Source organism: Corvus hawaiiensis, chromosome 27 (genome assembly GCF_020740725.1).
Source record: "Corvus hawaiiensis isolate bCorHaw1 chromosome 27, bCorHaw1.pri.cur, whole genome shotgun sequence".
NCBI classification, from domain to species: domain Eukaryota; kingdom Metazoa; phylum Chordata; class Aves; order Passeriformes; family Corvidae; genus Corvus; species Corvus hawaiiensis.
Window position 1 is genome coordinate 1,349,482 of NC_063239.1, and position 69,925 is coordinate 1,419,406.

At 51.0% G+C, this 69,925-nt stretch overlaps 2 protein-coding genes across 2 annotated transcripts; one reads left to right on the plus strand and one right to left on the minus strand.

Moving 5' to 3' along the window:
- The first annotated feature begins 17,227 nt into the window (after positions 1-17,227).
- On the plus strand, positions 17,228-22,047 carry NEFL (neurofilament light chain). The gene is made up of 4 exons (XM_048287476.1): positions 17,228-18,315; positions 19,502-19,626; positions 20,408-20,724; positions 21,474-22,047. Exons 1-4 carry the CDS (start codon positions 17,266-17,268, stop codon positions 21,662-21,664), a joined length of 1,683 nt encoding a protein of 560 aa, XP_048143433.1. The 5' UTR covers positions 17,228-17,265; the 3' UTR covers positions 21,665-22,047.
- A 5,282-nt stretch (positions 22,048-27,329) lies between these two features.
- Positions 27,330-32,258, minus strand: NEFM (neurofilament medium chain). Its single transcript, XM_048287475.1, has 3 exons — positions 31,152-32,258; positions 30,642-30,766; positions 27,330-29,260 (listed from the first exon to the last, which is right to left on the minus strand). The coding sequence occupies exons 1-3, from the start codon at positions 32,211-32,213 to the stop codon at positions 27,931-27,933; spliced, it is 2,517 nt and encodes an 838-aa protein (XP_048143432.1). The 5' UTR covers positions 32,214-32,258; the 3' UTR covers positions 27,330-27,930.
- Between the last annotated feature and the right edge of the window lie 37,667 nt (positions 32,259-69,925).

The window sequence follows — 69,925 nt, forward strand, 5'->3', positions numbered from 1 at the left end:
GGGCTGGGGCAGCTTCTCCGATGGGAAATTCCTTTTGCTTTGTGCAAAGAGCAGAACAGAAGGAAAAAAACCCCAAACAAATTTCAGGTTGTGCCAGAAGGGCACAAAAAGGGGTTTGAACAGACCCCTGCCAGCGAAGTGAGCAGGGCGGGGTGCAGGAGAGCCTGGCTCATCTTTAATCCCATTTCCAGCCTGCCAAATCCCAGCCTGCAGCCACATCTGCTGAGCCCACGGGAGCAGGTGCCCTTGTAACATAATCTGCAGGCTTTTAAACGCAGCCATTGATCAGCTGCAGGGCCTGATCCGATTGATTGATTGGTTGATTGATTGATTGATTGATTGATTGGGGCCTGCAGCTGCACACTCGATCAATGGACCAAAAGGTGGACAGGGGAGCAGCAGCAATGACCTGATCCCAAAGAGCTCCTGGGCACGAGCACTGCTGGTGGGATTGGCCTTCAGGAGTGAAATGTGACCTGAAATGGGACTCCAAATTACTGGACCACAGGCAATTATCTTCTAGACAGCTTCCTGCTTGCTTCCATACATTATTTATCCTCTGGAGGCACGCTGGGGTTTAGCCCTAAACCAGGAAAACATAATGGGAGCAACAGAACAGCTCTGAAAAGCAAAGCAAGGTCAGGGCTCTGAACAGGCCTGAAACACTCCAATAAAAAGCATTTGGAGGAAAATGTCTCATCAAATAGCTGGAAAGTGGGTGTGCTGGTAAAAAAGCCTAAATTATCTAAAAAATCTCAATAAATCTGGATTTTACTCGCAGTTTTGGGGAGGTAAGGATTAATTAGAGGAGCCCCAGAGCAGTTTATGTTTTGCTCTCTGGGCTGGAATGTGCATCTGCTGGTAAAAACCCCCTGAATCATCTAAAAATTCTGAATAAAATCTGATTTCATTCCCATCTTTTGGGAGGTGAGGATTAATTAGAGCAGCCTCAGAACAGTTTATGTTTTGCTCTCTGGGCAGGAAGGGCCTGTGTGGGGGAAGCCAAGGACACCTGATGGGGTTTTTCCAGGTGTGGAGCCGTCACTGCAGAGCACCAGAGGCGCCTCCCTCCCTGGGGCAGTTCAGGAGCCCGGGCAGGGCTGGTGGCTCTGCCCCTCTCAGGGACAGCAGCACAACTGTGCCCTGACAGCACCCCGGTATCCAACACCGGGCCTTACCCCGCTCCTTCCCATCCCTGCCAGGGTGCAGAGGTGGCAGATGAGCCTCGTTAAATTCAGGGTGAGCCCAAGCCCAGCAGGATCCCCCTGCTCAGCCATTGTTGGGGCCGTAATCAGGAATATCCATCACATCTCACGTCTGTCCCTCGCCCAGGCCCCATCCCCTGGTCCCCAGGAATAATGGATGTGCTGGCCCTTTCAGCCTCTTCCTTCTGGGATAACCACAAAGGGAGGATGTGTCTTTGTTCATAATTCATCTCCCCCCGTGGCCAAGGCTGAGGTCAGCAAATGGCATTTGCTAATGGTCCCTCCATCCCCCCTTCCTCATGGGCAGGTAATTTAATAGAGCTGATGTCTATATCCTTTAATAAATTGAATTAAAAACGTTGCAGCAGCTGCACGTGGAATAGACTCTCCAGGCTCCTCAGCAGCCTAATTTATTCCTTTATTCCTGGTTGTTCTAGGCAGGTGCCTCACAAAGGGCTGCACGTTTAGGGCAGCGGATGAGACAAGCCCTGCTGTGCACCACAGCCAGGTATAAACCCAGAGGAATCCCAAACCTGGGCTCTCTGGGGCTGCAGCTGGGCAGCTTTGGGCCTCTCTCATTTTTTACTGGAGTCGTTATTTCTGTGCCACGAGAACAGGGCATTTCTGGGGTGACAGTGGGGCTGAATTCAGGTCCCTGCCCTGTTCCTGGTACGCTCAGGAAATCACCTACGGACATCTCTGGTGCTGCTCCTAAAACTGCTCGTGCCTGGATTTTCTGGAAGGGGGGAAGATTTGCTCCTGTGTCAGAGCTGTAACACTGATCAGGGAGGGCCTGATCCAGAGAAATAAATCCCCAACGACACCAGCCTTGGGGCCAAGTTCATTCCCTTGCTCTGACACCTTGAAACTGCCAGGGATTTTATTTTACAATAAAATAGCCCTGAGCAAGGCCCAGGTAATGACAGACAGTGTCATATCCATAATACAGAGGTGCCCTTCAATGTTAATAAATGAATGTTCTTTAACATTCTGATAGCCAGGCCCTAACTCTGTATTTCAGTCCATGCTCCCTCCTTCCCAGTGCAGTAATTAATCAATTATTCCATTAATAATCATTCAACTAATAAACTCACCATTGATAACCTGTACACAAAACACCCTGAGAATATAAAAGAGAACTATAAAGGGAAAAGAGAATATAAAGCTTTTTCTAAATTGGGCTGACAGAGGCTGGAATAAACAGGGCCTGCTCCACCTCCTGCTCCCCATGAAGGGCACTGGGAATGCTCAGGGCTTTAACTGGGACCCATCTGCAGCTCCCCAGTGCCCACTTTGGTCTGTCCATGGGAGAATTTTCCCCCCAGCCCAGCCCAGCCCAGCCCAGGCTCTCAGGGTGTGCAGCAGTGGCTGCAGCAGGGGGGGCCCAGGTGGCAGATCTGCATCCCAGTGACCCAATCCCAGTGATCCCAGCATGGAAAGCGATTCTGTGCCCTGTTGTGTGAATCACTCCTGTCAGCGGCCGGGGCTGTGTGTGTGCTGTCAGCCAGAGCTGGGTTGTGCCTGGGTCACTGCAGAGGCTGGCACAGGGCAGGACACACACAGGGGTCACTGCAGAGGCTGGCACAGGGCAGGACACATCCAGGGGTCACTGCAGAGGTTGGCACAGGGCAGGACACACGTATGGGTCACTGCAGAGGTTGGCACAGGGCAGGACACATCCAGGGGTCACTGCAGAGGTTGGCACAGGGCAGGACACACACAGGGGTCACTGCAGAGGCTGGCACAGGGCAGGACACACACAGGGGTCACTGCAGAGGCTGGCACAGGGCAGGACACACGTATGGGTCACTGCAGAGGCTGGCACAGGGCAGGATACATCCAGGGGTCACTGCAGAGGTTGGCACAGGACAGGACACACGCAGGGGTCACTGCAGAGGCTGGCACAGGGCAGGACACACGTATGGGTCACTGCAGAGGTTGGCACAGGGCAGGACACACGCAGGGGTCACTGCAGAGGCTGGCACAGGGCAGGACACACACAGGGGTCACTGCAGAGGCTGGCACAGGGCAGGACACACACGCAGGGGTCACTGCAGAGGCTGGCACAGGGCAGGACACACACAGGGGTCACTGCAGAGGCTGGCACAGGGCAGCACACACACGCAGGGGTCACTGCAGAGGCTGGCACAGGGCAGGACACACACAGGGGTCACTGCAGAGGCTGGCACAGGGCAGGACACACACGCAGGGGTCACTGCAGAGGTTGGCACAGGGCAGCACACACACGCAGGGGTCACTGCAGAGGCTGGCACAGGGCAGGACACACACAGGGGTTACTGCAGAGGCTGGCACAGGGCAGGACACATGTACAGGTCACTGCAGAGGTTGGCACAGGGCAGGACACACACAGGGGTTACTGCAGAGGCTGGCACAGGGCAGGACACATGTACAGGTCACTGCAGAGGTTGGCACAGGGCAGGACACACACAGGGGTCACTGCAGAGGTTGGCACAGGGCAGGACACATGTACAGGTAGCTGCAGAGGCTGGCACAGGGCAGGACACACACAGGGGTCACTGCAGAGGCTGGCACAGGGCAGGACACACACAGGGGTCACTGCAGAGGCTGGCACAGGGCAGGACACATGTACAGGTCACTGCAGAGGCTGGCACAGGGCAGGACACAGGCACAGGTCACTGCAGAGGTTGGCACAGGGCAGGACATACACAGGGGTCACTGCAGAGGCTGGCACAGGACAGGACACACGCAGGGGTCACTGCAGAGGCTGGCACAGGGCAGGACACATGTACAGGTCACTGCAGAGGCTGGCACAGGGCAGGACACACACAGGGGTCACTGCAGAGGCTGGCACAGGACAGGACACATGTACAGGTCACTGCAGAGGCTGGCACAGGGCAGGACACACACAGGGGTCACTGCAGAGGCTGGCACAGGACAGGACACATGTACAGGTCACTGCAGAGGCTGGCACAGGGCAGGACACACGCAGGGGTCACTGCAGAGGCTGGCACAGGGCAGGACACAGGCACAGGTCACTGCAGAGGCTGGCACAGGGCAGGACACATGTACAGGTCACTGCAGAGGTTGGCACAGGGCAGGACACACACAGGGGTCACTGCAGAGGCTGGCACAGGGCAGGACACATGTACAGGTCACTGCAGAGGTTGGCACAGGGCAGGACACACAGCGTTGCCCTTCGGCAGGGCACAGCTCGGATTCTGCAGCGGGATCAATAACCAAATCCATGAACGAAAGGCACTGGGAGAAATGGCCCCATTTGGGGTTCATTTGGCAGGGGGCTAATTTTGGAGCAGCTCATGAGGAGCCACTGGGTGCCTGTGGTGTTTTTAATGAGCAAATGCAACAGGAACATCCTTGGAAACCATTGCCAGGGCCACCGGAAGGATCTTCACTCAACATTTAGCCAGGACAATCCAAACCTGCTTTGAAGCTGATTCCTATCTGGGATGCATCTTGAGATGTGCAGATGAAAAGCTCCAGAACAAGACAAGGTTTCCCTCTGTTACTGTCATACACAGAAACACCCACTGAAGTCCAATCACTGGGAAAACCTTGGGGCTTCCTCTGCTCTTCATTTTCCTCCATCCTTTAATTCGATTTCTTTGATGAACCCTTACATTTCAGGAGCCTGGGCTTTAATGCTCCTTTTGGAGCTGCACAAAGTGTGGCAGGAACGAGCTGCTCCCAGAGAAAGCTCCGAGGGCTCAGTTCCAAATGTTCCCAAGGAGTTTATGAGCCCTGCAGACTTTGCGGAGGAGTGTGGGAGGAAGGCAGAGACACAGAGAGAGGGGAGGACCTGCACCTTCCCACACACACTCCTTGGTGATTTGATCCATCCCCTGCAGGCTGCTCGGATCAAATCCTGCCGTACCTGATGTCACACAGACAATTCTGGCTGGAGAAACAGCCAGATGGAAATTACAGGGCTGGAGAAAAAGGATTTCCTAATTCCAAGCCCTCACTGCAGCTCTGAACTCCAACATTCACCCTCCACCACTGCATCCCCCCCAGCCGAGCAGCTGAGCCAAAACCAGATTTTAAAGAGGGAGCAAGAACTAGGTGAGCAGATTCCAAGGAACAGGGAGAAGGTTTTTGCTGCACCTCACGAGCAGCTCGTGAAAAGCCAGAATTTCAGAGCTCAGGAATAAATTTTCAAGTTTTGTCCTTGTAGAAAATTCTAGAAGTCATGTTCCCAAAGGAGTCAGGAGTTGGGCTGGGTGAGATTTAGGGCCAAGGATAACGGGTGACATTTGGATTTGTGGCCTCCAAACTGAAATAAAAGCCAGAGTTATAAATGGCAGAGCAGGGATCAGGGTTTTTCATGTGCAGCCGTGGTGCCCTGCTGCTCCCATGGATATTTTCATTTCTGTTGGGAGATTTCAGGCCAGGAATTGTTAATGAGGCAGATTTATTCTGGGACTAGCCACACCTGGCTTTGGCTGGTCCTGAAATGGAGGAGAAACTGGATTTTAATGGTTTCTCAAATAGTAAAATGTTTCTTTTTTGCATCTCTTTCACCATTTTATGCATTTTATAATTATTTACAGTGTGATCATCATGGAAAAAAACCCTAAAAACAAAAGGTGTTACATGCAGAATTTTCTCAACACTACATGGGGTTAAACACTACAGAAAGAGGATAAAATGCTAATATTTAAACTTCAGTTGACTGTATTAATCTACAAGTGCTCTGGAAAAAATTGCACATTATCACTTAATTAAAAAACTTTGTCATAAGGAAACAAGACACAACAGTGCAATAATGCTCTTCGAATTAAAAATGCACAGTTATTATAAAATTAATATTACTATTAAAATATTTATATTTTTATTAAAATGCAACTCCATTATTGCACTTCGAAATAAAATATGGGAAGGCAAAAGAGATTCTAAAGCAAAAATTGGGCTTGGTGGTTTTTTTTTCTTCTTCTTTTTAAAATTCTGAATAAAAGTTCTGAACAAATGAAAGTAGGATTTTAAAAATAGAGCTGGAGGCAATGAATGATCCACAGAATCCCAGGCTGGCTTGGGTTGGAAGGGACCTGAAATCCCACCTCATTCCAGCCCTGCCACGGGCAGGATCCTTCCCCTGACCAGGCTGCTCCACCCTGCCTGGCCTCGGTGCATCTTTCCCCTTCCCATTTTCCCCAAAGCTGCATACTGGGCAATTTCTGTGTTTTACTGAGCTCTTCTGCAGCAATCCCAGAGGAAAAAGAGGTTAAAGGAGTAGCTTGTACAGCAGGCAGTGCAAAGCAGCAGCAGAGAGCTTTTTATTGCTGCCAATTTCTGCAAGAAATGAAAAAAAAATCAAGTTTTCCCCAGCCCAGCCCTTCTTCCAAGAAGTGCCAGTGATGGAGAATCGGTGCTGACTCACTGAGTGCCCGGGAGGGCTCCTTTAAAGACGAAAATTGCTGCAGCATTCTCTGCGTGCATCAAAGATTATTGCTGCTCTCCCGAGGAACGGGAAGATCCATTAGCAAAGGAGAAAGGATTCAGCCGCCCCTCATGGCAGCCGCAGCCGTAGATCTTTATTTTAAAGCAATGATTCCTTTTGACTGGGACTCGGGAAGGGGGAAAAAACGAGAGAGAGAGAGAGGAAAGAGAAACAAAAGTCAGGCTGGGGGAGAAGAATGAGCTGCCTCCATCCTTTTCACTGCGGGAAAGGCTGGGGAGTTCGGGCGGAGGAGCTGCGGGAGTGACTCAGCATCCATCCATCCATCCATCCATCCATCCATCCTCCTCCTGCGGCAAAACGGGGCCGTGGCACAGCCCTGCCCGGCTGCCGGCACAGCTCCTGCCCTTCTCCAGCGGCAATCCCTGCGGGAGAGACCCCCGGCCACGCCGGACCCCTTCCCCAAAATCTCCCTGCCAGAACCAGCGCCCGCCAAAGCCACCCCAAAACCACAGAGCCCCTTCCCCGGGGCCTGGCTGCAGGGAGAGCATCGGCAGGACCGGGGTGTTCCCAGCTCCCTCTGCAATCCAGGGAGACCACCACACTCCCCGGGATCCGCAGGAGCTGCTCTTCGCTCCCGCTCTGCCATTTCACCTTCCACTCCTCAGGAGCAGCCGATCCCTCCTGTCCTGCACCCCTCCAAATTCTGACAGGAGTGTAATTGGTTTAAGAACTGGCATGGGAGCAAAAAAAGGGGGAAATGGGATGAATTCGCAGCTGCACAGGGCTGAGGCTGCTCCCCTGCAGCAGGAACAGGGGAGGTGCACACGGGACAAGCACCTGGGATTGTTTTGTCAGGGGTGTGAGGGCAGGTGGGGAACTCCGTCCCACAGTGGGGAACTCCATCCCACAGCGGGGAACCGGGCTCTTCCCACTGCCACTGCAGGACTGGGCCCAGTTCCTGCAGCCTGGTCGTGGCATGGAGCAGCACTCGGTGTCCACAGGCTCTGCCGTGTGTGTCAGTGCTTGGGAAGGGTGTCAGGAACGAGGGAGAACAGCCCCAAGGCTGGTACAAAACCCACTCTTGATTTTCCATCTGTTCCCATCCTACCTCTCTACTCCTCACTTAACACCTTCCTCCTGAGTGTTGTTGATTTGGGCTGTAAATGGACATTTTTCTCCCCTCACCCAATTTTACCTGGCCCCTTCTCTCACTAAAAACCAAACCACCTTCCCTGGGACAAAACTGTTCTGCTCCCATGGACATCCCAATCCTCTCGCTGTGGCATTTTTGGTACTTGGGGGTGAGTTTTATGTGGTATAAAACACAAACTGCAGCTCTCGGGGTGAGGCCTGGAGGTGCTAAAAGCCTGTTTAACCCTCTGGAAGCTGGAGCACGGCAGGAATCGCTGATGGAAAAGGGAAACGGGCTCTTTGCAGCGCTCCCCCGGCTTGCAGCAGTTCTGCTGCCGGCCAAAGGCGGCCCGGAGCTCCGGAGCTCCTCCTTTCTGCGGGACTCTCCTCCTCTCTCCCTCCCTTCTCCTCTCCCTTTCGGGCTGGTGCAGCGTTGAACTTTTGCCAGAACTGGACTTGCTGCAGCAGCAGCTTTCCAGAGGGAGCAGGGAGCAGGCAGAGGGAGCAAATGCTCTCCCTGGGCTCCTCCTGACCGCAGGGCTCAGACAACCCCTTCCCCCTCTTCCTCAGGACATCCATAAATCCCTGGGTGCAGTTCAGGTCCCACCACCGCGTTTGGACAAAGCAGAGGGCACTGCAGCAGAGGTTCCCCCCCTTTTCCACTGGAAAAAGGCCAAATCCCTCTTTCCCACGTGCCATTCCTCCCTAAGGATGCAGAGACACTCGGCCCCAGGTTTGCCCTGGGGCTGCAGCTGCCTCTGGTGCTCTCCTGACACCCTGGAGCTCCTGCAGGAGGTTTCCCCCTCAAAAAGTCCAGCGAAAGGAGCTTCTGCTCCCTCTCTCCCCTCCCAAACCGCAGCTGCCCGGGGGCGGATTCCCAGAAGGAGGCGCTGGAGGAGCCCCGAATTTTTCCCAGTTTTCCCCCAGGGACCTGCAAATCCAGGATTAACCCTTGCTGCACCCTTTTCCTTCCTCTCCCACAGCATCTCCCAGCTCCGTGCAGGCTGCTCCAGGCGAGACAAGCTCCCGAGGGATGATTTGGCTCAGAAGGGAGGGATGGCAACTCCACATTTGGACGCTCTTGCCCAGCCCAAATGAAATCTGCAGGAAGTTTTTGCTTGAGGTTTTTTTCCCTCCTCTGAGGCTCAGTGGCTGCCTCCTGTTTTATTCACCAGCTGCATTTCTGTCAGGAATAACTCCTCCCTTCCCTTTTGCTCACCCCCAGCTGTTCCACACACACCCCTGGGGGAAACAGCCCCAAAATGCACCCAAACTTGCCTGTGCTGGGCCTTTGCTCCCTCCTGGCTGTGCAGGAGCTGCCAAAACACCTCCCACTCCTGCAGCCAAATCTGCAGAGTCAGAGCATCCCCCGGCTTTGTGGTCTTAAAACAAATACTGAGGTGTTACCAAATTAAAGGTGATTTTAGTGACAGGAACAGCCCAGGTTGTGCCACTTGTGTGCTCGGATTAGAGGGAACCAGCACTGCCACGCTCCCAAATCAGCAAATCCAGCAGAAGGAGCATCCCAGCCTCGCTGAGACGTCCCTGGGGAATGGGACAGTTTCCTCTTTGCTCTCCTCATGTGCACACACAAAAGAAAAAGGGATGTGGAAAACAAGTTGCTTGTAGCCAAACTAAAAAAACAAAACAAAACAAACCACCCCAAAAGTATTCAAGAATCTGCTTTCCAGGATGTGCAACGGGCATAAAAAGCAAAGCATCTTCTCCTGAAATCTACAAATTTGGCTTGAAATCATAAAAAAGCTATTTTGAAATCTTTTCCCCAGTACCTCAAAATTGCAGCTTGTACAAAACCTTCCCTGAAACCTTTCAAAGCACATCTCCCCTCAGGAGGACGAACCTCTGTCCCAACTGGCCGTGAGGTGCCATTTCCATGGTTTATTGTTATTGCCACACGTTGGAGAGCCACGTCAGCCGTGTGGGTACTGCGAGGGCGTAAATTCCGAGAGAGTCTGGGGTGGGATTAGGGAAACAAAAGCTGGGAAGGGGAAATGTTCACCAGAAATCTGAGATGCCAAAGCTGCTGCTTTCCAGAGCCGCTGTGAAGGCGTGTGAGGAGTGACTGACTCACCCAGATCCTCCAATCTGGTACCAACCATTTTTGGGGTGTTTGTGGACTTCAATCTGCTTTGTTGGGAATATGAGAGCCTCTGAACAGCCTCTGAACACCAAGGAAACCTTTCCCAAAGCCACGCAGGATTCTCCTCTAACACAGAGCCAGCTCATGACCCTTCCCCCAGCAAACCTCTCCTTCAGGCCATGAAGGAGTAACACAGAGAACTTAAAGTGTTTTATCCTCTACAAACTGCAGATTTCCAGGAATTCCAGCCCAAAGCACGGAACTGGGAGAGAGAACCTTGGCTGGATCTATAATGCACACGTAGCAACACAAACCGTGGCACAGAACACTCCTGGTTGCACGGTTCAGTGAATTCCTCACTTGCAAACCCTTTGCTACCCTCTCCTCTCTCCTGGTTATTTCTTGCTCCCATCATTTTATTGCTTTGGTGCCTGTGTCCCACAAAAAGAGCTTTTTTCCAGGGCGTGGAGCCACACAGTGCTGTGCGTCAGGGAGCTCTCCCAGCTTTCCCAAAGATCATTCCAGCTGCACCAGGCACAAACCAGGGAGAATCCACCCCAAAACCCTCCCCTGCAAACCACCAGCGCTGCCCAGCTGCTTTATCCCGTGTTGAAAGGTGAAACAGGACCTTCCCCGCTTCCTTCAGCCTCTGCAATGTCCTTTCTCAGCTTCACAAACAGCCTCTCATGGACTCCATGAGGAGAAGCAGGAAAATGGGAAATAAAGGAGAAATCTGCCTCCTCCTTCCCAATCCCCTGCCTGTTCTCTGCAGCCCCGGCTCAGGTGCCTTTCCTGCCGCAGGACAAATGGCCAGGTTGTTCTCCTGGAAAAGCAGAGTTCAGGGTTCTTCTCCTGGAAAAGCAGAGTTAAAGCCATTTCCAGGCAGTTCTGAGGGCCCTGTTTGGGAATCAGCAGAGCCTTGAAGATTTATCTCTGATTTTTTTTTTGCTGTGGAGGCCTCAAAACTGCAGCCCTTGCACTGCTGGGGGAATTTCACCCCACTGCAATGGGCCAGCCTGGGAAGTGTCCCACAATTAATGTCCCACCTCCCTGTTGGTTAATTACTGGGGCCAAAGGACGTTGTTATTTCAATAATACCTTTCTTTTCTATAAAAGCCAAATTGATGCTGCGAGTTTCCACCAACCTGAGAGCTTTTAAAGGGTCTAAAATAGTCACAGAGCAAGTGCTGGATACTAAAAAATACTGAATATCCTTAAGGTCTTCTCCAGAAAAACAGGCTCTGAACCCCTTTTGGCATCAATTAAGTCTAGAGGAAACACACCCTGGGACTGGGATTGGACTGAGGATAAGATTGTGAGAAGAATGATAAATGTACATTTAACAAACAAGAAAAATACGATTATGATGATCAAGCCAACTGAAAAGATTTGGTAAAGATTTATTCATGTGAACATGATTAAAAGATACAAAAAAAAATCTGAAATGGAAGTTTTAATACTCAAATTTTTACCGTTTAAGGTTTTATCGAGAGTCATAGAAAGGGCTAAGAGATGGAGATGTTAAAAAAGGGAAAACCCAACTGCAGTTAATGGCAGTGAAATATTTATCCAAAAAAATTGCACCAAAAAAATATACAAAAATATGTCCCACAAAAAAATTTCAAAAATTAAAGCCAGCAACTCCTTATCTTCACTTAGTGCCAATAAATGCCCTGATTCTCCCAGTAACCTCTGCTGTGAGAGCCTCTCATCCAGGCTGGGTAATTTATAACTTAATCTCTGCCTCAGAATGGTGCAAAGCCCTTTTCTCTCCAGGAGGAGAAGTGCCAGGGATGAAAGAGCTGAAATGGAGATGAGTATTTGCAGACCTCTGCAAACCTTTCAATTAAGTGATATTAAAATAAACCCGGAGTGCTGGAGGTGATTCCTATTCCATCCCACAGAAATCCTGGACTCCCATCCCTAAGGACACCACCGGGAATGTGCTGCCTGCAGGGAGCTCTGGCGTGGGAGGAGAGGTGCTCTGGCTGCAGAATTCAGGGATTTTTATTCACAGACTGCAGAGCTGAGCACATTCAGCTGCCTCGAGCTGCCTCACTGCAGCAGAGCTCTCCCAGCTCTATTGCTCCCTGGATCTGTGTTTTATGGGCAGCAGCTCGTGCCAGACTGGGAAATAAAGGGATTTTTACATCTTCCCAAGAAATGCTTTGCACTTGTACGTGTGGGGAGATGATTCACTCACTCAAAGGTGGATTTTATTGCTGCCTCTGCAGCACAGGGAAAAAAATATCCCAAAGATTGAAATAACTGAATGTTAGGGAAAGCATTCCTCAGCTGTTCATCCCTCTCTGTGACCAAAGGAAGAACATCCTGGAATTCTGTGCTTCAGCTCCCTGCAGATAAAACCACAACGGTAAAATCTCTCTGCTTTTTAATTGCCCGTGCAGCCCACAAATAAATGATCTTTTGGACCCATGTTTTATCTTTATTTTCATTCATACTGGAAAATTTGGGGAAGGAAATGGAGTCTCTGGCTGCCTTATGAGCCTCCATGTGCTCTCAGCTGTGTTGTAAATGCAGTTTTCTCTCTTTGCCCTGTCACCAACAGGACTTTCTCAAGCTGGCACAGCAAAAAAAAAGGAAAATAGGGAAATAGTCCCACTGCTTCCCCCTGGATATTGCTGCTGCTATGAGGATTCAGCTCCCAAAACCTGAGGGATGTTGAATTTCTCCTGTTATTACCAGATGCACTGGTTCAAGCACTTGTTCCTTCAGCACCCAGCCCTCAACCAGCACCCCAAAAATGGAATTGTTATTAGAGATCCCTTAAATCTTTGCAGCAGGGATGGAGCTGGTTCCCAGAGCAGCTTTTTCGAGCACAACAAAGCTCAGCTCAACTCAGATCGTCAGGTGGCCTTAAGTGGGGGGACTCCAGTGAAGCCTAAAGCCAAGGCCAGCTTAAACCCAGCTCCTGGTGTGGCCCTGGGGCTGTTGGGTCCAACCCTTGCTCCTCACATTGGAGAAGACCCAATTAAAGCAATGAAACTTTGCAAATTAAAAAGTTGTCTCATTCCAAATAGGCTGGGAGGGCTTTTTCAGGAGTTTTATTTGTCCAGAGGAGCTGCCCCATCCCTGGAAGTTCCCACGGCCAGGCTGGAGCAGCCTGGTCCAGGGGAGGGTGCCCTGCCCATGGCAGGAGGTGGCAAAAGATGCTTTTTGAGGTCCCTTTCCAGCCAAACCTGGGATTTGGCCCAAAACCCTCTCAGTTGATGTCTAATTGCTGGAACCAAAAGCAGAACATCCCTTTAATTGATTCTGGGAGATAAGAACCAACCCTGGGATCTGCCATCGGATGTTGCGGCCTAGTTTGGAAGCCTGATCCAACAAGTAAACAAAGCTAATTAATGAATCTTCTAATTAAGCTCTCCCTGATAGAGCTCAGATGAAAGAATTGGCTGCCTGCTTCCTCCAGCTCCTGTAATCAAGAGACAGAGCAAACTCAAAGTGAGCAAATTGCTGTTACTGTGAGCAGGAATTGGTGTAAGTAATAATAAAATCATGAAAGCTGCCCAGGCACTTGCTATGTCTGGCACCAACAAAGCAAACAGTGGTTCAAAGGAAAGAAATTAAACCCTTCTTTGCATTTCTTCTGAGTCTCCCAGAGACTGTAGCTCAGTCCTTGCAGACAAAATTCTGCTTTGCTTTGGAAATTCCTTTGAGTGTTGCCTCGTATTAAAAGGACTGTTTGGAAAATAGGAAGAGGAATTCCTAAAATGTGAGGTTTTGCTCCAATTCATCAAAGTAGATCAGAGCATTTTCTTTTGCCTGTTTTAATTCAACTCATTCAGAGACTTTGATATAATTTTAGACAAATCCATAAGACTTGACATCAGAGCTATTGAATGTTTTTAGCAGTGGGAGCGCCTGATTCCCCGCTCCCTCAGAGCTGGGCTTTTATGAAGTAAAAGTCATTTTTTTAAAAAGGAAAACCAGTGTTTTTGCTTTTTTCTTTTACTCAGGACTGCTTGATTTCTGTGTAAATCCCAACTAAGCAGGCACAGCTCCTTCTCTGCTTCTGCAACAAAAGCAGCAGCAGCAGCAGCCACTGCAGGCTCCGCCCTAAATGTCCCTGTCGCAGTTTCTGATGGGGAAATTCTTCGCTTAAAAAAGGAAAAAAAGGCAACCCCCCCCTAGAGATCACGGGGTGCATTCAGGTAATTTCTTGGTGCTCAGTCAGGCCCCAGCACAGGGCTCAGGGCTGAGCTTTTCCTTCAGGAAATGCCAGTTGCAGGTTGGGATGTGTTAATTCTGGATGCAGCAGAGGAGAAGGAAGGAACGGGAATGTTCTGTCATGGAGTTGTTGCTTTTCCTTGGGCAGCAGTGGGATTTGGAATCATGGAATGGTTTGGGTTGGGAGGGACCATGGGCAGGGACACCTCCCACTGTCCCAGGCTGCTCCAGCCTGGCCTTGGACTCTTCCAGGGATGAGGCACCGCTGCCTTTTCATTCCTGCACCATCCCTCAGAATAATTTGCTTTATTTAGGTCACCCAGGAGAGGTCTGCAAGGGGTGAACCTGGGCTTGGGATCCTCTGCCTGAAATGTTGATGGGCTGGGGACACTCACACCCAGTTAAACCAGTAAGGGAGCAGCTTCAGCTCCATCAGGGGGAAGGGGGACAATGCTGAGCTGCTACAGGTGAGACAAGTGGCCCAGGCCACTCCATCCTTGCCGGAACCAGCCATGCTTTATTCCCTTGCTCTGCTCACTGTATTGATTTTTCTAACAGTAACACATCCACGGGCTTGATTATCCTCTGCATTATGGCAGAAAGCAGCAAAAGGGACACAGAGGGAATGGGGGAATCCACCAGCACTCCCCTGTGCCTGGAAATACCAGTTTTGGGAGCAGGATGCCTTCAGGAGTGGCTTTCCTTTCCAAAGCTCCATCCTCACCCCGAGTCCCGTGGAAGTTCCACACTGCAAGGCTGGCTGCAGACGCACTCCCCATCCTCCTGGCACACAGCAAAGGGTTTTCCACTCAAAGAAAAGGTGAGAAGGAATATTAACAGCCTACAGTTACACAGCCTGTTTTGCTGGGATCTGAAGCGCAGTGGTTTTTACAAGCTGAGCTACATTCCTTTATTAATACATGGCATAATAAATGATAGCATTAATAATTAAATCTTGTGCTCGGGTTGCTGTAGGGAAGATTAGCATAAATCCATTGGCATGAAACAAGGTATTTCAGTTTGCAGGAGCTGAATAGCCCAGAATATATCAGCTCACTGAATCCCCGACCAACCTGCTGGGAATCCTCCTCCCTACAATGTCTCTACTCCTCATTTCTTCCTCTTTCAAGCCCAATCTCTGCTAAACCTAAAATGGATTAGCACAGGAAGCTCTACCTGTGCTGCTCTCCTTTGCATATTCTGAATAATGAATGGCTGCTCTGAGATGCATGAATGCAGCCACGACTCAAATTTAAACAACAAATTGGGAATAAAAATCAAGGCAGAAGCCGGGCTTGCAGTGCTGGCAAATTGAGAGCAGCTCCACTGATCGCCAGGAGGACTCTGTAGATTTGCAGAATAAAGTCTCCCAGCAGCTCTGCTGGGATATGAGTGACACTTAAGCCTTTATGAGCTCTTGGTGCAGTTCATTCCATCCAGAATAAGCTCAGATGAGCAGGGACTGCAGCTTTGTACCTCTGAGAGGCCGTTGCCCTTCACAGCTCAGTGATCCTCATATTTAAATGCCCTGAAACTTCTGGAAAAGCTGCCACACAACAGGTGATGTTCTGTGTGAGGTCACTGGAAAACAGTGGGAAATGCATTAAATCCACCCTGCTCTGCCCTTCCTAAATGGCTGGTGTTAAACAAACATTCACTTGTGCCAGAAATACCCGATTACCACTGCAATTAGTGACAGGCACATTCATTCACATCACTAAGCCCTTCCCCTTTCTTTGGGAAGCATCTCAGCATTTTTGTGGTATCTGTCTAATAAATGTCCCCCAATCTGTACTGGCTTTTATTCCTTCCTTGAGAAACCTTTGAAGAGTTTGTTTCGTGTTATATTTGCCCTTCTGACTCAGGGAGGTGAATTCTCGTTGTCTTTTTGAGCCTCCCATGCAGTTTGTGCCCAATACATCTCTAATTTACCTCTGATAAATCTCTGCTACGTAAATACTGCTCTGTTTTAATCAAGCAGTGCTAATAACCTGGTCCCGAGGTAGCTGCAATGCAGATGTCCAGTTTAATCTCTGAGTTAGCCAGATTAGGCAAGGATAAATATCCTGTCCCTGTGATCGGTGTCTCAGACAGACTTTGGCTCCAGGGAGTCTCAAGGAACCAGGTATCAGGGTATTCTGCCAGGACTGAGAACCGCCCTGTGTCTGCTGCTTCTTTCGTGTAATCAAAGGACAAGTAACACTGCCAGGCTTCCCCTGAAGTGTCCAAGGCCAGGTTGGACAGGGCTTGGAGCACCCTGGGACAGTGGGAAGTGTCCCTGCCCATGGCAGGGGTGGCACTGGATGGTTTTAAGGTCCCTCCAACTCAATTCCATGATTCCATGATCCTAAGTTACCTGGTTATTAGGGACCACTTGTAACAAAGGACATGGTGAGGGTGCAAGGGGTCGCAGAGCACTCATGCCTTGTGAAAACTGCAAACTGAAGGAAAAAAAAATATCCTATTTACACGTGTCTGGGGGTTCTGAGGTGCAGCCAGGGCTGGGTATTCCCCAATCTCACCGAGGGGACCTCAGCCACAGCCTGGGGTTTGCAGCACATCCCCGAGGCTTCTGCCAGGGCAGCTGTGGGGAAGCAGAGGGAGGTGTTCAACACAGCCTGGGCGGGTTGGGGGCTGCACCTAGACCTGAGGGGAGCTGGATCTGAAAGGGCCAGAGGTGGGCCCGGAGGGACGCTGAGAGATGCCCCAGGCAGGTCCGAGGCTGTGCCCCAGAAGGGCCGAGACAGGGCTGAGACGGTGAAGCGGGGCCGAGCCGGGGCCGTTCCAGAGCGGGCCGGCCACAGCCCCCACTGCATCCCTTCATTGCTGTGATGCCCGGAGCTGTCCAGGCATCCCTTCATTGCTGTGATGCCCAGAGCTGTCCAGGCATCCCTTCACCGCTGTGATGCCCGGAGCTGTCCAGGCATCCCTTCATTGCTGTGATGCCCAGAGCTGTCCAGGCATCCCTTCACCGCTGTGATGCCCGGAGCTGTCCAGGCATCCCTTCACCGCTGTGATGCCCGGCACCATCGCGGTGATGTCCGGCCCGTGCCGCTCAGGCCATCACAGCAGTGAGGGAATGCCTGGACAGCTCCGGGCGTCACCTCACCGCGGCGATGCCGCCGCGCCGCGCCCCGCCCCGTCCCCGCCCGGAGGCCGCTCCGCCCGCCCTCCCCGCGCATAAATATCGGGGTGCGGGCGGCGCCCGCTGCAGAGCAGTCGCCGGAGCCCCCGCAGCCATGAGCTCGTACGGCTACGACCCGTTCTTCCCGTCCTACAAGCGGCGCTACGCGGAGAGCCCGCGCATCCATGTGTCGGTGCGCAGCGGCGGCGGCTTCGGCTCGGCGCGCTCCGCGTACTCCAGCCTGTCCGCGCCCGTGTCCTCCGTGTCCGTGCGCCGCAGCTACGCCACCTCCAGCGCCTCGGGCTCGCTGCTGCACTCGGTGGACAGCCTGGACCTGAGCCAGGTGGCCGCCATCAGCAACGACCTCAAGTCCATCCGCAGCCAGGAGCGAGCGCAGCTGCAGGACCTCAACGACCGCTTCGCCTGCTTCATCGAGCGCGTCCACGAGCTGGAGCAGCAGAACAAGGTGCTGGAGGCCGAGCTGCTGGTGCTGCGGCAGAAGCACGCCGAGCCCTCCCGCTTCCGCGCGCTGTACGAGCAGGAGATCCGCGAGCTGCGCTTGGCCGCGGAGGAGGCGACGAGCGAGAAGCAGGCGCTGCAGGGCGAGCGGGAGAGCCTGGAGGAGACGCTGCGCGGGCTCCAGGCGCGCTACGAGGAGGAGGTGCTGAGCCGCGAGGACGCGGAGGCGCGGCTGCTCGAGGTGCGCAAGGGCGCGGACGAGGCGGCGCTGGCGCGGGCGGAGCTGGAGAAGCGCGTGGACAGCCTGCTGGACGAGCTGGCCTTCCTCAAGAAGGTGCACGAGGAGGAGCTGGCCGAGCTGCAGGCGCAGATCCAGTACGCGCACCTGTCCGTGGAGATGGACGTGTCGGCCAAGCCCGACCTGTCGGCCGCGCTGCGCGACATCCGCGCGCAGTACGAGAAGCTGGCGGCGCGCAACATGCAGAACGCCGAGGAGTGGTTCCGCAGCCGCTTCACCGTGCTCAGCGAGAGCGCGGCCAAGAACACGGACGCCGTGCGCGCCGCCAAGGACGAGGTGTCCGAGAGCCGCCGCCTGCTCAAGGCCAAGACGCTGGAGATCGAGGCCACCCGCGGCATGAACGAGGCGCTGGAGAAGCAGCTGCAGGAGCTGGAAGAGAAGCAGAGCGCGGATATCTCCGCGCTGCAGGTGAGGGGGTGGGGGCTGGAAGGGTCCCTGCAGAGGAGGAGGGTGGGGGTCTCGCAGGGGAAGGGATGATGGGGTTTGAAGGGTTCTGCAGGGGAGGGGATGGGGGGGTTTGCAGGGTTCTGCAGGGGAGGGGATGGTGGGGTTTGAAGGGTTCTGCAGGGGAGGGGATGATGGAGTTTGCAGGGTCCCGCAGGTGAAGGGATGATGGGGTTTGAAGGGCTCTGCAGGTGCCAGGGGTCGGGGTTTTCAGGCTCCGCAGGTGAAGGGATGTTAGGGTTTGAAGAGTTCTGAAGGTGAGGGGTTTTGGGATTTGTGGGGTCCCTGCCTGTGAGGGGGATAAAGATGTGCAGGTTCCCTGGCGGTGAGGGCGTTCAGGGTTTTCTGGGCTCTGCAGGTGAAGGGATGGATGTTGGGGTTTGAGGGGTTCTGCAGGTGAGGGGATCAGGGTTTTCTGGGCTCTGCGGGTGAGGGGAGTTGGGGTCTGCAGAGCCTCACAGAGGAGGGGATCAGGGTTTGCAGGGAGAGGTTGTTGGCAGCATCACTCCTGGTTTGTGCTGTGCCTGTGTTGCAGGTAAGGCATCCTAAAATGCCAGTGCAAAATAACACGGAGCTGTAAAGCAGGATGTGGTGTGGAAATACAGACCCCAATCAGGATCTGAATTACCAAAATCATCCCAGAGATGGGGACACTCTGGTATTGCTTCTCTGAAGTGTGAGGTGTTACAAAATCATAACGCAGAACGCCCCTGATAAAGCACAAATTCATGTGTCCATGTACTGATACAGCCTGAACTGTTCTGCACCAAAAAATCATGGAATCACTGAATATCCCGAGCTGGAAGGGACCTGCAAGGATCATCAGTGGATATCCCGAAGCTAAAATTAGAAAAAGCACACAGAGGCCAAATTCAAAATGAAACAACACACAAATTTCGTGGATGCTTTGGCACTTGGGTACCAGAAAATTTGGCTCTGTGTGTCAAATAGGGCTGGAATAATGTGCTGTAGAAAACCTGCCAGGCAAGGTGTTAAATGAGGCTTTTTGGCTGAGGGGGGACTGGGAGCTGTGCAGTTTCTGTCTGCCAGAGCAAGATTAAGGGAAAAGGATTGGAGAAATTCCTTGTGATTATTGCTAGACTTGGGAGAAATGGGAGTTTTATGCTGTCAGTATTGTTCCATCCAACAGGATACAATCAACAAATTGGAGAACGAGCTGAGAACCACAAAGAGTGAGATGGCTCGGTACTTGAAGGAATATCAGGACCTGCTCAATGTGAAAATGGCCCTGGACATCGAAATTGCAGCCTATAGGTATGGTGGGGGATGTTTTAATGAGGCAGAACTCAGAGCAGTTCCCATTCTCTTCAGGAGAATTCAGGTTATTGATCATTCCCCCAGCAAAAATCTTCATAGATTTGTGGCAGAGTTTAATCAGCTCCTCTCTATGTGCACACAGAATTTTTAGCGTGGCAATAAATGATCTCCGTTCTCCATCCTGACAGATAAAAATACCTGTTCTGTACTTGGGGGAGAGATTTTGTATCAGTGGAATTCCTCAATAAAAATGGTTCATTTTCAAAATGGGAAATCCCTCAAGTGCCCTCAGGAACGGGTTTTGTTTCTGACTTGCAAATCTACAAATTAAATATTTTCCGGCAGAATTGTTGCTAAATAACTGTGGTGTTTTGTCCCAGATACTGAGAGATTCCGATGCTGGAGCAGAATTTCTGTGGAAGCCACAAGGGGGAATACTGAGAGAGCAGCTCCAAACGTTGTCTGACATCTCAGCAGCAAATTGTTACAGCTGTGCCGGTCTGTGCGAGCTGCAGGGTGGCAAAATACACCTCTAGCTTCACCTGCTAGAGGAACCTGGTTCTAGAGGGGTTTTCCTGTTCCTTCCAACAAGGAAAATTATTAATTCACCTGCAATAGACACATCTGAAAGAGATTATTCCAAGAAAATAGGGTAGCACTGGCACATGGTGCAAAACCAGCCCTTAATTAACAACCAGATATCTCCGGGGCTTGTGATGCTGGATCCTGCTGCAGCACAACCAATTCCTTTCTCTTTGCTTTTGTTTTTCCCTGCTAGGAAACTGCTGGAAGGGGAAGAGACCCGGCTCAGCTTCACCAGTGTTGGCAGCATCACCAGTGGCTACAGCCAGAGTGCCCCCACCTTCGGCAGGTCCGCCTACAGCGGCCTCCAGTCCAGCTCCTACCTGATGACCACTCGCTCCTTCCCCACCTACTACTCCAGCCACGTCCAGGAGGAGCAGATTGAAATCGAGGAAACCATCGAGGCTGCCAAAGCAGGAGAAGCCAAGGCAGCTCCTGCAGAAGAGGGTGAGGAGGAAGAGAAAGAGGAAGGTGAGGAGGAAGCGGGAGAAGAGGCTGAAGAAGAGGAGGAAGGTACTTAGAGTTACTTCTAAATCCCTTTTTTTCATGTTTCATGAAATATATTAGTCCCTGTTCATATGGGATAAACCCCAGAAATCCCAATGGTTAAATCTAATGATCAAAACTCTTTCCTTTTCTACTTCCATGAGCCAAAGGATGGTGGGATTAAGCGCATGGAATTCAAGCAGGGAAGTCTGAATATTGAATGCAAGATCAGGTGAAATGTTCAATCAGGCTGATGATAGGTTTCCAAAACCCTCAATGATAATGTTCAGGTGGCAGCAAGCAGCATTTAGTTATGAGGGATATCCTCAAAAAGAAGGACCAAGGACATCCTGAGCTGAATATGAATTCCCAGAGAGCAGCCCCAGACAATGGGAACATCAGCTGACGTCTGGGGCTGGAATTACTGGGTTCAGTGCACGGCAGTGTCACATCTCTGCAGTGCACTGGTGGCCGTGGAACTATGAGGGGTTCATTAGTGTAAAGTTTAATTATAGGGAAATTACAGCCAAAGAGCCAATCAGAGAGCAGTGACAGATTCTTCAAGTCTTTGCTTTAAGCAGTGAGTCCAGAATTGAGATTTTTCACAGCCACGATTTGTTTTTATCAAGTGTTTCAGTCCCCCTGAAATCCAGGATAAATCGGTTGTGCAGTTTTGCTGTAGCTGGCTGCCAGAATGTGTGGGGTTGAGGGAGGATCCCACTGAACTGGGATCAGGAATTGGACCTGGATGTGAAACACCTTTCTGTCCTTCAAAGGTGCTAAGGAGGAATCAGAAGAAGCCAAAGAGGGTGAGGAAGAGGAAGGAGAAGGAGAAGGGGAAGAAACAGCAGCAGAAGAAGGGGAGGAGTCCCAGGAAGCTGCTGAGGAGGAGAAGGAGGAGAAGGAAGAGAAGGAAGAGAAGGAAGCAGCAGGAAAGGAAGAGAGCGAAGGCAAGAAGAAGGCTTGATCCAAGGGCAGCTTTCCATCAGAACCAACGGCTGACTGAGCTCCAGCTGCAGTCTCACCTATTTAATTCAGTGACCACTGAGGTTCTAAGTTCATGATTATGATGTTTCTCCCTGTGCAGAGTCTGAGTTTGCTTGCAGAGCACCCAAGGCTTGCTCCCCGAGTGCCGCATGGTTCCACGTATGAGTTCAGGGCTTCTGTCTTCCCTGGGTGACCCAGAACCTTAACATTTAAAATGGGGGGAAAATAAGTGGTGGGAATGAAAGGTTACATTTATCTTGCATTTAAAATAATTATGGAAACGGTGGGTCGGGGGAAGTGATGGAGGCTTCATTAAGTACGTGCAATAAAGCAGTCAATAAAGTTCAGAAATGCTTACACGGATTCCTCGTGCGTGTCCTGTGTCCCTGATGCCCCTAAAAGGTTGATAAAGGGGTTTATCACACTCACCCTGTGGATGAGCAGTGGGGAAAATCTCTTGGGGGTGTAAAATTTCACACATTTGACAAAAACACCCTGGGGTGTGCTGGGGGCAGGCATGGGTCTCACGGGCTCGGGGGTGCAACAAGCACGAGCTGCCTCCTAAAAAATGGGAATTTGGCCAAACCAATACAGAGGGGAAATGCAAATGTGGCTGTTCAATGGTGGCAGGAAGTTGCTCAGTGTCTGGTGGGTCAGTGATGGAAGAGCGACTGAGGGTGTAGGTGAAGCTTGGAGCAAACATCTTCAAAAATGACCTTAAAATCAGAACATGATGAGCAGTTAGAGGGATGGATGGTGTGGGGGAAGGAGCTGCCTTTCTCTCCCAGCTGCAGAACTCAACCCTCTCTGGGCTGCAGAGGCTCATCCTGAGAATTTTTCAGGGATTTTTAAAGTTTTGCCTGAGCTAAAAAAGGCACAGAAATGGAGCATCCAACAGCAGCACAGCCTGGTGCTGCCTAAGCACTGTGCTGTGCTCTGAGCCTGTTTAACTTCCACTTGCCTACAGCTGCGACATGAAATTAAATCTTGTAAGGGCAAGCACTGGGCTAATGCTGCAAATTAAACCTGTTTAAATAAACTAAACCCATGGAAATCTGAGTTCAAATAGGCATTAATGGCTGCCTTAAGCTTTACAGACAGATGTGGCTGGATGAATTTCTGCACAGGATTTTGGGGTAGCTTTTCATTTTTTGCACTGGGGATGTGGTATCGGTTCTCCTCAACAGCTTTGTTCAGAGAGAAAGGAAATCTCTTTTTCTATACAAATTTTAGGAGTGTTCCAAAAGCATCTCCCTTTTCAGTGTTTAAAGGGTGATAAAAGAGCTTGTGCTGGCTGAAGTAAGCACTTAAAATTATTATTTTCTTTCCCATTCCCAAGAAAAGCAGCAGGAGAAAGAAAAGGAAGCTTGGTCAAGCCATTTGGAAAAGCAGTAATTCCAGTAACTCAGGGAGTTCCACTAGTATCATTCCCCCAATTTTTTTCCCTACTTTCCTGGGAGTTTGATGCTTTTGAGAACCAGAAGGAAAAGAGGTAAAATAATTTTCACTTCCTTCAACAACACCTCTTAAATATTTCTTTTTCCATTTCCCTCCTGCTTTATTTTCCTCCCTGTTTTTATCAGAGCTGTTGTTACAAAGCAGATCTCATTTTCCCTCTCCAGGCCAGTGGTGGGGGGAATTGGGGGAACTTGCAGTGCTCTTTACGGAGTGCTTTTACAGCTGCTGGGGGGATGGAGGGGACCTGCTCCCCCTGGGGTGTGATGCCTCCAGCTCCCCCAGCAGACTGCCGGGGCTGCTGCTCGGAGATAAGGAGCAGGAGCTGCTTCTCAGAAACCAGAGCTGGTTCTCAGAAACTCCCCTGAGTGCTGCAGCAGGAAGTGATGCCTGCACTCAGCTGGGAGAGAGGGGCTGCCCCTGAGGAGAAAAAACCTGTTCCAGCCCTGGGCAGAGCCCATCAGGACCATCAAAGCCAGAGCAGAGCTGGGCAGCTCGGCTGGAGAGAGCATTGCCAAGGGAAGGAGGGATAGGACAGGGGGAACAGCTTCAAACTGACAGGGAGGAGGTTTAGATGGGATATTGGGAAGGAATTCTTTATTCAGAGGACCTTGAGGGGCTGGGATGGAATTCCCAGAGCAGCTGTGGCTGCCCTTGGATCCCTGGCAGTGCCCAAGGCCAGGCTGGACGGGCTTGGAGCAGCCTGGGACAGTGGGAGGTGTCCCTGCCCATGGCAGGGGTGGCACTGGATGGGCTTTAAGGTCCCTTCCCACCCAAACCATTCCATGACAAATTAAATGCTGCCTTTCTCCAGCACTCTGAGCTCCTTTTAACTCTTCAAAACCCCATTTTACTTCCTCTTCCATGACTTTTCCTTGCTGACAAACTCCTCCTTCCCTCAGCCCTTTGCACCCGTCTCTGTTCTGGAAAGCAAAGCTCCCTGTGCAGCCAGGGCTGCTCCAGAGCAGCACATCCAGAGCTCCAGCAGCTCTCCCCTCTCTCCTGCTGCCGTTCCCAGGCTGCTCCCTGCTCCCTCTGTTCTTTTTATTGCATTGCAGCTCCGCCGGGCTCTGTGAGTCAGCCCCAGCAGGAGCTGCAGCAGGGCTGACTCTGCAGTGACCGCCCGGGCTGGGCCCCAGTCCTGCCCCGCTGCCCAAACTGGTGGGAGGGAGGCTGGGCTGGATCTGTGTGTTCCCAGCTTCTCCCAGGGCTGTGGGATGGATCCCGCTGCCAGCACTCGCTTTACCTTGGAAAATCCAGGCGCTGGCTTTGACGCAATGCAGTAAGAGCTGGCAGAGGGAGGCTCAGGAGAAACTTTCCCCCGAGTTGCAGCTGCAAGAAAAGCCAGGAGTGTCCTGGGGGGTTTTTTCCTGCTCTTTGGGTCTGGTTCAGGCTGAGGTCTCATCCCAGGGAGCGCCCAGGGAGGTGCTGGGTGCTTTCCCTGAGATGCACACACACCCCCTCCCCTCCCCTCCCCTCAGCACGGGGAGCACCTGTACAGAACATCCCGAGTCCAGAAATTCACCTTCTAGTAACTAAATAATTAACAGCTCATCATTTGCTGCCTTCCCAGATTAGCTAAGGATACTTTAATCCTGAAAAAAAAGCAGGAATAGAGCCCACATGTGAACAGGGAGCACACAAACCCTGATGACTGGAGAAAATTCTGGTGCCTGACTCAGCTCCCTGGCAAATGCAACCTGTTTGTGTTTTGTAACGCTGCCCAGTTTGTTCCCACCTGGAATTTTGTTCTGGATGCTGAAGAATATCTGTGGCACCTCCACAACCCAGCATAGTAGGAAGATCCTGGTTTAGAGCCCTCCAGCTCCTGAAGCCACGGTGGTCTTGGTATCCCACCTTAAAAAAGATGCACAAATTCTCACTGTCAATTCCTTTAATTAGTGTTTTTCCCTTCATGGATTTTTTTTATTGTTTAATGAACTTCTCTGTCTGAAAATAATTATTCCCTTCGCTGGTTCTGTGCAGTCTGGAGGAGTAATTGGTGCAGAACAGGCAAATAACATCCCATTTATGCCTCTCTGCCCGGGAACTGTGCTCTCCTTTGAAACTGTTTGATTGCAGATGTCAGTAGACAAAACCCTCTTGGCACCATGAAATATTAATCAGTTCTTACAGTTTTATAAACATTTAGAAATTTGTTAACCACTTGCTTGTTCCTCTTAGGATTTGCTGGGAACATCTGCAGTGGGAAATGGGCTAAATTCACAAATTTGGTGTGTGAGAGGGGGGGGGGATACAGTTCTGGGTAATAACTAAAAGCTGTGGCACATTTTGGGTGAGAAAAGGAGGAAAATGAGGATGTTGTGGAACACATCATACCAAGGGCTTGTTTGCCTCCCAAAACCATACAGGGAATGGATGTACCCCAGGCAGAGGGGTTGGTGCAAACCCCTCATCTCAGGAACTGCAATCGTGGATTGCCGGAGTGCAAACCAACACAAATGATGATTTTGGGGTCCCTGGAGCTGTGTCCTACCAGGCCTGAAGAGAAAGCAGCTGGAAAAGAAGCCCAGCATGAGAAATAGCCAGGCTGGGATCCCACCTGCACACGTTAAATGTTCCTGAGTCTCCTGCTGACACCAACATTTAATCCACCGTGCAAGGTGACCCTTCCTCTCCCTGCTGAATATTCCCAACCTTCCACTCCGAGGGGTGGATTTTGCAGTTTGGGACATTTTAGTGACTCCTAGAACTTAACTGAAAGCGTACAAACATAATCTCGTGTTAATTGGGGTTGAGCCATGGTGTTCTCTTGGAAATTTTGTTTAAATCCAAGGGGAAAACGCCTTCAGTGCTCCCAAACCTTTGGTGCAGACACCAAAAATAGGGGAGTGCTTAACTCCTCATTCCTAAAGGTAAAGTTATTTTTGTGTCACACCCACACGTGACTCCAGAGAAGCTGCCATTTAATTTGCTAGCTCTGCTTTAATTAAACATCACTCAGCAGCCGAGCTGGGAGCCCAGATTCCCACCCAGTGCTTTGCTCCACAAAGGCACCCAGATTGGTTTGAAAGCCTTATCTGCTGTGGGCTCCCCGCCACTTCTCCAGTGAGGAACACGCTGGACCCTTCCAATTAAAAACTCCTTGGTCTTCAATTACTGATGGGCTGAAGAATCGAAGGCACGGGGAAACCACAGCTTTTGATCAGACCCTCAGTTAGGCAACAGATTTCAGGGCAGTCCACAGCCTAAATCCAGGCTTTAGAATTATTTGCATTTCTTCGTGAGTTATGGGAGGTGGGGCAGCAGCTGCATTCTTCGCTTTCCTTTTGAAACGGGGAATAAACACGAAATTAATCTTAAAATTAATTCCCACATTGGAGTTGGGGCCTTTATCTTCTTCCCTTTGCTTCATTCCTCTCCATTTATTTTTCCAGGTAGAGGAATTTTTGATTCCTCTGGAAGAGGCCACCACTTAGGAGGTCTTGCCGTTGAAGATTTAAAAATGTCAAGTTTATAACCCTTGGCTTTGAGTTTAGAATTTTGTGTTTAGAGGCAGATTGAACCTCTTGATCATTCGAGCCAGAGAATTGATAAGGAGGTTCCCATACAATTAAAGCAAGAGGGGTTAAAATAACCAGAACCAAGCCCATTTTGAGGACCTTGTGGCGGCTTGGTTGAGTCCCCTAAATGGGTTTTTGCTCAATTAAATGACAAACTGACGATGCCACACCCAGCTGTGGTTCATGCAGCTTCTCTCCCAGAAAAACCAAGGAATTCTTTGGAAATTGGCTCTCTTTATGTGTGGATGTTGGGGTGTGAGGAGGAAAATGATGCTTACAGAAGGTTTTAACACTTTTTGGCTCAGTGCAAGCAGCATTGAGGGCTTAGAGACCTTCCCCTTCCTATGAAAAGCAACTGCAACCCCTCTAAGCACCTCAAGGCCAGCCAGAAGTGCTCAATGGATTCCTCTTTCCTCTAGAAAATATGGGATGTGGCTCCTACTTTCTTAATCCAGCCTTTGGGCTGGTACAGGAAATTTCTCCATCATAGCCAATTCCCAAACCACAGAACACCCCAGGTAGGACGGGACCCCCAAGGACCACCAAAGCCCAGCTCCTAAACGAGGACTCTTAGAAAAAAACTCTTCAAGCAATTTTCCATCCCCTTTCAGGAGAGAGCATCCAGCCTAGGAAAGGGTTTAAATTGGGACAAATCACCAGAACAAGTCATGTTTTCATATTGACCTTTATTGAGCAAGAACTGCTGTGACTGTTTTACATCAAACAACAAAAGGTTGCGTACTGTGCATGTCAACAAGGTTCTCCCAGGAGCAAAAGTCCACCCTAATTGCACCAGTGAGGTAAACATAATTAGTTATAAGTAGCTTTTTTTATTTTATTTTTTTTTTTAAGGCTAGGAGAGTTCTGGTTCTCATGAATACTCTATTACTGTTTTCAGTTTGGTTTTGGCTCAGTTGGTTCTTTGCATAATACATCTGAACTTGTTCCTCAGATACATCCCTCCAACAGCTCAGGAAATTCAGAAAAGCTTCCTCTGCACATTTCATCTCATGCACTAGTAGTAGTAGTAGTATTTTTTTGTAGATCCCCAAGCTCTGTGGAGGGAGTACATCTTGAGCCTGCATGCATTCCCCCCCCCTTCCCTATATTGCACGAAAAAGTAAAATACTGTGTGTCTGGAGCCTCCATGAGAGAACCCGATCTGCTTTGAAGCCGCCACCCACATGCATTTTGCAGCTGTCTATGGCTTAACCTTTTGCACCGACCCAAGCTCTTGAATTGGTTTGAATTTTAGCTATGGTTGGTTTTATTCGCTCTCTTTAATCTCCTTTACTACGGCGTGTGAAGTGACTTTCTCCACTTTCTTGGTGGACACCAATTTCTCCTCGAAGCTTTCTTCGTGCTCCTCCACCTTCTGAGTGACGGTCACCGACTTCGTGATAAACGTGGTCCCGCTGTCCCCACCCTCCCCTGTGATTTTCTCTACTTTTTTGGTTACCACGATTTTCTCAGCCTTGTCATCCACAGGGCTCACATCGAGGCCGTTGGTCACCACTCCCTTGTCTTCCTCCTCCTTCTCTTTGGATTCCTCCTTTTTCTCCTCCACCTCCCCATTGATTGCGATGTCCTCTTTCCTGGACTCCTTCTCGGCCTCAGCACTCACTTTTGTTACCTTGGTGACGGTGATGGTCTCCTCCACCACAGCCTTGGCATCCTTGACCGGGGAGGGAGGCTTCTCTGGGGACCGGGGCTTCTCAGGAGTCGCGGGCTTCTCGGGAGTGCGCGGCTTCTCGGGGCTCGCCGGCTTTTCAGGGGAGCGTGCCTTCTCCGGCATCGCAGCCTTCTCTGGGGTCGCAGCCTTCTCCGGCGTCGCAGCCTTCTCCGGCGTCGCAGCCTTCTCCGGGGAGGTCACCTTTGGCGTGGCAGGTTTCTCTGGAGACGCTGCTTTCTCCTCCTCCTTGGCCGCCTTCTCTGCTTTCTCCACCTTCTGTTCTTTCACTGCTTCCACGGCTTTTTCTTTCGGGGCGGCCTTGGCCGGCTCTGTTACGGGGGATTTTGGGGGCGATTTTGGGGGCGATTTCGGGGGGGACTTTGCGGGAGGGGTTTTGACCTTCTCTGCCTTTGCTGGTACCTCTTCAGCTTTGCCCTTGGCCTCAGGTTTTTCCTCCTCTTCCTCAGCTTCCTCCTCTTCTTCCTTTTCCTCAATTTCTTCTTTTTCAGAGCCACCTTCTTCTGCGGCGTCAGATTTTGCAGCTTCTTCCTCCTCTGCTTCCTCTTCCTCCTTCTCTTCCTCCTCAGGTGCAGCTTCTTCTGCAGGAGCCTTCTCAGAAACTTCTTCCTCTGCAGCTTCTTCTGCTTTTTCTTCCTCCTGTTCTTCCTGCTGTGCCTTGGCTGCCATTTCTTCTGCAATGGCTGCCAGGGCATCTTCCATCTCAGACTTTTCATCCTCCACCTTCGTCTCTTCAATGATTTCTTCTACAAACTTGTGCTGGACCTTCAGCTTTGGTGGTTCGATTTTCGTTTTCTGGATTTTGGTGGATGCTATTGTGACAGATGGTGGTCTGTGTGTGAATATGGGACCAGTAATGCTTCCAGAGAAGGCACTGAATCTTGTCTCTTCACCCTCCAGCAGCTTCCTGAGGGAATCAGGAGGAGAGAAAAAAAGAAAATGAGCATAAAAAAACAAAATAAGGGACAGTTGTTGGAATAATTGTGGCTATCCCATCCCTGGAAGTGTCCAAGGCCAGGCTGGACAGGGCGTGGAGCAACTGGGATGGTGGAAGGTGTCCCTGCTTTGGGATGAGTTTTAAGGTCTCTTCCAACCCAAACCATTCCAGGATTCCATCACAGTCCCTGCTGTACTGTTCCCCTGCCAGCAGGACAGAACCAGTTTGCTGTGGAATGTGCTGGAACTGCCCAGTGCCATCCACGGCTCAGGGCCCAGCCCAGCTTTCCTTGAATCCGCTCTTCTGCAAAACTCCCATCCAGCAGTTTTTAGCTTGGTTTGCCTGTGGCAGGTGTGACACGTCAGTGATCAGTTAAAATTCATCTTTAATGTCAGAAAGCTCCATTATGGTGTAAATCAGCAGGGATTAGGACAAACTAATTAATTTCATAGGATTCATTACGACTTAGGCAAACAGAATTTGACACAGCCAAGAGACCCAAATCAAATATTGTGTCTGAGGCAGTCACAGCTGATTAGAGCACATGTTCTAATTTGGTAATTTGGGCATCCACCTTTTTTTGTGGGAATATGAGAACTGGAGATTTCAGCTGACTTTGGCAGCAGCCAGCTACAGCCCCCGGGGTGTCTGTGTGTCTGAACAACCTCAGGAATTTCAACAGATCTGGAGATGGGGGTGGTTTTTTGTTGTTTTTACTTTTCTTTTATTCAAATGTTTTTCATCTGAGCCTGTGACCCAGAAAAATCAGGAGCTCTCCAGTGAGTTCTGAAGTGATACAGAGGAGACTAAAAAAACCTGCCAGGTGATGGCAACAGCAAGCAACGCTCAGCTCCAGATTAGAGCGGGTGCCTCTGAAGGAAAGTTGAGCAAGAAAAGCAAAAGTGTTTGTGACAGGCAGATCAGCACTTGCTGCCTCAAATCATGATCAAGCAAATTCCCTGTCTCTCCCAGGCGATGAAAGGGAGCTCTGGTGACAAGCCCTGCATGCCTGGCATCTGCAAAGCAGACAGGAATTAAAAATAAACTCGTCTTTCGCTGCATCTCCTGCTCCTGCGGCCAAGGACAGAATGCGGCGCGGGAGCCGCTGCACTGAGTCACGCTGTGCCGTGCCCGCGGGGCTTGCTGGCAGCTCTACCACTGATTAGCTGGTCCCTAATGACCTTCTGGGCTCTAACTGGGCTGGCTAATGGTTGCAGTGATTTAGCCAGGCTCTAATTTTACCCGTGTTCACTGCATGCAGATATTTCTTAGCTGTGGTAAAGCCTCCCGAGCCAGCAGCATCCGCAGTGCTATTAATATTCCAGACACGTCTGCAGTGATCCCACTGTACCTGTACGCAGCAATTTCGATGTCCAGGGCCATCTTGACATTGAGGAGGTCCTGGTACTCCCTCAAGTGACGAGCCATTTCCCACTTCGTTCCTCTGAGCTCGTTTTCCAGCTGGTGAATCGTGTCCTGCAAGGGAGACGCAGAAAACCCCTGTGACACGGGCAGGCGCTGCACGCGGGGACAGAGCGGGCACAACTTCTCTGAGGAGACTTTTAGAAACTCTTCCCGCCGCTCGGGGAGGCAGGGCCGGCATCAGAGCAGGACCCACCCGCTCCTACCGCCCTCCGCAGCATCCTCTCCCCGCCTTCCGCATCCCTGCATCCCTCGCTGCGCAGCCGGCACCGGGCACCCCCCGCATCCCTCCCGCCGGAGCGGGCACCGGGCATCTCCCGCACCCCTCCATCCCTCGCCGGGGGCTGGCACCGGGCACCTCCCGCATCCCCCTCCCCAGAGCGGGCACCGGCCATCCCCCCGCCGGGCTCGGGACAGCCCCGCGCCGCCTCCCCGGTACCTGATACGTGGTGAGGTCGTTATTGTGGCGCTCCTCGATGTCGCTGAGCTGCCTCTCCAGCGACTCCTTGGTGCCGCGCACCGACTCGAGCTCGATGCTCTTGGACTGGAGCTGCCGGCGGTACTCGGCGATCTCCTCCTTGGCGGAGCGGATCGCCTCCTTGTTCTGCTCGGCCGCCTCGGTGAGCTTGGCGTAGCGGCACTTGAACCACTCCTCGGCCTGGTGCATGTTGTGGTCGGACTGGCACTCGAGCTGGGCGCGGATCTCCTTCAGCGCCGTCGTCAGGTCTGTCTTCAGGTAGTCCTTCCTCTCCACCGTGGCGTGGGACGCCTGCAGCTGCGCCAGCAGCTCGGCCACCTCCTCCTCGTGGTTGCCCCTCAGGAAGGCCACCTCGTCCTGCAGCGACTGCACCTTCTTGTCCAGCTCGGCGCGCATCAGCGAGGCCTCCTCCATCTCCTTGCGCAGGGCGCGGATCGTCGCCTCCGTCTCGTCGCGCAGCCGCGCCTCATCCTCGAAGCGCTCCCGCAGGCGCTGGATGTCCTCCTCGATGTGCTCCGAGTCCAGCTGGATCTGCGCCTTCTCGTGGCTCACCTGCTCCAGGGCCCCGCGCAGCTCCCGCAGCTCCTGCTCGTAGGCGTCGCTCAGCTGCGCCCGCCCGGCGTGTTTCTGCCGCAGCGCCGCCAGCTCCGCCTCGATCTCCTTGTTCTGCTGCTCCAGGTAATGCACCTTCTCGATGTAGCCGGCGAAGCGGTCGTTGAGCCCCTGCAGCTGCTCCTTCTCGTTGGAGCGGCTCAGCTTGAGCTCGGCCGCGCCGTTGAGCAGCGAGGACTGGCTCACGTCCAGGCTCTCGGCCGAGCTCAGCACCGTGGAGCCGTAGGTGGCCCGCGGGCCGCCCAGGTTGGGGCGCTTGTAGGACGAGGACACGGTGCTGCCCGAGCCCCGAGACCACGACTGCGAGCGGAAGCCGCTGGACGGGGACGCGCTGGCGCGGCTGTAGGTAGCCCGGGTCTCGGTCACCCGGCGGTACGAGGGGTTGCCCAGGGGCTCCATGGTGTAGCTCATGGTGGGGCGCTGGGGGCGGCGGTGCGGGGCTGCTCCGGCCGCCGCCGCCCCTTTTATAGCCCCGCCGGGCGGCTGCGGGGCGGCCCCGCACACGTGTGCGGGGGGCGGCTCCCCCCGGCCCGGCCCCGGCCCGCCCCGCGCCCCGCCCCGGCTCCCCCTTCCTTCCCTTGCCGTCCCTCGCCTCGTCCCGGCTGCCCCTGCCCGGCCCCTGACGCCTCCCCGGTGCCCCTTCCCCACTCCCCTTCCCGCTGCTGCCCCTGTTCCCTGCCCCCTCCTCTCCCTTCTCCTCCCCGTTGCCCACCCACTCTCCCCCTTTCTTCTTTCATTGCTGCCCCCACTCCCTCCTTTCTTCCCCCTGCTCCCCTCTTCCCTCTCCCGCGTTCCTTCTCTCTTGCCCTGCTCCCTTCTCCCCCCTTCCCTAGGCCAGCACCCTCCTCCTTTCCCTCCTTCCTTCCTTCCTTTCTTTCCTTCCTTCCATTCTTGCTTTCCTTTCTTTTTTCCTCCCTTACTTTCCATTCTTCCCTTTCTTTCTTCCCTTCCCTTTCTTTTGTTTATTTCTTTTTCTGTTCTTCCTTTCCTTCCTTTTCATTTCTTTCCCCTCTTTCTTCCATTTCTTTTCACTCTTTTCCCTCTTTTCCTCCCTTTTCTCTCCCGCAGCCCCTCCTCCCGCAGCGCCCACGGCAGAGCGGAGCGCGCTGCGGGCCCCGGGCCGCTGCCGGGGGCTGCGGAGCCGGGTAGGGCCGGGGCTGGCACCGGGAACAGGGAACCGGGAGCGGGATCCGGGAATGGGGATCAGCGGCTCCATCACCACGGACAGCTCCCGCCGGGCGGGCTGGGAGGGTCGGGATCGGCCTTCCGCGGGGCTCGGGGGGGTTTCAGGGGGCAGAGGGCCCCGCAGATGGGTGGGGAGGGTCCATCCCCCCGCCCCCCCCCCCCGTCCCCAGGCGGGGTCTGGCGTGTGAAGGTCGCAGCGGGCGGGGGAGGCGGCGCTCGCCGGGGCTCTGCGGCACCGAGCGCTCCCCGCGCCGGCTCCGGGAGCTCTGCGGGAGGAGCGGGGGGAAGCCCTGGAGCAGCCGGGCTGTCAGCAAGAGTTTGGGAGACCCCCGGCATCTCAAATCCTTGCTCTTGGTGCTTTTCTTCGTCTCTTTCTCCCTTCTTCTCTTCCCTTCTCTTGTCCTCCCACCCGCCCGCTTTGATCTAACGCTTGGTGCATTGCTCACCATGAATAATAAATTGTTTGAAACCTTATTAGAAATTACATTTATGGGGGAAAGTAGACTTTGTATGGGCTGCATGACAGTGCCTGGCTGCCATCCAGACTCTGAGCTCCTCTTGGAGGGATTACAGCTGGAAATGGATTAGTAAACTGCGAAGAGAAAAAAAAAAATAAAACAACAAAAAAACCCCAAAACCCCAAAACTGCTGGTGCTAGAAAAATCCCTGCCACAGCTCGCATGGAAAAGCAGAGGGATGCTGAGGGGGGAGGGCTAACTCCTCGCTCAGAAGGTGCTGAGAAGGCTCTGTCTGTGCTCACAGCCTGAATTTTTAAGCAGCTGATCTCGAGAAAGGCAAAACCCTCCTCACAAACTGCCGGGGTGCCTCCAGCCCGGGCCGCCCGGACAGCTCCTGGTGGGGTGTGTGCGGCTGGGGAGAGTTGGGGAAGTCTGAGGGACAGGGTTAAACTTTGCCGAGCACATGGAGCCTCGCACCTCTCTGCTGGCTCATTAATATGATGCTGTCATAGGACTGCAGCACTGCAGTCAGAGCAGAACTCGGATTTAGCCACGGATCTGCCGGGTTGGGCTTCCAAACACGGGCAGCTCCAGCCACCGGTTCACCTCTGGAGCTTCAGATTACCCACATAGGACAAGGATTTTATGCTAATGAAGCAATCACGGATTCTAAACCTGCTTCATTAATTGAACTGAAAGTTTTTGCCATGGGCACAAACCCCTTCGGATTTCATTGGGAGTCAGAATAAAATTCCTGCCTATCGGGGCATTGCATTTTGTTTCTTTTTAGGGAAAAAGATGCATTTTAAACTGGCTTATTAATGAGTTTTTTCCCCCTGATAATAAAGATTGTGAGGGGGGAACAGATCGTGGTTTTATCCTTGAGGAAAACTCACTGTATGAGGAACCACACGGTTAACAGAGGTGCTTGGCAGCTTTTATTATCCTTTTAATCTCCTGAAAACAAGGAGTGGCAGATGGAACTTTGTAATAAAGCTCCCTCTCACTGAACACCTCAGTGTTTGAGATCCTTTTACCCCCTATGCAAAATAAATTGTTGCTTTATAATCAAGCAGCGCTAGGTTTGATTTATTTCTTTAATAGTGATACCAAGCAATGCAAACTTCTCTAGAACACAATACATCCCATATATATATACATGGATTGCTTTAAAAGTCGAGATATTTAGAGGAGGAGAAGTTGGCATTCACAGAGGTGTTCCGTGCAGAAATTCTGAAATAAAATTCATGGTTTTAATTGAAAACAGAGCCTTGCATGTGAATTCCTGATCTCTGATCAGATGCAGGGGGACAGGGCTCCTGCTACATTATCCTGAAGGTGATTTGAAGGATAAAGTGAGTCAGGGAAATCAGTCTGAGATGTTCCCTCATTTCTGATGAGTAATTAATCCCTCTTCCCTTTCTGTCCATCTCCGCTCTGGAGATTTTGGAATTCAGGCTGATATTTCTGCCTAAGGAGAACTTTTTTCGCCTCAAAGTTGACCAAACAAGAGCTGCTGCCTCAGAGCAAAGCTGATGTCTCAGGATTGAGGCAGGAGGAGGGGAGGAAGGGACACTCCCATGGAAAGGGAGAGCAGCAGCATTGCTTTCATCTAATTACCCACTATTGACAAACCTGCAGGGATGGCAGGGGGAAACTGAGTCCTGCAGCTCCCTTGAAAAAGAAGGAAAAAGGAAGGAGAATACAGAAGGTGGAGCACCACAACAGCCTGGCTGCTCCCGGGGAAAGGAGATCAAAACATAGCCAATGATAATGAATTAATTTGAATATATTAAAAACAGACTGAATCAGTCGGGAGGAATAAGAGGGGGGGTTGGGTGGGGTTTTTTACGGTGTTGAGAGGCAGCAGAATGAAGACACAGGGCAGGAAATGCAACATGGTTGGAACTATTAAAGATTATTTATCACCTCTAAGGGGGTTTGTCTTGGTCAGTTTTTAACATAAGCCTGGTTTAAGTTTAAGCAATCCAAGCCTAAATAGGTTTTAATGATACCCGTGCAAGGAGGGTGAACAGCGACATCAGACGGAATTTTGTCAGAGAGGAAAAGGAGTCAGGAAATGAGGATTTGGTCCATTTTTGTTCCCCACCACGCAGTGATGTAACCGGGTGTGACTCTCCAAGCCGCTGGGTTTGCACCCATTTGTGCCCCCGGAGCCCCCGCTGTCCTGTGGGGTCACCCCAAACTCACCAGCAGTAACGTGCCAGGGTATCAGCGGGTGAAATTGGTCTGGTTCCAGCTGAGCCAGGAGAGCAAGGACGGACTTTTCAGCCCAGCTGAGGATGTGTCCTGAGACGTTTAAACGGCCGCAGCCAGGGAGGAAAAAGGGGATTTATGGACCAAGAGCCTCGTCCTGCACTGTTGGATGCTCCTTGAGAAGGGATTTCATCCCTAAGGAAGCCCAGGAGTGCCCAGCACAGGGCAGGACAGCCCAGGACTGAGCAGGGCTGGCGTCCTCCTGCTCCCTCCTCCCTGGAATTTTAACAGCATTTGCTTCTTCTTTGTCATTTCTTCAGGATCTGGAGGTCTGAAGGATCGGGTTTGGGGTGAGTGGGTTGAAAACGGATTTTCCCATTCACAAAAGATCATCAGCATCCTCAGGAAGGTTTGAAGCAAAGAGGGAAGGGGATGGAGGGGAGAGACTGAGCCCTGGGCATTTTGGGGTTGGAATGGGATGCTCTCTAAGGTCCTTTCCAACCCAAACCACTCAAGGATTCCACTTCCCCTCTGTGCTGCTGGGAGGGCGGGGAGCCTGGGCTGGGGTGGGGATGTCACTTTTTGATATTACAGCACAAACACAAAGGTCCTGCTGGGCAACGCCTGTGCTCTGAAAAATTGATGTGTTCATTTTATTTCTGCTCGAAACTGGACTCTCTCCGGGCAGAGCTGGAACACAGCAGCGTTTTCCTAACGCAGCCCACTTTTCATCATTCCCTCTGAGCCGGCTGAGGTACTCCAGGACCTTAAATCAAGCACTGCCAGACACCCGGGTTATTTTCTTCATGCAGAAACGCTCTGTGTTGCATTTGAGGGTGAAATATTCCTGAAAGCCCAGCCCTGAGGCAGAATTGTCATTCCACTGACCAGTGAAGGAAAATTTCTTGCAAATTTCTACAAATCATCACTGAGCTCGTTGTTGCTTTCACTTTCCTGGATTTATCTACTGCAAGAGCTGTTCGTGGAACGATGGAATGGTTTGGGTTGGAAAAGACCTTCAATCCCATCCCATCCCATCCCATCCCATCCCATCCCATCCCATCCCATCCCATCCCATCCCATCTCATTGGCCCAGGTGGCTCCAAGCCCCATCCAGCCTGGCTTCGTTAAATATTCACCCTGAAATTTCCTGCAGTGTCAGCACCAGGAATAATTTCACAGCTCCAGACACACTTCAGGCATTTACTCACTTCAGAAAACGAAACTTTTACCAGGCCGCCCACATTTTCCTGGGGTGTTTTCCCTGCATTTTTGAAGCCCTGCATTGCACGTTGATTTTATAACTCCTGGGATGTTCTCTTTCCTGGCCACCTCCTGCCGTGGTTCCAAGGGCCACTTCTTTAATCTGGAGGAATTCACGGAGGAGCAGGATGCTGAATTATTCCATCAAGGGCTTCTTAGCCTGGAGTCTGCTGAATTATAATAGAAATAACCAAAATGTATTCAAGCAGATTCCTGCAGCTTTGTGAGCTGTTCTTTGGGATAACAGGGACAGGGTGGCAGGGACAGGGAGATCTTGTGCCTCCAGCTCCCTGATATTCACGGCTTTGATTTTCCACCAATAAATTCCAGCAACTTTTGGAATCCTTGGCCAGCAAAAGCTCTGTCTGTGCTCCTTAACTGGGTGTTGAACTCCTCTCCACTGCTTCTTTTAACTGCCCTTTAACCAATTAATTATAGAACTGGGATGAACTTGTCATGTGAATCATGGAATCACAGAATCCTGGAATGCTTTGGGTGGGAAGGGACTTTAAAATCCTCTAATCCCAGCCCTGCCATGCCCAGGGGCACCTCCCACCATCCCAGGGTATCCCACCCTGGCCTTGGGCACTGCCAGGGATCCAGGGGCAGCCACAGCTCCTCTGGGAATTCCATCCCAGCCCCTCCCCACCTTCACAGAGAGGAATTCTTCCTCAATATCCAATCTAAAATTGCCCTCCTTCAGCTTAAAGAGCCAGTTCAGCACACCAATGACCTGTGACCCTTCTCAGGGATGTTTCTGGAGCGATGGCCACGTTCCCTGGACAGATATTGGAAAAGTTGGCTCCTACCAGAGAATTCCTTTGTAGATCCCGGTGTCAGAGAAGCTAAAACCTGACAGGGCAGAGATGAGAGTGCCTGGAACAGCCCCTTCCAGGCAGGAAGAGTTTGGAGGTGAGTTTGCAGGGGCAGAACAAGCTCCCATTTATTCAAGGAAAAGAATGAACTCCAAGGAATCCCCTGAGCCTCAGTTTCCTTTCTTCTGCACCATCAGCTGCAGTGTTCAGGCACAAAACCCCTGCCAAGCATCAGCTCTGAGCCACGGAAAAATCGGATTTAACTGGCCTGGATGAGAAGCAGAGGAAGCAGCGTGGGTTTGTCCCTCGCTGCCCCCAGGCTCTCTGCTCCCTTTCCCACATGTGCTGTCTGATGTCTCCAGCTGAAAATTGCCTCCCAGAAAATTACAAATCCAGGTCAGGGTAGCGATCTTCTGGTGAGAGAGTGATCAGAAATAGCTCTTCCTACCGCGCTTGCAGAGGGGGTTTTTTGCAGCTTTCCCTTTCTAAAAATATCCCTTTGAGAAGTGGCCACACTTTTGCCTTTTCTGACCGTTTTTCCTGGAGCTCTGCGTCCCCCATGACGGCGCTGCCATGGGGCAAAGCTATTTTTAGGGTGTTGCTTCCCAGGAAAGAAAGGAGATAAATTCTCAGGTTGGAAATTAGAGGGAGTCAGCCACAACAACAGCAACTGTCACGTTTGTCGTCGCTCACTTGTGTCACGCCAGCAATAATTACGGGAATTATTGGGAGAAAAGTCCAATTTTTCAATACATTGGCAGCACCTGGATGGGGAAATCCCACTGCCTGGGCTCGTGTGCAACAGCCCTGAGATCTGTGATCAGTTTGTCCAAATTCTCTCCTCTCCAGACTGGCTTGCTCAGAATATTCGGAATATCCTGGAAACTCTGGGACCGGTGGGTTTTAACACAGTAAAACTGCTGGTGGGGTAAATGGAGCTCAGAGCTTTGGGTCGTGTCCAGGCTCGGAGGCTGGGGAGCTCCTGGGTAAATTGAAAGTGGATTTAAAATCGAAATTAAAATCGAATTTAAAACCAACACAAAAATCAAATTTAAAACAAAATTTAAAATCTGTGGTGCTCCCCTCATTTCAGGGAGATACCTACAAACGCTTTATTTGGGAATAGACCCTGAACTGTAGATCCAGATGGGATTTGGGATGAAATCCTTCCCTGTGAGGGGCTGGGATGGAATTCCCAAAGGAGCTGAGGCTGCCCCCAGATCCCTGGAAGTGTCCCAGGCCAGGCTGGAGCACCTGGGACAGGGGGAGGTGTCCCTGCCGCGGCAGCGCTGGGATGAAATGCTCTTTAATGTCCCTCCCAACCCAAACATTCCATCATTCCCTATCTCCCAGGATTTCTGGGATGCCCAGCCCGGCTCTGCAGCAGCTCCTGGTGATGGATGAGAGCTCTCCGTGCTTTCTGTGTGGGCTCAGCCCCTCCAGGTGGATCCGTGCTCCGTCTCCCTTCCCTGCCCCTTTGCTGCCCTTCGCTGAGCGAAGGAGAAACGCGCTCCAGCGTGGGTGACGCTGCTGCCTGCAATGAAGGAAACATCGCTGCCGCCGGTCTCATTTGTGTCTGGGCTAATTGCCCTCCCGCTGGAGCTTTAATTGATCTGCGTGGAGGCAGCAAGGCGAGGCTGCAGCTCGGTGACGGCTCCGCGCGGTGCAGGGACTCCTGATTTTTCTTTTTAATTGGTGCAGAAGGAGGAGCCCACCTTGCTGCTGAGCCCTCTGAGGCTCGGTTCTTATGGAGATGCTGCCTATAAATGTGGTTTATTTTCCCGATGCAAACCTTGAGCAGAGCTGGAGAGGTTTTTGCAGGTGAGAAAGTTGCACAGCAAAATTAAGAAAGAAGGACCTGTCCAAGCAGAAGAACCTGGAGGGTTCACCTTGTGCTTATTGTGGAAAAAAAAAGGAGAGAATTTAATAATATTAATTATCACTTTGGCCCGAGAGCTCAGAGGAGCCTGGGCAAACTTTGTACAAAAATCTGAGCTGGTTTTGGCTGGAATTTCACTTCAATTTCTCCAGTCTTGTTCTCTTAACATCTAAAGAATATTCTTAGCAGAAGTAACTGTAAGCTGATTAGGAGGGAAGCAATAAATACAAATCAAATCGAATCATGCAGAGACTCCCAGCAAGAAAATCAATAATTTCAGTGATGTATTTTTAAACTCATGTTATTAGGAAAAAACACACACAGCTTCTTCAAGTCTTGATTAAGCTGGAGCTGGGAGTCTTCCTTTTTTGTCTCAGAGTCCTCAGATGGGGTAAAAATCAGAATTTTAAATACATTTAAAAGAAATTGTGTGAATTTGCACCAAGTCAAAGCTGGAACATGCAGGACATAAACCCAGGACAGCCTGGGAAAGCCACAAATCCTGAGGGAGAGGGATGATCACAGGGAGCTGCCTGTGGCAATCCTGAAATGATTCCATAATCTGATTTTAAAATGGCAAAACCAGAGGAAATTTTAGTGCTCATTCTTTCGTTTTTTAAATCAGTGCCTGTTCTGGGCAGCTGCACATTGGATTAGCTCAGAGACTCCACGTCTGTCATAAAGCAGGAGCTCGTTTTCCATTTGGGATGGAAGGAAAGGCCATCAAAATGTGCTTTTCTGAATTCGCCAGCATCAAATGCAATTCTACGTTCCCTGAAATGATGAAATTCACCGCGGTCCTGGGGCCTCCTCTTGGCTTTGAGTGATGGATCCTCCACCAGCACGTTCGCCACAGAATTCCTTAAAATCCCCGTGGAAAAGGAGTGTGGGAAGGACCTCCCGCGGTAGAAAACACCCCAAAGCCCAGAACTCCAGGTATTCAGAATTCCACGCGGCCCTCAGGGGTGCTGTGCTGAGAGTGATGCCACAAGACCATGGATGAGTTTCCTGCATTCCTTCCTTTTTCATTCCAAGCCTAAGACCAACCTTGGCTCTCGTTAACTGATGCCTTGTCAATTAATTGCATCCAGAAAAGACTTGGAGAAAATAATTTCCAAGTTATCACTGTAAATCTCAAGGTCAACACACTCTGCACGGTCCCTGGAGCTGCTCCTGGCCTTGGCAGGGCAGGCTGGGGCTGGAATTCTCTCAGGTGCGGGGTTTAGAATCACAAAGTGAAGCAAAACAAAACTGCCCCAACTGATCCCTGATTGTCTCAAATGCCCAGTGGAATTTTTTGGATGTTTGTGGAGAACGGGGGAAAGCTTTGGCCAATAAATCTCATTTCTTCTGAGATCTGCTCCTCACTGCATCCCCTCCTCCCGAGTCTCTGCCTGGCAGGGACCTCTCCGTCATCACCAGTGGCCAGGATGGGAACAAACCCATTCCCGTGGCTCACGCCGCTTTTCCTGCTGATTTTTCCCTGTTTTGATGTGATCCCAGTGGCAGAAACCACCCCCATCCCCCAGATTCTGCTTTCCCCTCTCAGTCCCCCACAAATGTCGCCGTTTCTCCCCGTTTTAGCTGCATCCCGTGGTTACAATTCCAGCAGGGACACAGAGCTCGTGCTGTGGCCCCACTCACAGCTCGCCCCACCCGGGCTGGCCCTGGTCACATCCCTGCCCTCTCCCTGCATCCCGGTTTTCCCTGCATCCCGATTTTCCCTGGATCCCCAGCTCCCCTTGGCAGCTATGGATTACCCAGCTCAGAGACCAGGCACAGCCTTATCCAGCTCCTCCTTTGGGTGGAATTCCATGGATGAATCCCCAAATTCAGCCTGAGGCAGCTGCCGGGATTTCCCTGGGATTTTCGTGCTCCTTTCCCACAGAACTCCCCGCTGGTGGGACGGATCTGGCACTCAGTCAGATCTGGCCATGAATGAGGCTCCGTAATGGGCTTTTCCAGATGAAATTCCCTCCCCTGCTCCCGCTGGCAGGTGTGGAATAAACCCCACACACTCATCCTGGGGAGTGCAGGAGCAGCAAATCCCGGATAAAATCCCCTTCAGAGGGGAAGTGAGGCGTCATTCCGGGTCAGGAATGGGCCTGGCACTGGGGTTGGGACACTCTCCCTGCTCATCCCAGGGAAAGCAGGAGCAGCTGGATGCCTTTGGCAGGGGTGAGGCTCTGCAGAGCCGCCGTGGAGAGGGAAGGAGGTCCCGGCGGGCTGCTCCCGGCAGAGGGAAAATGAGAGCCCTGCACAGGGTGGGGGAGTCGGGAGGGCAGGGAAGGAGCGGCTTCTCGGCCTCCTGAGGATAGGGAAAGGAAGGAATCTGCCTTTCCAAGCCAGGCTGGGATGAGGATCTGGCCAGGACCCACCACACTTTCCCCAGCTTCCTTCCCTCGTTTCACTAATTAAATTAAAAATTTAAAAAAAAAAAATCACATTTAAAATTCGTGGTGCTGCACTCATTTCAGGGAGATGCCTACATTTGCTTTATTTGGGGATAGAGCCTGGAGCTGTAGATTTAGATGGGATATTGGGAAGAAATCCTTCCCTGGGAGGGTGGGGAGGGGCTGAGATGGAATTTCCAGAGGAGCTGGGGCTGCCCCTGGATCCCTGGAAGTGCCCAAGGCCAGGTTGGAGCCACCTGGGACAGTGGGAGGTGTCCCTGCCCATGGCAGGGGTAGGATGGGATGGGATTTTAATCCCTTCCCACCCAAACCAGTCTGGAATTCTGGGATTCTCTTTTTGATGTGTCCGGTGCAGCACTGTGGGACTTTGGAATTCTTCTCCGAGCAGCTCCCGTCTCAATAACTGCAATCCCTGTTAGGAAAAGCTTTAATGCAGCCATGGAGTCCCACAGCTGGAACGTGGCAACATTCCCTGAATCCCCCAGCATTTCCCGTGGAGATAAGGACCCTGCTGGAGTTGGGATGGATTCGAGCTGCTCCCAGATAAGGGAGGGGCTGTTTATCGCTGTTATCACCCCTCAGCGGTGGAAACCACTCGGGTGTGAAATGCTCGGCTCTGGGTGTGCCTTGGTGTCACCTTCATCCCCCACAGCAAAGTCGGGGAATCCTGGAATGGTTTGGGGTGGAAGGGACCTTAAATCCCATCCCATCCCATCCCACCCCAACCCATCCCATCCCATGGGCAGGGACACCTCCCACTGTTCCAGGGTGCTCCAGCCTGGCCTTGGGCACGTCCAGGGATGGAGCAGCCAATTATTTTTGGATTTATCAGGCAAATCCACAATCCCAGTGATTTTTCTTTGGAAGAAATTCCCCTTCTCTCTCACCCCTCCAGCACCACCCTCTGACCCTGCCGGGTCCCGCAGCAGAGGTCGTGGAACCCCCTGAGCACAGCCACAGCTCAGGACAAAAATGATTCCTAAGGGTCCTCTGGCTCCCTAAAATAAATCTGGGTTTAAAAAAAACCCCCAAAACTCCCTTCTCCTGAATATTTTGGTGACTTTATTACACCACCCCCACTGCTCCCCTCGGAAGCAGGGATGAACATCTTGGTACTTCCCAGCTGAATATACAGCATGGAAAATTTATACTTAAAATATCAAATTTATACTTAAAATACGAAATTTACGCTTCAAGTCCAAGTTCAGGAAACCTTCAAGTTGGTCCCAAGGAATTCCTGCTCCATTTTCCTGCGTTCCCAGGCCAGCAGCTGCCCCTGGGGCTGCTCAGGTGATAATTCCACTGCTCAGCACCCAACAGAATCATTTGTTTGTTGTGTGGCGTAGTCATTAGGTTTTAATGCTCTCCACCTCTCTGCTGCCCTTAATTACAGGAATATTTAAAGAAACTTCTCACCACTGTTGATTTATTGTCTGGAGGAATCCCCAACTTCTTTCCCTGGTGCTTCCCTCAGCCCCAGACCTTTTTCCATTCAGAAAGAGGAGCTGCGTGGGATCGTTTTAAACATTTCCTTTGTCCCTGGTGCCACTGGGATTGTCCCCCCAGGTCACCCCACTGCTGCTTCCAGCCTGGAGTTGTGCTGACACAGCCCAAACTTGCTGACACAGACACCAAGCCCAAGAAAATCCCTTTTAGCGTTAAAATCCGCATGCCAAGAGCAGCTTTTCTTTCCATTCCCATCTGCAGGAAGGGCTGGAATCCTCTCAGGTCGTTATTTTCCCCCTCACGGCAGCTGAGCTACCTCTTTCAAGCAGGGAAAGGAAACGCTCTACGTGCCAGATCTGATCGTCCCTCGCAGATTTTAAGACGAAAAATATCTTTTAATTGGGATGAAGAGGCTGGGAGTGGAATGTGGAGGGAGTGGAGGCAGGACTGGAGCAGCTCCAAGAGAGAACTCTGTGGAGGGGCTGGCACAGGGATATTGGTGAGCACAAATTTCTCTTTCAGAGTAGCAGTCAATAGGTCCCAAAACAAAAACCCTGCCTGTGCTTTTGAAATGTTTCTGTGAAAATAAATCCTGGGGGAGCTCGGCAGGGACAGAGAGGGGCTGGGGAGAGCCCCGCGCTGGTGCCGGGATCCAGCAGCTGCAGCCCCGCTGCTTTCCACGGCCAAGCTCTGCTCTCCCCTGGTGCCGCAGAGACTTCAGCCCCTGCCGCCCTCCCTGGCCTTGGCAGGGCTGGGACAGGTTCTCCTTGAGCTCTCCTTCCTTTTCTTTAATGCTGGAAAGCAACGCATTTCTCCCTCTGGAGAGTGTGGATTTTTTTTTCTCTGGATTTCAGGATGTTTTCAGGATATTCCGTATTTTCAGGAAATCTTCAGGATATCTACATGGTCAGGATACCTATAATTTCGGGATACCTGTATTTCCAGGATATCTATATTTTCAGGATACCTGTATTTTCAGGATATCTTCATTTTCAGGATATCTATACTTTCAGGATATCTTCATTTTCAGGATAGCTGTATTTTCAGGATAGCTGCATTTTCAGGATAGCTGCATTTTCAGGATATCTGTATTTTTCAGGATATCCGCATTTTCAAGATATCTTCATTTTCAGGATATCTGTATTTTCGGGATATCTATATTTTCAGGATACCTGTATTTTCAGGATATCTGTATTTTCAGGATACCTATACTTTCAGGACACCTGTATTTTCAGGATATCTATATTTTCAGGATATCCGTATTTTCAGGAAATCTTCACTTTCAGGACACCTGTATTTTCAGGATATCTTCATTTTCAGGATAGCTGCATTTTCAGGATAGCTGTATTTGCAGGATAGCTGTATTTTCAGGATATCTTCATTTTCAGGATATCTATACTTTCAGGATATCTTCATTTTCAGGATAGCTGCATTTTCAGGATATCTTCATTTTCAGGATACCTGTATTTTCAGGATATCTTCATTTTCAGGATATCTGCATTTTCAGGATATCTATATTTTCAGGATATCTGCATTTCCAGGATATCTGTATTTCCAGGATAATCAGGCCCTGTGCTGTCAAAGCCCCCTCTCACCCCAGGGTGCTCAGAGATGCATTTCCCAGGTGAAATATTTCCCTTTACACACCCAAAATCTCCTGCTCTCCATGGAAATCTCAGGGGACGAGTGATTGACCAAAGCCAAGTGTGAAATCCAGGACAGGGATCCTGTTCATCCCTGGGCTTTGTTTGAGGCCCATTCCTATTTCCCACCCCTTTATTAACCCCTCCTGAGAATGTTCCCTTTCCCTTTCCAGGGCAATTTTCCCTCTCAGAGCCCAATCCCCGTTTGCCACAGGTAATTCTGGAGCAGCTCCAGGAGGGTTTCTTGCCTTTGGTTCAGGCTGAGGGATTTTGGAGCAGTTTGGGTATTTAAGGTTGAAAATCAGGATTTTAATGTGCTGGCAAATGACTTGTTCTGCATGAATCCAGGAGTCAGAGAGGTTCATGAAGGAAAAATCTGTCCTGGGAGGGGTTCAGCCCCGAGCCCTGACCTGAGCTTTGCCCAGCAGCTTTTCCTGGGATCGGGAATTTTTATTTCCCCACCTGTGAGACATTAGAGGAGCTTCCTTTCCGTGAGGGGTCGATTTTCCGATTTCACCACCTCTTTCTATCAGGATATTTTAAAGCACTTTGTGTTTAACATAAAAATAACTTGGTTTTCTCGGTAGAGGGGGAGTAGAGGAGGAAAAAAAGGATTTCCCCAGGTTAAGGCACAGCTTAAACAGCAATAAAATCCCTTGATTCCTTTCTGTGTTACTGGGTGCTGCTGTCTCTGGGGGGGATCTGGGGTCACTCCTTTCTCTCTCATTTTTGGGGTCACTCCTCCTCTTGTCATGGATGGATATGGGATCATCCCTTTCCCTCTCCCTCCGGATGGATAAAAAGATCATTTTCCTCCCTCTCCCTTCAGCCTGTGCCTGAAATGCTCTCGTGAGTCAGCAGCACCGTCTGTGCGAGGCTTCTCCTTCCAAAACCCGCTGCTGAATTAAACATGGCCCAGCCCTGCCTCCCTCCCTCCGAGCCCCCACTGAGCTGCCTTCGAGGCTTTTCTCGTGTTCCACCCTCGGAAATCCAGGCAGAACTCAGGAAATCCTCGGTGGAATTCCAGGGAACGCTGATTTCTGAGGGGAGGCAGAGCCGTGCTGGGGGTGAGGAGGATTTCCTGAAATTCCCGCTGCAGGAGGAGGGGATTTCTGCATTTTATCCTCGGGAAATGTGGAGAACTCCCGGAGCGAGTGAGCAGCTGAGCGGAGCTGCTGCACGTTCCAGAGGCGTCTGGGAATCGGGGAGAGGCGTGGAGGCTGCTCTGGGTGCTGATGGATGTCTGGGGGATGACGGGCCGGGATCATAATTAGCGGCAATGGATAATGGATAGCACTTCCATGGAATGCGAAGAACAGTTCTGAGACGCTGATACCAAAATAGATCCTTGTTTTTTTCCGAGACATGAAGCTTTAAACTCCAGGGACCAGACACCAGGGTTGCTCTGAAGTTATTTTATCCATTTTAGCTGCAGAAAAACCTGGTTCTTGAGGAGCTTGTGGCGACTGGGAAAAGCGTGGCCTCATTTTTTTCACGTCCTGACAAACGAGGGCTGCTCCTTCCACGTGGCTGATACGGAGGAAAAGATTGCTTTTTGTTTTGTGTTGAAATGCAGCACCAGAAATGATCTGAGCCAGAACCACAAAACTAAAATAAAGAGCTGAGGGGAAAAAAACAAGGAGTGGCCACAGTCCCAGACCCTCCTTTCCCCAAGACACAAAGATCCAGGTGCCCGGATCCTGAAATAATCCCAGCCCCACTGCACAACCCCCGATTTCCTGCCCTGCTTTGCATTCCTTGGGCATCAGTTTATTAATGTAGATCCTTCACCAAAAGTGCTGTGGCGGGGTATGCCCAGGCTGTGCCCTGGAGGGAGGCCTGCTGAGATCAGGAGATTGCACAGCTCCCAGCAGAACCCCCTGCAAAGGCAACCACCTCCAGTTACGGCGAGAAGAAGACAGACCCGGAATCCTCTGGGAGACCCTCTGCAGATCCTCTGTAGCCCATTGGCCTCTACCCTCTGACACCCACCCCTGTACCCCTATAAGATGTAGCCCCCTGCCCCTGTGAGGGCAGAGAGAGCTCGGCCCTGGCCTCCCCTCCGCGGGGTGCGGGCTGATAAAGCTGCCCCGTGCAGAGCAGCTACACCACGGCCTCTCGCCTCTCTCCTCCTGGTGTGGCCTGGAGGCTGCCCTGCAGAGCTGAGCTGGAATCACCAAAGAGCTGTCAATCACTGAGAGCTGTCAATCACTGAGAGCTGACAGCCTCTGCTCGGGCCCTCCTGCCAGCAGCTGAGGGAACACACCAGGCCCCAGGATGACGATTCCTCACGGGACCATCTCTCCGGACCGCTCACTGCCTCCTGGGTCAGAGCTACAGACCCCGCACCAGCTGCCTCATCATGCCATGGCCTGCAGCTTACCAGGAATATTTCCCACCTGGATCCCAGGCTATTTCCCTCCTATGGAGAACATTCCATTACACGGAATTTTGCAGCCCAATGTGCAGGGCTGGGGATTTTTTCGAAGGGAAAAATGGGTGTAGAGCTTGATGAGGATATTATGAGGAATTGGGGGTTTTTTGTTGTATTGAACCCTTCAGAATTTTAATTTCAGTATTATTTTAGAGAAAAACAAAGCTGCTAAGGATTTGTCCCCCTCTTCAGGGACTGTGTCCTTGAGCAAGAGCTCCCGTTTATCCCTGGAAGGACTTTGGGAATAAGGCTGAAGAGATTTTTGGGGTTTAAATGGAAAGCCAGGTGCTGAGTGCTGGTCCCTCACGGCCACAATGATCCCAAAAGTGCTTTTACTGCTGTGCTGAGCTGTTGCAGGCCACAAAATCCCATTTCTTCCTCATTTTCCCCATCAATGCTAGTGGGGAAAAGACCTTACAGGGTGCAGAGTCCTCCAAACACAGAGGAGGATCCTGCTGGATGGGTGAGCTGCTATTAACCCACAGACAAATTAATGAAATATTAATTAAGGGTAAATAATGAAAGGATTAAATGGCCCAGGAAAAGCAGGTGAGGCAAATAACAATAAAGATCTTTTTTTCCTGGTGACTGAATCCAAGTCCTTGGACCTTTTCCCTTTCCATGGATGGTTTCTGGCCATTAACATTTACAGATCCCCCTGCACTGACCCTAAAGAGCAAAGGTTGAGCTGGGATTAGGAGCAGCTCAGGTTTAGCATTAGATGAGCTCAGTTTTGCAGAGCAAATGTTAATTAAAGCCTTGGCCGGGCAGCATTGATGGCACAACGTCCTCGGGGTAAACAGGAATTGAGGTACCTCAAACCTTCCAGTGGGATTGATGCTAAAGGCTGGGTCATGGAAAGGTGCCAAGGAAAAAGCCCAAACCCACAACGTTTGCAGCAGCCCCACATCTTGGAATCCAGGAAGGAGAAAAAACCTTTCAAGGCCTCTAAGAGCAGCAAAAAAATCTTCTTTCAGTGCCTCTAAGAGCAGCTGGAACAGGGCTGTGACATCAAAGTCGGAGCTACCCCTCCCTTCCAGAGGGAGTTTAGCCCAAATTTCTCCCTTTTCCTCTCTTTTCCCCTCTCCTGTCCTTCCTCTGGGCACATCTCTGGATTTCTGCACTGGGGAGACTCCGGCAGCAAACAATCCCAAATCCAGGCGCAGAGCTCCGAGTGAGCTCTGGGCGAGCTCTGCCCTTCTCGGAGGTGTCTCTGGAGGGGAGTTTGTGCCCCAGTTCCTGCCTCTGGCTTGATTTGCTGTGCTTAGAATTTATTTGCTGTGTTTGTTGTTTACTTGGTGCGTGTTTTCCTGCAGAATTCCTGCTTTACCTCTCTGAACGCTCAGAGATGCTCTGGCTGGGCCAATCTTGCTCAGGCAGTGACCTTTTCCTGCTTCTCCTTCCACACTCTGGTGCATGAGCACAGAAACCTCTCCCCTCCCTTCCTGCCTCCTGAAAGAAGCTCTGCCCTGCTTATCAACATTTTTTCCCACTGATTTTACTCACCCTGTGCTCTCTCCTCTCCTCTCCTCTCCTCTCCTCTCCTCTCCTCTCCTCTCCTCTCCTCTCCTCTCCTCTCCTCTCCTCTCCTCTCCTCTCCTCTCCTCTCCTCTCCTCTCCTCTCCTCTCCTCTCCTCTCCTCTCCTCTCCTCTCCTCTCCTCTCCTCTCCTCTCCTCTCCTCTCCTCTCCTCTCCTCTCCTCTCCTCTCCTCTCCTCTCCTCTCCTCTCCTCTCCTCTCTTTCCCTGCACCTTCCCTTCCCTCCTTTTCCCCCACTTTTCCATGCTCAGAGCTCAGGGGACTCTGTAGCTGCCAGGTGTGAAACCCAATCACCCCGAGAGGAGAGGGTAGCAAGCACACATTTATTTATTTATGTATTTATGTATGTATTTATTTAGTCATTCATTCATTCATCCCTGACCATGCCAATTAAAAAAGCTCCAGGCAGGAGGTGCCAGCCCCAGGGCCAGCCCCAGGACCACCTCATTGGCAAATTCATCATAAAACCCCTGGAATGGCACAGACACCTCAGTGCCTCACCTGCACCAGGTCCCTGGGGGTGCTGCCCCTGCAGTGGGGTGGGTTTAACTAAAATACCAAATTCCCCAGAATTCCTGGGTTTTTCTTGGTGCCCACTGACCCTGCTGGTGGTGCTGACCTCTCTCTATTCATTTCTCTTCACTCAGCCTCGAAGAGATTTAAATGAGGGACCAATATCCTTAAACCCCTTCCACAGACAAACACCAAAAACGAGAATTAGGAAGGAAAGAGTCTCGTGCCCTGCCCACCAGGAAACATTTCCATCTGCTTGGTGGGGAACCAGGCACGGGTTTTCCAAGCAGAGAAGCTGCTCTGCTTTCTCTTGTCAGTGCTGGCACGTTCGCAGCGTTTTGCTGGCGCTTAGCTCGGGAATTTCGGGCAGATCCTCTCCGGCAGGGTGGGAACAGCTCCTCGCACGCTCCATCCTCCCGTCTGGAGGCTGCTGGCAAAGCCCGGCTCTCCAGGCGGGATTTCATCCCTGTTCTGCCCCCACCCTCTGTCACACTCCGGGTTTCCAGGCTGGCTCTGCGGCGGCTGATTCACATGTCACAGTAACCCACATTCGCCTTGGCACCGCTGCCGGGCTATAAATACCCAGCAGAGCCGCCCTGTTCTCCCTCCTGGGTGCGCTTGGGGCTTTTATCGCATATGGAGCAGCGCTGGTGTCCCGTGGGCCCGGGGAGGGTAGAGCACCCAGCAGCGCCTTCGGAACGGGGCTGAGGGGCTGCTGGGATGGGTGGATGCCTTTAGGGGATATTCGAGGGCTGTGTTTTAACCCCCAAATCTCAATCCCCAAATTTTCTCCACAGTTGTTTCCCTCCGAGCTGTTTCAAATTTAGCGTAAAAATAAATGAACAAATAATAATAACAAACAGCAAATAACAATAAACAACAAATAATAAAATAATAAATAATAATAATAGTAATAATAATAATAATAATCAAATGAAATCCCAGTGTTCCGGGGTGGGCAGGGGGCAGCCTGTCCCCATCACCTCTCTGTGTGAGTTTAATGCCTCTGTTATCTTCGGCACTTCTAGAACCAAACTATCCACAAAAGTGTGGTTGGGGGTTTTTTTTGTTTGTTTTTGGGTTTTGGGAGTTTTGGGGGGTTTTGAGGGGTTTTGGGGGTTTTTGAGGGGTTTTTTTTGTCTTATGGTTGTTGTTGTTGTTGGTTCCTCTGGGTTTTTGGGGGGGTTGTTTGATTGGTTTGTTTGGGGTTTTGGTTGGTTGTTTTTGGGGTTTGTTTTTTTTTGTTTGGTCGGTTTGTTTTTATTAAAGCGAACTGTCTCAGCTCCTTCTTTTCTCTCAAACTGCGGGGGCCTCCTTTGTCTCCCCTTGGGAATCTTGCCCCGCATGCCCCGAGCCTCACTCCCCGACAGAAACGACCCCCGCGAGGGTCAGAGCGCAGCTGATCCCCCCTTTCCCCTCCGCAGGCGCCGGCCGGGGGCGGCTGGGAAGGTTTTATCGACTCCTGGAGCATCCCCGCGCCCGCCCGGCTCCGGACACCCCCGCAGCCGCCCCAGCAAAGGCTCCGGGGCCGGAGCTGAGGAGCGCAGCTGCCGCCGGGCCCCTCCGGGATCGATGCGGGAGGATCCTGAGCAGAAATCCATCGGTGGGAGCCGCCTCTCGCTAATGGCCAGGACGGAGCCGCCAGAGCCGCGAGGGGAAGGCGAGCCCGGCTTTCAGCGGGGAAATGTTCCCGTCAGGAGCAGAGATGGGAGCTCCGGCAGCAGAGGCTGGGTTTGTCTCGTCTGTGGTGGGATCCTTGCAGCGCTCAGACACGGGCAGGTGTAAAATGACATTAATGATATCGATGACATCAATAAATGACATTAATGCAGGGGAGGAGCGGGGCAGGAGGGCTCGGAGGCAGCCGGTGCTGCTGCCCTGCCTGGCGGCAGCTCGGGTGTGGTCACACCCGTCGGGAAAGGGGAATTGGGGGTGTTGTGAGGCATCCTGCAGCCCCTCTGGCTTGGTGTCAGTCCCTGCTCATCCTGCAGGGGCTGGTGGCCCTGGTCAGTCCTACAGGGTCTGGTGACACTGCCCATCCAAGAGGGTCTGGTGACACTCAGATCTCAGGATCTGGTGGCTCTGCTCTTCCTACAGGATCTCCTGGCTCTGTTCAGTCCTACAGGATCTGGTGGCCCAGCTCAGCCCTGCAGGATCTCCTGGCTCTGCTCAGCCCTGCAGGATCTCCTGGCTCTGCTCAGCCCTTCAGGATCTCCTGGCTCTGCTCAGCCCTGCAGGATCTCCTGGATCTGCTCAGCCCTGCAGGATCTCCTGGCTCTGCTCAGCCCTGCAGGATCTCCTGGCTCTGCTCAGCCCTGCAGGATCTCCTGGCTCTGCTCAGCCCTGCAGGATCTCCTGGCTCTGCTCAGCCCTGCAGGATCTGGTGGCCCTGCTCCCCTCAGGATGCTGCTGTTGTCCCACACCTCATCTCTGGGAGAGCATGTCCCCACCAGGCCCATGTTTTGGGCTCATGACTGGGGTGAGAAGGGCCGCAGGAGGTGCAGGGGAGGATGTGAAGGGTGCTCACAGCTCCCTCACCTCCTGTGCTCCCTGTGGGAACGGGGATGGCTCAGCCTCAGAGACATAAAACTCTGGTTTAGGGGCTGAGGGTTCATTCTCTGCTCTGCTCCATGAGTTCTTGGGGATAAACCCAAAATCTCTGCCTGCACAACGCAGGAATCCTCTCCTCAGGAGGAGAAATGAGAGCGATGGAGCCCAGGTGCCCTGGAAGGAGCTGGGTTCTGCTGGGGTTTGTAATGAGTTCCCTCCACACGGAGTTACAGCAGATCCCATTCCTGTAGGGACTCCACTTGGGATTTTACACCCTGTTTCAGGCCCAAACTCCCCTCCTGGCTCAGGGTTTTTGTGTTTTCTTGAGCAGCTTTGCCCTGCCATAAATCAGAGATGTTTGGGTCACCCTCGGCCACTGACCATGAGGAGCTGTGGGTAGGCGCCAGGGCTCAGACAGAGCTGGCAGTGCCCAGGGCAGATCCATGCCCAGTTTGGGGCGAGGATAAAACAGGGGCAGGATGGAATTCAAGCCAGCAGAGCATTCCTGGGTCTCTTTTCCATCCCGGACCAGCTGCATCCCTTTTCCACCAGGTGCTGAGGCGTTTTTTCCTTTCTTCAGAATTTTTTGTGTTTTTCCATCAGACAAAATTCCTCCTGGCTGCGCTGCTGGGGGCTCGTCTTTCCCTGAGGAATCGGTAACCAGAGGGGCTGAGGGAGCTGCCCTTCCACCCCCCCCCTCCTGGGTCCCCCCTTGCCGGTGCTCCCTGGATGGAACAGGCTCCGTGTCCCGAAGGAGAGGACCGGGGCTGCTGCCATTGTCACAGCAGCTGTGCAGGAGGGACAGGGCAGCGCTTCCAGGCTTCCTCCGGGCTCGGGGACAGCCCAGGGGTGGGGAAAACGCAATTGTAGGAACTTTCTGATTGACTGCGGGGCTTTGTGTGCAGAGCTCAGAGCAGCGGCCTGCCACGGAGCGCGGGCTGGCAGCAGATGGGCACAGCAGGTAAAGCTCTCAGATGAATGCAGGGGACAGAGCAGGGCCCGGCCCCAGGGAGCGGCTGTCACCTCGGAGTCCCCCACGTGTTTCAGGTCAGACTCCCTGAAAGCAGAAATCTGTGGGTTTCTTTCTTGGCTGGAGGGAGCAGGTGATGGGCTGGGGCATGAAGTGAAGATTTAAAGCAGAAAAGTCATTTAGGAGCAACTCCGATGCCTTGTTTGAAACAGGTTTTGTGATAATAAAACAGAAAACACGTTTTGAACAGGAAATCCAGAATGTTGCACCGTGAATGCTTTATTAATTTATTTTGATCTTTGTGGGCTTTCAGAGAGGTCCCTGGGAGTGAGAAAAACTGGGAAACACGGAGATGATGCGTGACAAGACAACATCCCATAAAAATCCTGGTGGATTTTTTTTTAAACATGTTTTTAAGGACGGAACATGAGATTTAGGTCAAAGCAGAGACTTTTAGAAGGCAGTGGGGGAAAGCCTTGGGAGCCGCTGCTCAGCTGTCCCTGTCCGGGCTGGTGGCAGCTCCCCGAAGGCGCAGGCAGAGCTCATCCAACAGAGCTCACCCAGAGCTCATCCAGAGCTCACCCAGAGCTCATCCAACAGAGCTCACCCAGCAGAGCTCACCCAGAGCTCATCCAGAGCTCATCCAACAGAGCTCACCCAGAGCTCATCCAGAGCTCATCCAACAGAGCTCACCCAGAGTTCATCCAGAGCTCATCCAACAGAGCTCACCCAGAGCTCACCCAGAGCTCATCCAACAGAGCTCACCCAGAGTTCATCCAGAGCTCATCCAGAGCTCACCCAGCAGAGCTCATCCAGAGCTCACCCAGAGCTCATCCAACAGAGCTCACCCAGAGCTCACCCAGAGCTCATCCAACAGAGCTCACCCAGCAGAGCTCACCCAGAGCTCACCCAGAGCTCATCCAACAGAGCTCACCCAGAGTTCATCCAGAGCTCATCCAGCAGAGCTCACCCAGAGCTCATCCAGAGCTCATCCAGCAGCGCTCACCCAGAGCTCATCCAGAGCTCATCCAGCAGAGCTCACCCAGCAGAGCTCACCCAGAGCTCATCCAGCAGAGCTCACCCAGAGCTCACCCAGCAGAGCTCACCCAGAGTTCATCCAGCAGAACTCACCCAGCAGAGCTCATCCAGCAGAGCTCACCCAGCAGAGCTCACCCAGAGCTCACCCAGCAGAGCTCACCCAGCAGAGCTCACCCAGCAGAGCTCACCCAGAGCTCACCCAGCAGAGCTCATCCAGCAGAGCTCACCCAGAGCTCATCCAGCAGAGCTCATCCAGAGCTCATCCAGCAGAGCTCACCCAGCAGAGCTCACCCAGAGTGCATCCAGCAGAGCTCACCCAGCAGAGCTCATCCAGAGCTCACCCAGCAGAGCTCACCCAGCAGAGCTCACCCAGAGCTCACCCAGAGCTCACCCAGAGCTCATCCAGAGCTCATCCAGCAGAGCTCACCCAGCAGAGCTCACCCAGAGTGCATCCAGCAGAGCTCACCCAGCAGAGCTCATCCAGAGCTCACCCAGCAGAGCTCACCCAGAGCTCACCCAGAGCTCACCCAGCAGAGCTCACCCAGCAGAGCTCACCCAGAGCTCACCCAGCAGAGCTCACCCAGCAGAGCTCATCCAGAGCTCACCCAGAGCTCACCCAGAGCTCACCCAGAGCTCACCCAGCAGAGCTCACCCAGCAGAGCTCACCCAGAGCTCACCCAGAGCTCATCCAGCAGAGCTCATCCAGAGCTCATCCAGCAGAGCTCACCCAGCAGAGCTCACCCAGCAGAGCTCACCCAGAGTCCCCTCAGCTCCCGCAGCTCCTGCCCAGGAGCAGATTCCCGCTGCTGAAGGGCTCTGCTGCTCCCCAGCCCTTCCCGAGCGGACGGATCACCATCCATCCCCCGCTCCATCTCTGCCCGGGGTGTCCTTGCCGGGAGTTCTCTGTGTGGAGCAGGAGCGGGCTCGGATCAGCTCAGAGCAGCCCGGCCCCTTGGGCCCGATTTCTGGCTATTTTTGGGGTGTGCTCCCCCAGGGACCCCCCGAGCTCGGGGCTGGGGCTGTGCCACTGTCCCTGTCCCGGGAGTGCCACCAGGACACGCAGGAGGAGCAGAGGGATCCGCCGGGGAGAGCAGAGCTGCACAGAGAGAGCGATTTGAGGGGTTTTCCTTTTCATCCTGCTGTTGGTTGTGGAACAGGGTTTTTTTCCCTTTTAAGGGGCCAAACCAAGCAAATAAACAAACAAATAAATCAATGCCTGCCCCCGGCCCTTCGTGAAGATGAAATGTTCTCCTGCAGCCCGGCATTAACCCCTGGCCCTGCATTAGGTTCCTGCTCCGCACCCTGGATGCTTTTAAGGCAGGGTTTCAATTATCCAAAGTGGCTCCTGACAGCGTTCCAGGCACCCCGACACATTCCCGGGGGGCAAAAGGATCCCTGCGATCCCGGGAGCTGCAGGATGGGGTCAGGGCGGCTTCCAGAACTTCCTGCTGGGATGGATTTGGGTGAAATTGGAGGTTGGGAGAGCAGGGTCCCTCCCCCAGGGCTTGGGGATATTTATAGGAAAAGCTTTTTAATAGCCTGAGTTGGAAAAAATCTGGTTAAACCCGAGGTCATCCGCACGTAATTAAATAACCCAGCTATGACTAAGAATATTGATCAGGCCCTTCCTCCCCTCCCTTCCAAAGGAAATTTCCTTGGGGAAGATTTTCCTGATGCTCCCAGCGCTGTGGGTGCGGCAGCACAGCCAGACCCATTCCCTGTGTCTGCTTTCATCCTTTAAAATGCTCTGCTTTGCCTTAAATCTCGTGTTTCCTGCTTAAAATGTGTTTAAAAAAAAATTCCACAAGGATTTCTATGGGATGTTTTCTTCTCAGGCGTCATCTCCATATTTCCCAGTTATTCTCACTCCCAGCAACCTCTCTGAGAGCTCACAAAAATCCAAGTAATTTAATAATTGTAAAGCATTCGCGGTGCAACATTCCAGATTTGCTGTTCAAAATGTGTTTTCTTTTTTATTATCATAAAACCCATTTAAAACAAGGCATTGGAGTTGCTTTTCGGGTTTAAATTTTCGCTTCTTGGACTTGTGCCTGGTAAAAATGTAAAAAAAAATAATATAAATTTGAGGTGAAAGCTTATTTGCAGTTCTCCTGCAGGTTAAATTAACTGTCAGCTCTGCCCATTAGACTCCACATCCTTCAGCGATCTCAATCTTTATTTGGTACTCAATGTTAATCACCAGAATGGCTGCTCGTATTTTAATATTCCTTTTCATTATCCAGGCTCCTGCACACAGGAACCTGAATTTATCTGAGGGGCTGTAAACACTTTAATCCACTTTATGTTATTTATGCCACATATTTGTAAAGGATAATACAGGAAAAAAAACCTCTTTTGTCAAGAAATTGTGTGCTTGGTCCAGGTACTTCTGACATCAAGAAGAGCTTTTTCATAAATATTAATTCAAGTTTCAATCCTCAGCATGGGGAGCACATAAAGCATGGAAAAATAAATGTGTTTGCAAAATATCCGAGCTAATTCGGGCTCTGCTGGTGAAAAGTGCAGGGGCTGCAATGACAAACGGGATCTGAGCTTTGAAACCTGCATCTGTTTGGGGTTTGTTGTTATTTCTTCCATAAAATTAGAGAATGGAGGAAACTTGTTCATCTCCAGCTTTGTGCTTCAGGCCACTGAAATAGAAGAGGAATAAGAGAAAAAATGAAATAACGGAAATAATGGAAATAATGGAGATAATGGAAATAATGGAGATAATAGAAAGGAGCTCCTTGGGCGCGTGTTTTCCACAGGCAGTGGGTTCCAGCTGCTCTAAAATAAAGCCACTGGAGAGGGTTGGAGGCAGGCTTTGTGCTCCTTGATTTTCCTTTGTGTGCAGAAACATCCCTGATTTCCTGACGAGGGGAGAGGGCAGGGGCAGAGCATCCCTGAGCTCCAGAGAAAGGAACTGCCTGGAAAATCTGACGGGAAGGGCTGATGTTCAGTCCAGGTGACTGCTCACCTCAGCCCTGCCACTGGGACACCTTGAAGGCAAAACGCAGCTCGTTCTGCTGGATTTTGGGGTTTTTTAGGCAAATAAAGCCAGAAAACCAGGAGCTGCCAGAAAACCAGGAGCTGCCAGAAAACCGGGAGCTGCCAGTGGCGCTGCAGCCGGGGCGTCAGGAAACGCAGCTTCCCCACCTTCCCCCGCTGCTGCCTTGGGGTTGATGGTTCATTTGGGTCCCTCCCAGCTCAGGATGTTCCCTAATTCTGGGTTTCTGTGCTGTTTTCTGGGCTCTTCTGGTCACAGAGCTTCCAAGCCCTTTAGTGCCACTGGATTTGGGCTCTTCTGAAGCCAAGTGAAAGCTGGCATCACACCAGACATGATGGAGGAATGAGAAACACAAGAAACACCTGGATTCTTCTCTTAGTGCTCAGATTTATTATTTGGGGGTTTGTTTGGGGTTTTCGGGGTTTTGTTTTGTGGGGGTTTTTTGTTTTGTTGTTGTTGTTGTTGTTGTTGGGGGTTTTTTCTGGAATTCTGGGATGGTTTAGGTTGGTTGGATCTTAAAGCTCATCCTGTTCCAACCCCCCTGCCAAGGGTTTTCACACCTGTGCCTCACAAGGAAGAATTTCTGCCCCATATCCCATCTGAACCCACTCTCTGTCAGTTCAAAGCCATTAAAGCACCAGGAATTCCACACAAATAGCCGGAATCGCTCCATGCCCGTCCTGAAATGCCCTGGCAGCCCCTGGTGCTGGACATCCTCTGTTCATTACCTGACCTCGGGGAAGGCAGATCCCCTTCCTGTGCATCCATTTGCAAACTTTCCACCTTATCTGAGCAACATTTTGGGATGAGAAGCTCTGAACTCCCACATGAGCAGATTTAAACTGCTGGGAGCCGCAGCCAGGCTGTGGAAATTGGGATTCCGAACCATCCTCCTCCCCGTCAGCCTGAACTCTGATTTCTCAATTTGCTCAACTCCTTTGCTGCTCAGACTCAGCTTCGTTACCCTTCAGATGGAATTAGAGCTTTAATTGACAGCCAGCCACGGGCTGCATTCTAATATTTGGGAAAAAGCTCCCAATTGTCCCCTGCTGTCCTCGTGGCTGCAGCAGGGACAGGAATATCAGCTTCCCTGGTGCCTGCCCACCCCTCTGGTGATTAATGGGGCATCAGCAGGGCCCTGATGGGAACGGGGATGTGTTTACTGTCCTCGGGAAGTGGAGGTGAAGGGAAGAGCTCCACGGCTTCCAGGCTGCCAGGATGCTCCAGCCATTCATCTCCCAGCTCCTGCCCTGCCTGCGGGGCTGGATTCAGGAGACAAATTAGACATGAAGGGTTTAGGTACACACAGGACATTTAAAGATTGAGTTGTAAGTGAGAGCATCGGGGTTTAGACGCTTGTTCCTGCTCAGGAGGCACAAATTCCAGCGGGTGTTTCCTGCGGGATCATCCTGGGGCTGTGTTGGGGTGATCCATGGGCTCCCCTGTGCTGTCACTTCCCTTCCATGGGGCCCTTCCCCCGAATCAGATCAACTTCAGGGACTTCAAACGCCCTTTTCCTGATGGGAATTTGGGAGTTATACCATAAAAAAGAAGGAAATGACTTCTCTTTTAGCACTGGAGGGGGAGAAACCCCTCATGGCCTGGCTCTGGCCCATGGGAGGTGTCACCATCAGGAGCTTGTCCATGCATTGGCAGGTGACAAATTTGGCCAGAGCTTGGCCAGCCAGAGCCCAGGAAGAACAGGAGCCTCCAAGCAGGAGCCTGACTGCACTTTAAGGGCCAGAAAACCTCACTGAAGCTCTCTCTGGAGAGCCTCTGCCCTGGAATTGTTATTTCACCCTCTGTGAGCAAATCCATTGAGGAAAAAGGTTCATTTTCAGCTGGAGCTGCCCCCAACTGCTGGGAACATTCAGCTCCAAGGGGTTGATTTATGGCTCTTTTTGAAGCTTGTAAAATCATTTGCTTCTATTAATACCCCTCACCGCCTCACTGCCACTTCAGAGGGACAAATCTGCAGTCACAGCTGAAGGAAGATGAGGAATTAGGATAACCTGAGGAGCCTGGCTCCAAATCCAGCTGGAATGGGAGCCCAGGGGCTTTCTGTGAGGTGTATTCACCCCTGGCAACTTGGGGCCAGAGAAGAATCATCCCTGGCTTGGGGGGTGAGACTCAGAACTTTTTTCTGGGGGTGATAAAGGGGAAGTGAACAGAGATGAAAAGCAGAGGAGAGGGGAGAGGTGGCGGCTGTGCGTGCAGAGCACTTTGGCTGCTTGAAAATAAAGCCTGAATCTCATCCAAAGCAGGATTTAATTGTTTTGGGTCAGTGTAAAGCCAGACCAGCCACCCCACGACCATAATGTGAGGTTTGCCAGAGAGCCTCGAGTGTTTCTTGCACTGGATTTGTTATTCCAGGTGACTTTCAGCTGAATTTCAGTGTCTTTAAACACTCAGACTCTTCCTAATTCTGCTGAGGAGCCACAGATAGCACACGAGGAATGAACTCTGTGTAACTCTATTCACCTCCAGGAAAATGCACCTCTGAAAACGTTTCATTTCAGGGCTGTGGAAATGCAAATCAGCCTAAAAACCACACTTCCCCTGCTCTGTCTGCCCTGCTCTTCAGGCAGAGAGCCAAACCCCTGCATTTTGCTATCAAACTGATCTGCCAAGACCCAGCCTGAAGCTCGGAGCGGATTTGTCGTATCCAAGTTTAAATCCACGAGGAAGCAGCGCAAGAAAGGGAGATGTGACATCCATGGGTTGGAATGAAGGGAGACTGAGCCTATTTTGCTGTGCCCAGACCGAGTCTGCTTGGTTTTCTGAACCAGTCTGAAGGAGATAAAGCAGAGAGGCAGATGCAGCCTCCCTTGTTCGATTGTTTATTTGTGTGAATGTCACTTTAGTGCAGTTTTATTTTATCCCCTCTCTTGTCTGGGCTGGCTTAACACCCAAAGTGTTCTGAGGGAGCCGTGAAAGCTTAAAAAAAAGTGATTAGAGATGGAGATGAGAACAAAGGAGGCTCAGAGCATCCACGGACTCCTGACCTTGGGAAAAAAAACTGCTCCGGGATTGGAATGTAACTTTTGACTCCAGGATATTTGAAGGACGTTGGTGTTTCACAGCAGTTTGGAGGTGTCCATATGAAGAGCTTGATACTCCTTGGGGTTTATTTGTTAAAGTCCCTTCACTGCCACCCCATCTCCAGCCAAACCTCACCATTTTTATCTCTAACCCAGTGCCAGGACAGGGAGTCCTGACCCACCCAACCTTCCCACCTGCATTTATTCCTCTGCCACCTTTCTCCAGGGTATTTAATCCCTCTGCATGGGTGGGAGCTCATTTATTCCAATGATCCAGGGAGCTCTGGGGTTTTTGGGAATGCTGCAGCACCTCGAAGTGTGGCTGGGCTTTTCCAAGATGATTTTCCTTGTTCGTTGCCTGGGAACAGCTACAGTCCCTTAAATCAGCCTGGATTTTGGGCAGTGCTGTGCAATTTTGGGGGCAGAGAAGCATCCCTGAGGATCTGGGGGAGTTTTGAGGGTCTTGGGTAATGCAGGGATTACCAAATGCGATTGTAGTAAGTGTAAAAAGGTAATAAACTTTTTTAACAATTTTAACAATTGTAGAACGTGTAATAAATGTAATTACCTGTGTAAGTTTTGGAGTCTGGATAAAATATTAAACCTGATCTCCAGCTTGGCGACTGCAGAACCTTCTGGGGGAACCCTGGGGACAAGGCCAGCCCCTGCTCCAGCAGTGCCCAGGCCGTGGCTGAGGGTCATCCCTGCTTTCTGGGGCAGGAGAATGGAGGATGAGGGATTTACAGACTCACCATCCCCAGGAAGAACTCACCCTGCCAAACAGTGGCTTCTCGAACACCAAAAACTCATCATGGCCCAGCAGCACCCAGAGGCTTCTCTGTTGTACATTGCTGGCCCAACTCTTCTGTTCCTACCCATGTGAGCCCCGAAAATCCTCCGGCCTGGGCACAAGGGGTGTTGGGATCTTTCTGAACAGAAACATTAATTCTGATTCCAGCTCTGACTCTCAGCTGGCAGCCTCTGTTGGAGGGCTGGGAGCAGCAGCCTGAGCTTTCCTGAGAGATGTGAGGGCTTTCCAAGGGTTAATTAAGGTTTTCTTCACAGGTCACCGGGGAAGTTCCTGCTGCCTGCTTTAACTCAGCTTCTTCTCTCTTTACCAAGACAGAACTCAAACATTAACAAATTAAAAGATGGTGGAAGAGAGATGCAATAATCAGTCAAAGATGTTCCCAGGCTGGGGCCAGTGACTCCAAGGGAAGCTGAGAAAACAGAAGCAAATTCTTTCCTAGATGAAAGGTGAAGGGAAAAGACCTTTTTTGGCAGGTTGTTAATGAGCTTTTGGCTGAGAGCTGGTGGTTTCCACATGTGCACAGGGCAGAGAAGGGGCTTGGCTTTAACTCAAGCTTCAGTGAATGGCAGGTAATTAATTAAACAAGGACTGAGCAAGGGCAAAATCACTGGATTGGAGCCTGAATCCAAACTTACCCAAAGCCTGGCCTTGACACGGCCCTGGCAGAGCAGCCACAGAGCTGCTCCCGGGGTGAGGATCACTCCCAGTCCCTCCTGCTCACCTGGAGGTCGAATAAAATTGCTTTGATTTACACAAACGCTTTCTTTTCACCTGTTCTGAATCATCCCACAGTAACTTGTGGCAGCAATTGGCAGCTTCCTGCTCAATATCCTGGGGAGAGATGGAAAAGCAGCTGGGGGAGATAAGGGGAGGGTTCACAGCGTGATCTAAAGCTGGGCCTGCCCGAAATGAACACTTATCCAGGAATAAATGATCCCTAAACAGGTTCTTGGCACACACACAGGCAATCTGTCTGTCCAGAAATTTAGTCTGTATCTTAAATTTTGATGATCTCCTGGAGTTTTTTCATATTCCAAGTCCTCTTTTGGAGGGGTGAAAGGCGGTTTTGGTTCTGGATGCCAAGAGCTTCAGCCTTTACACACTTTCAGCTCTCTGGTTCCCAGCAAAAAGTCCCAGGGTGATCCCAGCTGATGGATGGGGCTCTTTCCCAAGGCCAGCTGGGGGATTTCACACCCCAGCCCTTCCCTTCTCCATGTCCCAGCCAGGATTTCACCCAGGAGGGGTTGGAAGTGCTGCCCCTCCGGAGCCGTTTCGCTGCTGGCACTGCCAGTTGGGCCCTTCTGGTTTGAGGCAGATGATCAAAAGCTTCTTTTCAGCAAAGATTTGTAGCTTGGGGGGAAAAAAAAAAAAAAATTCAGGCTTGAGACAGTCTGATAAATGAAGGTTTTCATTTGTGGCTCATGCATCAGTTTGTTTTCCTGATCACACTGATGTGCAGGATGGATGAGGTGTGTTTTTCTCAGTTTATTTGACTCGTTATACATAAAATATCAATGTGTGGATGCTGCTCTTGGGTCTCAAATGAGCTTTAAAAATGGCAGTAAATTAATATTAATTAATTATCCATGTTTGGGCACCTCCATGGGTGTGCAGAGGAATTTATCTGAGATCAGGGGTGGATGTTTTGTAGGTCTCAATTGGGACCTGCCTCAGCTTAGGTGTAAAATCGGAAACTTGTTTTGGCCACAAACTGTCCAAAATATAAACACTGATAGTATTTTTTCTTTCGTTAGCCAATAAAATCCATAAAATACCCAAAATAGACACTGCTCTGAACAGGGGGTGGAACTGCAGCCTTGACTGGAATTTTTTTCCCCTCAGGAAAGTGTGTGTCATGTTTGGCACCTGTAGTGCCACTCGAGCACTCAGATCATAAAACCAAGCCCTAAAGCAGAATATTTCTGCTCCGTGACTTCCCTCTGCTGCCTCACAGCTGATGTCTTTATTTGACATGGCCTTCAGGAAGGATTTCTTTAATTCAATTCTAAATCTTGCAGTGTAAAATTGATTTTCCTGCCTGTTTCTGCTGCTTCTCAGCAAACAAATGCTCCTTCCCCCAGGAAAGGCCTTTATACACTCGGGTTAATGATATGTGGAGCTACAGAAAGTCTCCAGTCAGCACTCCAAGGATGAGGCAGGAGACAGGGCTGGTTCCTAAGTAAGGGATTAATTAATTCGATTGAGGCAGGCAGGAAATGTTGTGTTGTGATGTTTATCTCAAGCAGCGCCCTGTATCTGGACACTGATAAGGGATTTGGTTATCTCCTGTCCTCCACCAACAAACTGAGGTCACTGCATGGGGGCAAATGCAGGCTAAGCCATTATCAGGACATTTTTCAAAGGTTATTTGTGCACCTGCAGCTCTTCTCCTTGTCAAGGTAGGGAGCACTCCCTGTCCTGGCTGTTCTGGGGTCTCGGGGGATGTGATTTCCTCCGGAATATCTCCGGGAGATCACAGTCCTTGATCCCTGCAGGAGTCCCTTCTGGGAAAAGCTGCTCACACCAAAGCCAGGACAGGGAATGGGACAGAGCCCACCCTGGTAATTGCATTTTTGAGTGTATTTCTAATCCCAAAGTGCAGCTAAAACCTGCAGCCCTTCATCTGTGCTGAGGTGATCCCAGGCTCTCTACTCCAAACACTGCCTGCTCCACGCTTCCCTGCACATTATCAACCCCAAATCTCAGAGAAAATATTCCTCTTGTCCATCAAAACCCTCTCCAATCTGGCCAGGAGGCCCTGCACAGCGCGGGGCCCTGCGTGGGCCGGAGTGTTGACGTGGAAATCAGGATTTGATGGAATCAATCCCCGCTGCCAGGCTGCAATCTGGATTTGTTTGGCTCCTGGCTGGATCAGCTCTTCCCTCCTGCAGGAGCTGTGAGCGGCGAGTGTGAGCAGCAGGGAGATGCTGGGCAGCAGGAGAATCCTTCCAGGAAAGGGAAAAAAGGTTAAAGTCAACTCATGGGTTTTAATTGCAGCCCTGGAAGCTGCTGAGCCGTGGCAGGTCAATAATGACACAGCGCAGGCGAACCCTGCGTGGCAAATCATTGACTACTGCAATTAGCAAATCCAGCAGAAAATGTCAGGCGTGAGCTGGGAAAGGGAGTTCATGTCCCTGTCAGCCAGGGGTGGCAGCAGGACAGTGTGGAATTTCACCCGTGTGGGTGAAGAACTGGGACATTTCTCAGGTGGTGTGACAGCTTTGGGGGTGGCAACAAGGACTGGAGGGTTCTGAGCTCAGCATTTGGGTGGGGTTAGGCCCTATTTTGATTTTTTTTTCCTTCAATTCCTCCAACCTTCAAGGCCAGGTGGACCCAGCTGGGCTTCAGACCAAGCAGAGATGGTTCGTTGGAAGTTCTGCAGTGGGATTTGGGGTCAGGTGTGTCCCTTGTTTGTTCTCTGGCCACTGGAGCAGCCTCAGGACAGGACAGGACCAGCCCCAAAGCCAGCAAGCACACAATTCCACGTGCTTCCATAAAAACCCATGGAGAAATGGGGCTCTGAGAGCCCCCAACTGGGAAATATGGAACAAGTCTGGCCTTGGGGACTGGATTTCTAATACTGGTGCAGAAACAGGAAAGAAGGCAATGACTGTAAGCTGAAAGAGAGTGAAAAATTGGATATTGGGAAGAAATTCTCCCCTGTGAGGGTGGGGAGGGGCTGGGATGGAATTCCCAGAGGAACCGTGGCTGCCCCTGGATCCCTGGCAGTGCCCAAGGCCAGGTTGGGATAATCTGGGATCGTGGGAGGTGTCCCTGCCCTGGCAGGGGTGGCACTGGATGGGATTTAAGGTCCCTTCCCACCCAACCCATCCTGGGATTCCGTGACACCGGGCAACGTGTGGAATTCAGCGTGTACAAAGGTGGGAAACCCCTTCTTGGTGGAATATTCAGACCACGAGTTTTGGGGGCTTGTTTGGAGTTTGGTCTCTGTTTCTGACCCAGCTGCAGCCAAATCCTGAGCCTGGGCAGGGACCTGGGTGCAAAATCCACCCCAGCTCCTGCAGACGGGGAGAGCTGCAGAGGGAAAAGGCCTGGATGCAGCAGGATCACATTCCCTCGCAGGGAGGGAGGAGAGGAATCATTAAAAACGGGGTTTCTTTGTCTCCCAGCGCCACAATAGGAACGTTCAGGCTGCAGAAGCATAAAAAGGAATTCATTTCCATGGACGAAGCGAGGAGTTGTGATGAGGATTCTGGCTCATGGCCTTTGTCAGATGGAGGGGGATGGAAATCAACTCCTGGCAATCAAAGCAGCGATGAAATGAGGGGTTTTACATAAAAAGCATTGTCACACAAACCATTCCTTGTGTGGCAAAGGAAGCAGGGACAGAGCAGGGGAGGGCAGGGAGGCAACCTTCAGAGAGGGAAGCAATTAGGGGCAAAACCCATCAATTTATGGAGTAAAATTGTAATTATTCTTTCTTAAAAGTGACCAATAACTGGGAAAAGATGGAGTGCACAAGGTCTGGCCAAGCTTTAAACCTCTGGGCAGTGCTGTGTGTGTAAAAATCACAGATTTGGCCAATACCAGAGACCAGATTTTGGCCAATCTCAGATTCTCACCAGTATCAAATCTCAGATTCTCACCAATGTCAGATTCTCACCAATCCCAAATCTCAGATTTTCCTACAACCCCACTGCATTGCTGTGTCTGATCAGGGCAAGGAAAAGCCCTGGAATGGAACAGAGAGAAGGGAAAACACTGCAAGTAACGAGAGAGGCAAATGGTGCCTCTGGGAGTTGCTCAGAAGGAAGGACACAGGATGGTTCTAAATCCAGGAGTTTTTCCTGCCTTAAACCCGAGATTAACTCCCAGATCTATCAGATTAATGGGTGAAAACAGCAAAAAAAATGGTGCTGAACTTGCAGTTTTAGAGAAAGATTCATTTTTGTACCCCTGTCGAGTCAGGAGTAATTTTGCACATTTTTTCCAAGGGAATTTTCTGATTTTTGAGGATTCTCCCCAAAGCTGAGCACGGCTGGAGCAGTGTCCCCCTGAGCACAGGGATGAGACGAGGGGGCTCTGGGGCCTCAGCCCTGAGAAATCTCCAGGAGAAATTTACAGGAAGGAAAAAGAAACCTTTGGAACCTTGAGATGAAATAAAAACCCTGAGTCTGCTGCTAAAAATGGCTGCGGCTGGGACAGCAAAATTTGATTTGGAGATGTTTGAAAGAGCCTGAGAGGAATAAATCTCACTTTATTTATTTTTATTTTTCAGCAAATGATGTAACTTCTAAATGTACACAAAAGACCAAATATAAACTTGGTTTTGTTGTGATTTTCAGCTTAAAAAATCGGTTTAATTGTAACATGAGCAATTCTAAAGGACACAAAACCTGAAATTGTGTTGTTTTATGACAGAAATTATTTTTATTTTCTTTTAATTTATAGGATCCATCCTGAAGACTTTGAATTCTGGGAATCTGGAAGATTTAGTGCTGCAAATCCCATCACTTTTCTCTCCTTTTAACTGAGAATTGGGGTGCAAACACTAAATGTTTAATGGTGTTAATTTGCCAAATTTCTGCCAAATAATTTTTACTGGGGCTGGACACAGAATTGCTGCTGAAATGATTGAAAATGAGAAGTTTGCAAAGTACTTCTGAGGCAAAAACGTGCATTTTGGCTCCTTTTCCTTGCAGTGACTGCAGAGCCAGAGAAGTCGGATTAAAAAACCAGAATTATTTAACACTCGAAAGCCTGGTTTGTGCTGCACTTGGATTGTGCTGGAAAATACTGGAATTTCAAATTTTCCACTGTTTTCCCACAAATTCATCCTGTCCCAACTTGTCCAACCCGGCCTTGGCACTTCCAGGGATCCAGGGGCAGCCACAGCTTCCCTGGGAATTCCATCCCAGCCCCTCCCCGCCCTCACAGGGAGGAATTTATTCCCAATATCCCATTTATTTAACAGAGCACTGCTAAATAAAACCTCAGGGATTTATTCCCAATATCCCATCTAACCCCACGCATTTAATGGCTTCTTTTATTTTCCTGTATAGAATTTGATGCAAAGATTTTTACAATTTTTACCTCTTTTATAGAAAGCCAATGAAAACAAACCTTTCTCATCTGAGCCATCAACCCCAAACTTCTTCACCTACGTTTTTAGATTTTATTATATTTTTTATATTTAATTTTTACTCCTGGCTGGTATTTCTCCCCAGCATTGCATTCATCTTATTTGTACCTCCTTTTGTTTTCATTCTGTGCAGAATCCAAGGATTTGAGGAGCACTCTTAAACCAAACCTGTTCTTTTTGTTTCTACCTTCGTTTTTTTCTGGGTGGAATTCAAGGATTTGAAGAGCGCTGTTAGAGAAAACCTTTTTTTTTTTCCACTGTCTCCATTTGGTTTTTTCTCTCCTGAATTATCTGTGTAAGAGCATCTATAAATATCGGAGCAAGTCAGGCATGAAGCACTGAGACTAAATATAAAACCTAAGGAAAAATACAGTAAAAAAGCCACCATGAAGAGGAGAACACCTTGATTTTATGGCACAGATCCCATCAGCCATGAGGGATCTGTGGATCCACCACAGACCATGTTCAAACCTCCTTCACCAATGCAGAATTTTCACAAGGTTTGAGCCATATCAGACACCAAAATGAGATCTAATTTCTCAAAGAGCCTTTTAAAATTCCAGTTAAATATTCCAAGAAGCGATGGTAGGAAAGGAAAATCCTTGTTAGGACTCCAGGATCCCCAGGAACAGATGCTTGCAATGGAGTTGTGTATTCCAAAAGCAATTTATTTGCTCTCAAAAGTTATTGTCAGGAGTAGAAAAGTATCCAAAGTCTTGATGGGACCTGGAGAGGGGACTGGGATCACAGAGATTCCAGCAAGGGATGTGCTGCACTCAGGAAAATCAAATGAATATCCAGCCTGCTCTAGAGAGGTTTGATAAATGAATGGCAAAACTCATATTTCAGGGGTTATTTCAATATTTAATTGAGGGTCCCAGAATCGTGGCAGGGTTTGGAGTGCCTGGGATATGGGGCTGAGCTGGGATGAGCCATCCAAAAATCCTGGTGCAGCTGCTGCTCTTAGCTTTGTAACTGTTCTTACAGCCATTAAATAAAACCCTTGTTAGAGATAAATATCCCAAAGCATCCTTCATTTGTATGCTCAGTGTTGATTCTAAAAATATGAGGGAACAAAGAGATAATTTATCCAATTCCTGTGATCCTGCAATGCCTAATGGGGTTTTTCGTGTGTTAATAACAGAAGCAGAGCAGATTGATGTGTATTCCACCTCCTCCTAAACTCGATGGGTTTGTTTATATCAGGGATAAATTAGCAAAGGCCTCGTATAAACAAGGTGGTGGAGTTGGAAGCTTGCAAAAAATCCATGTACAAGGGGATTAATTTGCTTTTAAATGTGCCTGGAAGATGACTCGGATGTTAAATGGATCAGCTCAGCTGGGATGTTCTTGCCCAAAGGGGTTTGAAACCAAATAATCACAAGGAAGATTTTTCTAGAGGTGGGAACTGGAGCCAGGCAGGAGCTGGGGAAGGTGTGGGATGAAGGGGAGGGGGGGAAAAACAGGATGGAAAAACCTTGGAGATGGAGATGGGGATGGAGATGAAGGCAGGAAGATCCTTGAGCCAGCAGTGCCGTGGGCAAATGGGCTCAACCTGGAGCAAAAGGATGGATTTTATGGCTTTGGATGGTGGGAAGCAGAGGGAACACTAAAATACCTTCCCTTCCCTCCTTGGTTCTTCATTTCCCACCCCTGTCCCCGCCCAAGGGCTGCAGGAATCAGGGAAAGGGGCTCGCAGCCGCTCCTGAGAGCCCCTCTCTGCTCCCCGCCCTCCTCACACCTTCCCCTGCCCTTTTCCAGGAGCTGAAGGGTCACAAATGACACTTTGGAGCACTCCCTCCTCTCTCCTCACTGTTCCCAAAGTTTTTCCCACTTTTTTCCTCAGCATTGCCCACGCTGGTGAGGCTGTTCCAATCCCTGCCTCCCTCCGGGAGGAATTCCTGCCTGGAGCTGCCGAAGCCGCTCTGACAAGTTCCCAGAGCACACAACCACCTTTAATTAAGCGGCCAGAAAGGCAAACATTGCCCTGGTAATTTATTCAGCCGGACAAACTCCATCAGGAGGCGTGAGCGGATGGACAGAGGACGCCCTGCTGATGGATCTCCCTGGATTCATTTCATTTTGCAGGGAAAATGGGTCTGGAATTCGGAGGAGGGTGCAGCACAGCCGCTGTACCTGTTTGGAGAGGTTTGGGTGCATTCACCCACCTGATCAGGGGCCCAGCAGATCCCACACCCCTGGGATTAACAAAGGCTAATTAAGGCTTTAATTGTCCTCTAATTCCCAAATAGGGAAATGAGGGAAGGGTCAGCTCCTGCCTTAATTGGTCTGACTCGGCTCCTTTCAGTCCTAACCTGGGTGAGCTTCGAAAAACCAATTTTTCCCTGGATTTTCCTCATTGTGGGGATGGCAAAGGCTCAGAGGTGGAGGGCAGCCCCCACCTTCACTGTCGTTATTTTGATTGCATCCCTGGCTGCCTGGAGGTTGAAAAATGAGCTTGAGGGTCCAGCAACCTCCCTGGGTTTCCTTTTGTTCCCTGGGGTTTTCAGAGCTGCTCTTACCCCTGCACATGGAAAGTTCTGATTTGTGAGCAGGGAAGCTACAAGAGGTGAAATGGGGAAAAAAAATCCAGTTCTCACTGCCAGCCTGCAGCTGGAATGTGCAGTGCAGGCTCCTTTCCTGGCTGTCAGAGCTGCAAAATTGATATTTTTGGAGGCCAGGCACCATCCGTTCCTGTCTGAGGAGTTTATTTACTGTCACTGCTCCAGCTCAGCCCGGGAGGGGATTTCAGACCTCCCCTGTGAGGAGGTTGTGGCCCTGGAGGGGCATCTCAGGGT

Coding starts and splice junctions, on each gene's coding strand:
- NEFL (XM_048287476.1), top strand. CDS start 17,266: ATGAGCTCGTACGGCTACGACCCGTTCTTCCCGTCCTACAAGCGGCGC. Junction 18,316..19,501: donor CGGATATCTCCGCGCTGCAG/GTGAGGGGGTGG, acceptor TCCATCCAACAG/GATACAATCAACAAATTGGA. Junction 19,627..20,407: donor ATCGAAATTGCAGCCTATAG/GTATGGTGGGGG, acceptor TTTCCCTGCTAG/GAAACTGCTGGAAGGGGAAG.
- NEFM (XM_048287475.1), bottom strand. CDS start 32,213: ATGAGCTACACCATGGAGCCCCTGGGCAACCCCTCGTACCGCCGGGTG. Junction 30,767..31,151: donor ACGACCTCACCACGTATCAG/GTACCGGGGAGG, acceptor TCTCCCTTGCAG/GACACGATTCACCAGCTGGA. Junction 29,261..30,641: donor ATCGAAATTGCTGCGTACAG/GTACAGTGGGAT, acceptor TGATTCCCTCAG/GAAGCTGCTGGAGGGTGAAG.